Source organism: Gymnogyps californianus, chromosome 1 (genome assembly GCF_018139145.2).
Source record: "Gymnogyps californianus isolate 813 chromosome 1, ASM1813914v2, whole genome shotgun sequence".
Taxonomy (NCBI): domain Eukaryota; kingdom Metazoa; phylum Chordata; class Aves; order Accipitriformes; family Cathartidae; genus Gymnogyps; species Gymnogyps californianus.
This window is the reverse complement of record NC_059471.1, coordinates 167,783,405-167,842,987: the sequence shown is the minus strand read 5'-3', so window position 1 is coordinate 167,842,987 and position 59,583 is coordinate 167,783,405. Positions and strand designations below refer to the sequence as shown.

General features: G+C 37.9%; 1 protein-coding gene across 1 annotated transcript; it reads left to right on the top strand.

The window, feature by feature from the left end:
- Positions 1–21,912: 21,912 nt before the first annotated feature.
- Positions 21,913–58,215, top strand: VEZT (vezatin, adherens junctions transmembrane protein). Its single transcript, XM_050908585.1, has 9 exons — positions 21,913–21,987; positions 27,489–27,764; positions 32,854–33,003; positions 40,830–40,977; positions 44,115–44,446; positions 45,095–45,288; positions 51,194–51,294; positions 52,482–52,689; positions 56,649–58,215. Exons 1-9 carry the CDS (start codon positions 21,965–21,967, stop codon positions 57,218–57,220), a joined length of 2,004 nt encoding a protein of 667 aa, XP_050764542.1. The 5' UTR covers positions 21,913–21,964; the 3' UTR covers positions 57,221–58,215.
- Positions 58,216–59,583: the final 1,368 nt, after the last annotated feature.

Here is a 59,583-nt window from a genome sequence, read left to right as displayed (position 1 = left end):
TCTGGTAAGCAACTACATTTTTCCTGCACCTCAGTAGGTCACTTCCCATGTTGTTCTTCAGTGGTCACTGTTGCAAGGAGGCATTCAGCATTTAGACCTAGGTTACTGTGAACAGCTGTTTTTTCTGTGCTTTTGGAGCTCTTGTGAACAAGATACTGGTCAATATTTATAAGCAGTAGTGGTGTGCTAACAAATGCATAATCAGGAAAGAAGTGGTGCTTCATGTTTTTCATACCCAACAGAATGGGTAAGAGAGGGAAGAGAAGCAAATGAGGTATGCTTCATCTGTTCCACATCACAGTTATGCCCAGTGTTATTTTCTGCATATTTTTCAGGTCATAGCTCTGTCCAACAGGCCCTGAATACATCAGTGACAGCTGCCTGCATTACAAATTTTGCAGCATCAAACAGATGATGGCCTGCTGATAGATATTTATGAGCTTCCAAGGACCGATCATTTTTCTCACTGTCAAAGTATCTTTTACGTTTGTGTATCTCTGAAGAAAGGGAAGCACAAACATGGCATCACTGCCCTGGGAAAGCAGTGTTTTCCATCCAGTTCAAGAGCCATTGCAGATCATTTTGACTGAACAATAATGAATGATGGACATTTTACTGTATCCAGTAAGTGCTGCCATACTCTATCCAGTTTATAAATGAGTTCCTACAGCAGCCAGTGGTTTTCATTCACCGACTGCATAGTCCTCAGCACTTCAGTTCTTGCAGTTGTTACAACCAGTTGCTCTTGTAATTAAAATGCTACAAATATTGAGGGGAGGGGACAGAACCCAAGAAACACAGAGGTGCCCCTGATATGCTTGGCCTGGGCTTATCTGCCAGCAGTGTGTCAAATTAAAAATTGTTGCAGTGTAGAGCAGATTGTACTAAAAAATGGAGGAGCAATGAATGACATTATTAATGTCTGTCTTAATTTATTAAGGGAGATCATGAGATGGGAAATTTGATGTTGTTACTTGAGATGAGTTTTTTACAAAATGGGCTAGAAGACAGAATGCTGCAGTTACAGTGTTGTGTGCACTGCAGTTACAGCGTACCCCAGAGTCCTCTGGAAAATTGCAGTTTTGTGTATTTTGCTATGAGACTGGAACTGTGTTAGGGTTTTTTGTTGTTGTTTGGACAATGACATGTCCTCCTTGTTTTCTTTTTCTTTTTTTAATGTATAAATTAAAGAAGCTCCTTGTTCAAACTGGCTAAATTTCTGCATCATTATTCCAGTGGGAGGACTGTGTCAGAACTTCGTTGCTTTGATAGTTAACAACTGCCATCTAATTTCTCACTTGAAATTTATTCTTGGCCACTTCATACCTGCTTGCACTTCTGCTACTGTTGTCCATTAGCGTATATAGTTCTTATATTTCTCTAGAATTTAACTTTCCTAATGTATTCATAGAAGGCAATCTTATCCTGGCTAAGGATTTTGCTAAACTGAATAATCCAATATATTTTATCTTCCTTTCACAAGACAGATTTTCCTGGTCTTCATTTTTGGCTTGGTTTTTTTGTTTGGTTGGTTTTTTGGATTTTTTTACATCTGCTTCAGTTTGAGTTCATCTTTCTTTACCTGAGCTTGCAGCATGGTGCTCGGCATTCTTGCTGGGGTCTTGTGCAACTATTTTCGCTTGCTTCTGCTGGGAATACTTTGTTTCTTGCATCCTAGGCCTACAAACAACTTTTTCAAGTCTTCATACTGTTTGACTCGGTTGTAATGTGATAGGGTAACCACTCACATCTGTCCTTATTTTTATCAACAGCTTCCATGTTATTGGAGAGTTTCTTTTTATTAGTCTCTCTGTGTAAGATCTTGCTGTTGTCTACTGTTAAATTGCATGCTATTATCAGTACCGACTCAAGGTCATCTAGTTCTTTTTGTATGATGTTTCAATCCTTTTCTGCATATATGATGTTAGTTGGTGTTATTGGGAAGTTTCATTAGCATGCTTTTTTGGTATAAGGTTAATTAGGGAAAATTCAAAAGCTTTGACCAAAGAGTTGTTCTTTAGGAACTCCGTTAGTAACCTTCTTCTGATCTGATAGCTTTCCGTTCAGCATAACCCACTGTTATCTCTGCCATCTACATATTTGATTCCTTTCCCATCTTTTTCATCTTAACTGATACGGCACAGTATCACAAGTCCATACCCCATATGGCACAGTATAAAAAGTCCATATAAACTTCCTGCATTTCCTTTATCTAGAAAAATTAGCTGTCTTGTCAAAGAAAGATGTTGAGTGAGTTTGGCACAATCTACTGCTGGTGAACCCATGTGATATCTTCTTTGATGATCATCTGTTTTCTTTGTCTTTGAATTTTGCAAGAAAGAATAATTATTCTCAGTAGCATGCTGGCTTTTGATCAGATTCATAGGCCTGACATTCCTGATTGCTTTTTTCTCCTTGTAAATATAGGCACTATGTTTGCTTTTTTCCACTTTTGAGTTTATAGATTTATTAAAAATCCTTTCTGCTGGATCTTTGATCTCCTGTGCCCATTCTTTCAGAACACTGGGATGAAGGTGGTCCCAACACTGCTCTTTGAGTGCATTTTCGACTCCCTATTTCTGCTTCCAGCTAAGTAATTTGTCCTATATTTTAATGCGCTTGCGCAAGTTTGTTTTTTACATTTGGATAGATATCAAAGCTATGCTTACAGAATCACAGAATGGTTGAGGCTGGAAGGGACCTCTGGAGGTCATCTGGTCCAACCCCCCTGCTCAAGCAGGCCATCTACAGCTGGTTGCCCAGGACCGTGTCCAGACAGCTTTTGAGATTCTCCAAGAATGGAGACTCCACAACCTCTCTGGGCAACCTGTGCCAGTGCTTGGTCACCCTCACAGTGAAAAAGTGTTTGCTGATGTTCAGAGGGAACCTCCAGTTTTTCAGTTTGTGCCCATTGCCTCTGGTCCTGTCACTGGGCACCACTGAAAAGAGCCTGGCTCTGTCCTCTTTGCACCCTCCCTTCAGGTATTTACATACATTGATGAGATCCCCCAAGCCTTCTCTTCTCCAGGCTGAACAAGTCCCAGCTCCCTCAGCCTTTTCTCATGTGTGAGATGCTCCTTCCTTCAGGTTCACCCAGACCATTGTTGGAACCTAATCCCAGAAAGTCTTCCTGACTGTCAGCTATATGGTTCTGGTGGAAGGATTGGAGCTGACTTTTGTTGTTTTCCATTTTAATGCTGTGTTTGTAGAAGAAAGTTAATCCATGCAAGATTTTTCACCAGATTGCACAAAAAAAATGAGATTTTGACACCCACAATGTCAAACTGCCACCACCTTAGATTTTTAAGGGCTTTTTCATACACAATGTTTGAAATACAAAGCTTTGCATGTGGAATTGTGTAAAATATAGTACTGAATTAATTTCATTGCCATAAACATCTCTCTCCATTTTTTTTAATTTTAATTAGAAAAGAAAGCTTTCCTCACTTGAGACATTGTTTTAATTAACTCATGAGTCTTGTGCCATTCCTACAACCAGTTCTGTCTGTATTATTTACTTAATGTTGGTATTCACTAACTATTTCAGTACTAATGGAAATACATGTTAAAGAATAGCCCCACTAAAGGCTGGCTGAGTGTCATGATGATAGTGTCACTGTTGAATCTAATCTTTTATTCTAGATCTAGAGGATCTGATCATTAGTATGACTCCAGACTTTTAAATTTGGGATTTATTGTTTGTCCCGTTAGAAATCCCAGGCTGAAAAATACAATATAAATTGTATATGTGATCTTTGCCGACTTCAAATTTTATTTTGTGCAATGGGAAAGTAATGCCACGTTAACAAAACGAGACTTTCTTTGGCTCACCTATCTGCATCAAATCTCAGAATCCATACCAATCTGTATTTAAAAAGAAAACAAGCTGGGGATGAATGCAAAGAGAGTCAAAAATCTCGTGTCCAAATTCAAAAGTTTATATCTATGTAAAATATTGAACACAGCTCTGCTGAACCTAGAATTGGAACCCACAAACTCAGAACGAAGATTTTGAATGTATAACAGGTGCTCTCATTTCACAGCCAGCCCTTGCTCAAGCAGTCATCTTCCCATCATTGGGGGAAAATATGCACAGAAATGGAATTACCCTTTCCAGAGTTTGGAGAGACATGGTCTGCGTTCTTTGTCTTCTTGCTGTAGTGGAAAGAAGCTAATGTGAAAAATGAGTCCTCAAAACGGTGGAGTGCTTCACAAGCAGCATGCCATCCTGAGAGAGAAAGGAAGCACCGGGGCTCAGCAGAGCTGACAACTGCATGGTGCTGGGTCTGGCCTGTGTGGGGAGGAAGTAGGAATGGTGGAGGCCGTTTAGGAGGGATGCGGGACAAAAGTGCTTGGAAAATACATCATAATGCGTTCAAATGGCAAGTTCAGAAAGACAGCTCTCACTGCTTATTTAGGCAACAGGCCAAGATGCTGTTTGGTGCTGAGGGGCATAGAGGATGCTTACATATAATGTTCTGTTATACAGATTTTTGTAAGATTTGAGAGAGATGCCAGCAAGAGGCACCACCATTTCCCAGCATAACACAAATATATTCAGAACAGCCTTTAGCTGATGTGTTCTCTGCATGCCTACAGTAGTAAAACATGTCTAAAATATGGTATTTCTTTGCTTAGAATACTGGTGCATCACTAAATTGAGGTGTTCAAATCGTCATCTGAAGCCTTTTAAACCAAATGTAGCTTTTATCAAAACACTCAGTGATGTTTGTTTTTCACAAATGCTTTCTCCACCTAAATTGAGCTGTTCTAAAATTACTTTGTTTAAAAAATGAAACAAACACAAATGAAAACCCCAGGAAAACCTAACCTCAGAAACTTTTTGTTGTGATGAAAATTTTAAGTCACATTCATTCAAAAATCTGAAAACTTTAGGACTTGCAAAGTAATGTGATTTTTGTCAAGCATCAGGCTTATAAATGTTGTATTCTAAAAAATAATATCTCAAATGTTATAAATTAGGAAAAAGAAGAAGCTGAAAAAGAACATTCGCACAACTTCAATGGTAGTGTCAGTAATGCTCCCTCAACAGGGTTTTTCTCACCGAATATTGGGTGGACTAAAGATGTAGTACTCTCATTTTATACATATGCATGAAATAAAGCCAGTTTTAAATACACAGTTCTGTCAAAACCACAGTTCACTTGTCATTCTGATGAGCTGGTTCTGAGACTGTGCTTTGTCTGCCTGAAGTGTGGGCTGTTGCCAGAAGAGGTGTTTGGGCTTCACTCCTCTTTTCTGGCTTATTTCCATCGTCTTCCTTATGCTGGCACCTGGATTTGTGGGTGATGCTGTAAGCTGGCTCAGGAGACTGATTAGATTATAAACTAACCTGGCTAAGAAAGAAAAAAAAAGACTGATTTTATTTTTTTTGCAATCAGATCAGTTCCTTGTTCCATCTCGCCATTTGACTGTATAAATATTACCATTAGTGTTCTAAAATGGTTCTGCAGCTTTCATCTGCGCCTACTGGTAATGGCAGATTAAATTGACCATGTAAATGCAGCCTGAGGCAATATCTCTGCTGCAAATTGCAGTGTACTATAGAGGCACCTGGACTAGTGACGGATAGTCTATTTCGGATATTTTGCTTCTCAGCAGTCTGCTAAGAGGAAGAGGAGGACAGGCTGTGCTCCTTTTCATCACATGACTGGGAGGCAGGTGATACCGGAGAGAAAATAAAAGAAACTGCAAGCTTAAAATTGTGTAAAGAACAGTCTGGTTGTTGCAGAGGCCAAGTAAACTCATCAGACATTTTTGACACTAATGTCATATCTGAACGGATAGAGAAAAGTATTATATGGGCTGTATGGTGTGTAAACCCATATTGCCTTTATTATTTTTAATAGGAAATTTGAAGACAAAAGTATGTGATGATCCGTAGTAAATTTTGAGGTCTGTTGGTCCAAAAATTTTTTAATCCTCCTCTCTATTACTCTGGGGTCATGTTTACAGGCCGGTTAATACTGCAGTACTGCTCTCACAACTTCAAGTCATGAATCAACTTCGTTGAGACACTTGAATAAAAAAAATTACTCACTGTACTTTTAGTCTTTATAATGTGACTGTCTCTCTTGTTTCTTGGATACTTTTCACTTCAGTAAAGATGTTTGCTTACAGTGTGTTGTCATTAGGAGTCAGAATTAACATGATTTATAATGGATAAACAAGTTAATTCTTTGGAGCTGGTGTTTTAAAGAGGTTTCCAAAATGTTTTGAAAGTACTCCACTAGTTTACCAGTAAGATGCATTAATTTCATTAATTTAGTTTTGAATGTAAGCAAAGGGTAAAATCTGTGAGTTGTTAGTAACTGGTATAAAACAAATCAGTTTTCCTGTATCAGCCTAGTCTGATGACCTGCATGATCAGTGACTTGCTGCCCAAAGCTCCAGGTACAGAGTCTGGCTGGCCTGTTACCCTGTCCTCCAGGGAAGGTAACGTTTACCGCTTTTACTTTCAGTTTTTCAGGTATTTTTCATCTCTGTCCTTGTCAGAAAGGTCCTGCTCAGCTTTTCGCCTGTATTCACAGGTCCACTTTTGAATGGGTAGATAATCCAGAGCTCTCAGTGAGTTTCAGGGCTTTGTCTAGTACGTAATATTTCTTTCTAAGACTTTTCCACAATGGCAGTAACGTGCAACCACCTGCTGAAAATGCAAAAGAAAGAGCTTTCCCATGTCACAGATCCAGTGATGCAGAACTATACACAAGCTGTAAAACTTTCCTAACTCTTCAGGACACGTGGGTGCATGCAGAATTAGATAAACATTGTGCATCAGAAGATATCCGGGAACAGTAATAGATTAATGGCTTCAAAGTTCTCAGAGCCTGCTTCTAAATCAGATGATACAGTAGTGCTGGAGAAACCAAGATCTATGCTCTTGTGGCAGTGAAAGCAGAATAGGAAATTTAAATGACTCTTTCACTGCCTTGAAGTCATTGTCTAATATTAGCCCTGTCAGTGCCTGGCTCTTTGTCAGTCGGAGCACAGGAGGAGGTGGCTACCAGCCAGGAGAATATGACCAAGGCTTTTAAATACTGTTGCTTGGAAAGTCTTATTAATGGCTGCATATAAGATCGATGTGCAATAATTCTTTCAAGCAGTATCTTTTTAAAAGCCTTTAGCAATCTGTCATCCTCGTCTCCCTCCCCCCAGTTAGAAAGCCACATTAGTCAGGAGAAATCACACGGTCCTGGGAAGTTTCAAACTGCATCCGCTGATGCTGTCAGGAAAATGCTACTGTGCAGGGGCACAGGTGCAATTACATTGACGGCTGCTTCTCATCCTCGGCTTGGGTCATCCTGGAGGGACAAGCAGAAAGAAACGGGGAGGTGGGTGAGATTCTGTCAGGTGCATGGGAGCAGTACCGAAGAGAAAAATGGAATACCCTCTTCCAGGAGACAAAGATCGCGCTGTCTGTGAGTGTTAGCTCAACTTCTTCAAATTTGTGTTTTGAGAGGGGGGGTGAGATTTCAATGCTGTTTATTTTGTTCTGAGTGTTGCCACCTGTTCAGCATATCTTAGCCTTTGCTGTCACTATGGTAGAAATGTTTAATCTTTTTTTTTTAACTGATAATTCATAACTCGTAGTTATTGTGGAGGTGGTTTAAGCTCCCACAGTGGTTTTCGCATATTGGAAACCTCAGCTTTGGCAAAAAGTACCTGTATTTTAAGAAGAGATCTTTAAACCTCTTACTTTGTGCAATGGCGTTAAATATTACTTTTAAGGTTAATCCGCTCCATTAGCTATGGTTGGAAACTAGAGCAGGGGTTTACTAGGTAGTTAATTTTATCATAGTAAAGAACATTGGGTGTGGGAAGCCCCTGTCTCTGATGGAGAAATCCTGAGTCATTTACTTCATGATGCATCAGCAAAAATAATTTGGGTGTGGCTTTGATTTTCAGCTGCTATTGTAATGAGACTATGAAAGCTAACAGTGTCTTAATCTGATTTGTGATTGCAAAGGTTTTTCTCAGAATACGCACGAAATGCCTCACATATTAAAGTGCAATATCTGTGCTTGCAAGGCTGCAATAGATGTAAGTATTTGAGTAGATATCTATCAAAAGTGAGCTGTTTTCCAAAGCTAGGGAATTCTCTACTATAACATCCTTTCCATCACATAGCAGTAGGCAATGTTATATATGTTTGATTATCTTTTAATATTTGGCTTGGTTTTGATTTTTTGTATTTGTTTTTACTGTGGGCTTAGAGTTGCAAACACGATGTTTAGTCTTCAGTTTAGGTGATTTTTTTTTTCCTAACCAAGTCAGTGCTGTATGGCAAGTGGCATTAAAATAAGCATTGGGAAAGAGTTAAGGAACAAAACTAATTAAGTGGACTGTCCTTTAATCCTGCATAATATATCTTGGGTTTAGAATGAGACTCAACCACTTTCAACAATGAAAAAAGGAGAGTTGTAATTAAACATATGTATGTGAGTGGTAGTAGTATGGATCTAAAATAAATATGCTCAGGGAGTTATGAATGAGGAGGAAAGAATTTTCTTTCTTGATTCTGGAAACGGGAGCTTATATAAACCTATACTGTACTATAAATGTCTAGTTACAATTGAATGGCTTTGCAGTATGACTGACTGCAGTGAATTAGAAAAGTCATAGAAAGATAAGTGGGGTTTTTGTTGTCAGTCTCTGCTGAGTCCCCAGAAAACCCTAATTCTTAAAATTTTCAAAAAGTATATTCCTACTCAGTACATCGACTATTTCTGACTACCTTGCTTCACTTATTGACCAGGTTTTCCATGTATAATCTATACGAAGTACACCAACGAATAATGGCATTTTGTCATCTGTCTGTCCTAGAACTGTTTTCCATTTCCAGCACACATTTTGGACAAGTAGCGTAATAAAAAAAATGCACTGGCTGTAAATGTAATGCCTGTCTCCTGTATCTAGGTGGTCTCAGAAAGTCACTTAGAAGAAGAAACAACTTAGAGGAAACTTAAGAAATAAATACAGCATATTGTTGAAAAACCCTGTCTTGGTATCCTCACTTACTTTAGATAGTATTTCCCATCAGTAACTGGTAGTATGATGGTAACATAACAATAAGCTGGATTATTAACATTTTTTTTCTTCTCTACTTTGTACATTATTCATTACCGTGTCATTCTACCAGAGACAACTAGAAATAAATAAGTGAACCTGACTGTCAAACATGAGTAATACTAACTATTCTAGTTATTATCTAAGTTGAGAGTGGTTGAAAGTACAGATTCAAAATAGATTCCTCTAGAATAATATGATGCTGTATTAATAGGAAGATGAGATTTTATATTTTAAATTTCCTTTTCATGCCATCCACTGAAACAACTTTGCTGTCCCTTTACCTCACATTCTAACATAAAAGCTTTCTCTCAAGTCTAAATTTTTTTTTTTTTTTAAATTACAACCTATTACTGCTGGCAAGGATAAACTTTCTGATATGTCCTGAATTTCTTAAACTACAAGTGTGGTATCTATAATATATGCAGAAATGTAAAATCAGTTGCCCCCTTTTTTTTTTTTTTTTAAATGTTGGACTGTTGCAAAAAGGAATGCATTAATTTTGGGCAAAGAAAATCAGGAGGAAAAAAGGCAGATCCCTCCTATTTTCCCCTACCAAGAAGTAGATTTTTTTACTATTATCATGACATTTGCAGGTGAAAACAGCTGAGCCTGACAATGCTGATGAATGACAGCATGAATTGAAACCAAGGAACTTTTCTCACAGTTAAATTGCATGTGCAAGAATATGTGCGTATCTGTGATCTTTTTTGTGGGAAAGAAGGCATTTAGGAGCAAGAGGTTTGGGTAAGGATGTAAGCTAGAAATTCAGAGCTATAATTTGTGGGACATCAGACACATTATGAGTTTTAATTATTGGTTTTAAAGCTTTGTGAAGATGAAAAATGCTTTGTAAGCGTTAAGTATAATACTTCTGTTATATTGAAACAAGCAGTATATAGAATAGGATATTTTAATGGTATCATATTGCAGTTCTGTAGTTGCATAATTAATAATTTTCTGATTCTTTGATAACATTGGAACTTTTGTGTGAATGTTCACATACATAAAATCTACCCTTCAACTTTTTAAAATTCCTTTACTGGATTTTCTAACCATTACTTACATATGTCACAGGAGAAATTTGCTATAGGCTGGTGGAGACATCCTCAGTGAGTTATACAGACCACACAGCTTTACAAGTGACAGGCTTGTCAGTATTATTTAAAGTTGGGCAGTATCGAGGACATGAAATACAATAAATAAACAAATAAATAGTGTTTTTATCTTAGCATAGGCTAATGTATGTATGCCATCAGTGATATTTCTAATAGAAAAGGAGCGTAGTCTTCACATTTTCTGAGCAAAATGTAAAGCTGCCTGTGCTACACAAGACTTCACTCTTAATGGAAGAATTTTATGATCGGTTCATTAAGGTTCTTAATAATCTAATTTCACAAGGGCCTCAACCCACTTCTTACTCAGTGCTTTCTTTACCCACGTCTTACATGCTTCTAATGGATTCAGAAAGGGGAACAATGGTGGTTTTACTTACAGCATAAGGGATTTTAGTCACAGCATAGTTCTTGGTCATTTAAGTTAATAAAAAATGAGATTTTCCAATGTGCACTGAAGTTCTGCTAATCTTCTAGAAAACAATGGGAAAGAGAAAGCATGTGGAGCCAGAGAAATGTTTTAGAGGAGGATTATCATAGCCTGAGTACTTTCTGAGAAACTGAAAGAAGAGAACGCTTATCTACTTGAAGGAATATGTGATAAACATTCAAGTTAAATTTTAATTAATTATCATTTGCTAACTCAGTAATCAGAAAACTGATTTCCAGTTCTGAGCAGTGATAAAAAAATGGCACATCTACCCATAATGAGACCCTGGAAAAGCCTTCAAAAAGTTAATCAGAAGGGATTTCTGTAAAACCGGTAAGGTGCCTGTATTCTACCTTGATTACAAGAACAAATAAAATTATTCTTCCTAGCTAGGGGCTAAAGTTTCATTAACATTGGGAAAGATGGTGTATTTTTTACTATTTCTGTAGAGTAGAAAATGTACTAATTACAGTTAGATGGAAGGTTTTGATGTTGCCACATACCCAGTAAGAGGGAAGAATTGGACATTCTTACATCCATGCAATATTTCACTTACTAACCATAGCATTCAGGACTTTAGCTAATTCTCTCTGTTTTTAGTGGACAGAGTCTCTGTCTGTCTCTGTCTCTCTTTCTGCCTTCCTTCATCCATTTTTGTGGGACATGGAACCAATCTAAACAGCATTAGACCGGTTTTCATGATCAGCTTTTAGAAAATTATCTCATCATGGACCTCAAAGCAAGGTGCACCCTGAGATACTAGTGGAAAAATTCCTTGGTATGTTTGGGTTATTTTGCCAGCTGTCTGTATGTAGGTGAGTACCAATAAAGTACAAGAATAGTCATGTCAAATGATGGCTGGCCTTGCTTGTGACAAGTATGATCAAGATGATAGACAGGTATGGTCAAGATGATGGATGGGTCTGCCAAGAGCCTAGATACGATTTCCTTGGAGTCCTGCCTGGAGCAAGCATCAAAACTATGATTCTGAATAAAACATTCTCTGTTCACCCACTGTTTTGTCTATGCGCCTTCGTCTAAATGGGGAAAATTCTGGCTGGTTCTGGCTGAAACCTCCATGCTACCCTAAAGCCTCTCATGTGGGGGTGTTCAGGTTGTTCCAGGTGTGCTGGCAGTGCGCAGCCTGACTCTGTATGAAAACCATTTTAAGAAGACAAAGTTATGCATATCCATTCTTATTCTGAGTTTTGTCCTGAAGTTATTAAGGGAATTTAACAGTGTCTTAAATAAGAGAAGTATTCCAGTCTATTATGTTTTCTTTTCCATTTTAATTAAATAATTCTGGTAAAGTGGCATGTTCTACTTAGAGAGAAACATACCTTCTTTCCAGCCAGTCCAGAACAGCACATTGTTTAGTTAGAGTTACATGCATTTGAAAAAGTACTCAACCGTGGAGGAAGGGTACTTGGAAAAAACATAGGATTGAGTTGTCACGCTGGAAAAATTCCCACAAGGAAATGAATCATTAACCTATCCTAGTGTTTTGCACAATCGTTGTCATTGGGGGGGGGGATTGTCTGTACCTGTGAGTTGGTACAAATGTTTGAGTTTCAGGTAATGACTGGACACTGAATCTGTTGTGAGTAACTCAAGCAGAGCATACAAAAGTATGAATGTGCATGCTTTAAACAGGTAAGAGTGATCAAAATAGCACTTTGGTGATGGGGTTAAAAAAAAAATCCCTAGAGGTAACAAGTTAATTTGGTCAGCTAGTATGAATGATTGCTTTCAAGTTTTATTGTATGGCAAGGAGTTATTTGAGATTTGGCCATGTTGGTACATGGTCATAGTAGGTGGTCCGCCTTCGCAACTTGCACCAGCAAGTTAATGATAGTTAATGTAACAGTTTGTTGTTCTGTTGGTGGTTGTTTCTGCAGACCTCCACAACTGTGCATTATTTACTGTAAAGTTTTTACTTTTTATTTACAGTATTTTTGTTATCTCATTGATAGTATGTTATAATTCTTAAAATGGTTTGTGTTCTTCCTATGCAGTTTGTTAGTGTTTGCATACTAGTGTAGGGTGTTAATAAAATTTTTCAGAGGTCAAAATGAATCCCCAACTACCTAGGCTATTTAAGACTGGTTGCTGAGAGGTTTTCTTAAAAATGAAGTCTCTTTACGTGTCCTGAGTAGAACTAGAGTTAGCATAAATATCCTTTCCATCAAATCTATCCTAGATATTGCCATGTATGTGGTTGTAAACAGAAAAATAAGTTACGTACATCTAGATATCTGGTGCAGATGACAACAAGAAATTTCAGAAGTCTATATAGATAAATATCTAAACATGTAAAAACCCACCCTCTGGCGATCAGAATTCCATACTTTCTCTAAGAAGTTTTATTAAGGACTTTTTGTAAATTAGTAGTTTTGCCAGCAGGTTAAAAAAAGTTGGGTTTTTTTGTTTGGTTGGGTTTTTTTAAAATAACTGTGATACTCCTTTGCCAGAAGTGCTAGTACCATCCTTGGAGAGAGCAGAAGCCTTTTTCTAATTTGTTTTTCCACTTCTGTAAAACACTCTGTAGGTACCTAATCAGGTTACACTGAGGCTTCATTTATTGAAGTTTGAAAAGTGCTCTAATTTTAAAGTTTGTTTCAGGAGAAGTGGTTCAAAGTATAATCTATTCAGTTTTTGTAAACTTTAGGAAAACAGTGTCATTAAGTGTTCCGGAGTCACACAATAATATTTTAAAATATATTACCAAATACATTATTTATTGAAAACATGTAAGTTATAAGCTAAAGAACCCTATCAGGTAACCTAGAAAAAATAGTGCTGTGGGAAAAGTTGAATGGTTGCATGCTTATTTCTCATCACATTGTTTTTTATGTTGACTGTCTTGCAGCCTCTTTCATTATGGTCAGGATAAAACTTAAGGGAGATATTTAAAGCAAAATTTTGTATTCTTTGCTGTTAACTGTGTTGTTTTTTTCCTGTTGCATAGAATCACAGAATGGTTTGGGTTGGAAGGGAACTTTAAAGATCATCTAGTCCAATCCCCCTACCGTGGGCAGGGACATCTTCCACTAGATCAGATTGCTCCAAGCCCCATCCAGTCTGACCTTGAACACTCCAGGGATGAGGCATGCACAGTTTCCCTGGGCAACTTGTTAGTGTCTCACCACCCTCACTGTAAAAAAATTCTTCCTTATATCTAATCTAAATCTACCCTCTTTTAGTTTAAAGCTGTTACCCCTTGTCCTGTCGCTACAGGCCTTCGTAAAAAGCCTGTCTCTGTCTTCCTTATAAGCCCCCTTTAATTATTGAAAGGCTGCAATAAGGTCTTCCTGGAGCCTTCTGTTCTCCAGGTTGAGCAACCCCAACTCTCAGCCTTTCCTCATAGGAGAGGTGTTTCAGCCCTCTGATTGTTTTTGTGGTCCTCCTCTAGACCCACTCTAACAGGTCCATGTCTTTCTTGTGCTGGGCACCCCAGAGCTGGATGTAGTACTCCAGGTGGGGTCTCACCACGGTGGAGTAAAGGGGCAGAATCGCCTCCCTCAACCTGTTGGCCACACTTTTTATGCAGCCCAGGGTATGTTTGGCTTTCTGGGCTGCAAGCGCATGTTGCTGCCTCATGTCCAATTTTTCATCCACCACTATCCCAAAGTCCTTCTCTGCAGGGCTGCTCTCAATCCATTCATGGCTGGTTGTGTGGTTGCTGTATTCACAGTTGTGTTTTGTGGGAAACGGGGAATGATTTTTAACATTGTTTTTTTTCTCATATTTCTTTTTTAACTCTCTTTCAGAATTCCCCACTCTACCAATATCTGCAGGATTTGGGACACACAGATTTTGAAGTATGTTCATCTGTGTCGCAGAAGGCAGAGCAATGTGCAGCAGTGGAAAGTCAAAAAGAGCGGACTGTGCATGCTGCCCAGAAAGTGAGTGCTCTCATGTTCCTGAGTATTTATCTTCTTGAAAGAGAACGCATTACTTCACAAATGGGCAAAATCAGAGGGGATAAAGATAAGTCTCTTACTGTATTAAAAAAAAAAAGAAAAACAAACAAACAAAAAACCCTCAACCAGTTGTCATATCTTGTCTACAAATGTGTTTGGAAACACATGGTTTGCCAGTGTAGTTTGGAGTGTTTCTTTGCACTTATGTAATCTAGGGAAGCAAGAGACTTTGATAATGAATTTTTTGAGTGTTGTAAATTATCTTATTTACTGGATATTATGTTAGCTTAGCATGACATTCTGGGAATAAAACCTGTAATTTTCTGGAACAGAATATTTATAGTTCCCAGCCCTTCTCAGGCATTCAGTTGCTAAATATCGCTTACTCTGTGACAAAACATATTAAGAAAGAAGATTTCTGGGAAGTATAAATACAATAACCAATCTGAATGAGAGGATAGAACTGTGCTTAGGTTATGGCAATTTTCTAACAGTAACAGCTGACAAGGATCATCAACTGATTAGCTCAGACTTCTTATTTCTCTATCGTTTTAAGTCAAGGCTTGTGGATTTTTTAAAAACATTTTGGTATTAAAATTATGCTTGAGAATTTGGCCATTTAACACCTACTATGCCCCACACATTTTTTATTTTCCTTATTAAAAATAAATGGTATTGTACTGTTACTGGTAGTGTACAGGCAATGTGACTCAGATGAGGAGCTGTAGCGTGGGTGAGGAAATTCCTCTTTTGAGGCAGCTAATGTAGGAATCTCTTTGCAACAGGTATATTGAAAATTCAGTAGTCAGTCTGTCTTCTCCTTAGCACCTAGATGGAGCATGCAAAGAGCAGTTATTCTCTGCCTACCTCTTTCACTTCCACAGTGGAGAGTTCAATTTTCAGTGGACATGCTCCAACTATGTGCTAAGCCAGGAGGAAAAAGAGACCTCCATGCAGACTTCTCTGTCCTGGCCACTGCAGGCTGAGGTGGGCAGTGCCTCACAGGTAAGAACCCATACCAAGCATTTATGGGTTGATGCATTGCCTCTGAGGAATTACCATTTCTTTCTCCTCTCTCCCCACCATCTACGGTAGCTTCCATCTTTGTGCACCTTAGGTCATCTGATTCTTGCCTGCTGTGGCTTTTAACCTTCCACTGGAGCTCAGTTTTCCTGTTGTTCATTCCTGCTTTATACCTCTTCAGCCATTTTCAAATCAGAGGTTCACAACCCCTTTCCTCTTGTTTGTAACCTCTGCTGCTTCCCTGCTCCACAATGTTCCACCCTCCCAATTAGCTGGCAATGAACTGGGGAGAGCATCCTATTTTTCCCAAACACAGGGATATGAGTGGCCCTGAGATCTCCAGAAGGTCTCCCTGCAGATTTTGATGGATGGGTGATCATATGGCAAATGAGGAGAGCTGATGCTTTTCTTAGGATCTTTTCTGAAGTAATGCCATCTTGATATATATCCGCTACTCGGTTCTCAGATACTTCAAGGAATTAGCCAAGTAATAGTCACAGTTAGTTAGGCTTTATTTCAACAAATTTTTTTCAGTTTTGTACGTGTCCCTCTTGTTCCTCCTTTGTTTTAGGTCAGAAGCATTTTTTTCTTGTGGGATTTTTAATCTGTTCTGCTCTGTGTAGGATCTTAGGTGGAGTAGGATTCAGAAGTGTATGAACTGATGTGGATAACGTCAGTCAGGTTTTTTCTGATCTGGGGGAAGAATGTGTGGTTTTTGAAATGTTTGCAATAGTTTGGTGTACTTGCAAGGACTGACATGCACAGTCTTTGAAGTGGAAATTTAGCAGTTGCAGTGTGAAGCTTATTCATCTAGCAGTATTCAGAGAAGTGTTGATGGGTCATATTATCATATAGTGATATTCATTTCAACCATTCTCTGTATAGACTATATCAGCTTCCTCACACACTCATTAGTCCGTTTGAAAAGACAGGATACTAAAACATGAAACATTTTGCTTTGTTCTTCAGTCCTGTTGGAGTCTATCTTCATGGATAGATTGGTCATAGTTTGTCTTTACCTGTTGGGCAGGTGCAGTGCGCACTTTGCTTCACAGCCACAATCCCCAGTTTCTGAGACTTGTCCTATGGAAGCATGCCATGTCTCCCTTCTCTCATGCCCTACTTTCTGATCAAAGATGACCACGTAGATAAGATGCAGAGTGCATATCCATTGAGCAGACCAGTAAGTACCACTGTGTGCCCAGCACATGGATTAGACAGAGTCTGTAAAAAATAATCATACTATAATGAGAATCCCTAAGTTTAGTACTGTTCAGCCATGTTCTTGTAGAGTTTACAGCTTTTCAAAGAGTTCAGCATTCATGTAGAAAAAAGTTACAAAGGCGCTTCATACAGAACTCCAGTCTCGTGTGTTGAGGATTTGTGAGCCCAAGAAACAGATTAACTGAGGGGAGGAGGAGAAGTGGTTCTTGCAGTGTCTGCATGCTTCCTTGGCTTGTTTCTCTAATGTAAGATTATTTTAAATTTAATTAATAAATTGATTTCTAGTTATTGTTGATGTGGATAGCTATTGCATTTGTAAGAGTGATTGCTTCTATCAGTGGTCACAAGGCAAAGCTGAATTTAATTCAGGGTTTAACTCACAATTTTTTATACTATAATTTAAACTACCTTTAAAAGTATTTATGGAAACATTAGGTCCACTACCCTTACTTTTCAGAATTGTCAGCTGGCACTCACCATAACCCTCAAGAAACCACCTGAGAATTTTTTTTCCCTTTAAAGCTATTGCCAGTTTTGTGGTACATTTACATTGAAGATACCTGTTTTGGCTTAGTGTAGGAAGACTTTAATTAAACCACTGTTAATTGAAAATTAGAGTGACATATTTCATTGGCTGATTATCTGTTCGTTACTATGAAGTAATGCATGGACTATCGCTTGTTAGCTGCATTACTTTATTTTGCATAATTACGTTTGTGGAAGTCAGTAAAGCGGTGTGATGCTTTGTTCATGTATATAATTTCCACCAAACTTCATACAAAAGTGCTGTGGGGTTAAGAACCTCAAAAGTATTAAGATATACTGCTTTTAAAAGCCTCAAGTATTCTGTTTTTTCCCCTCCCTTCCCCTCAAGCATTTTATACTTTATTGTGTTGGGAGCAAGTCCTCCAGTATTGTGTCAGATGTAGAAGTAATTCGTCATGGTTTGCCTTGCAACTTGAAGGGAGTGGATGTGTGAAAATGGGCTGTCCATTTCTTACAAATACTAGGATGACATTCACATTGTCTCATCTCTGTCTAGACAAGAATACGTAGTAGAAATAAGAAAGAAACCTGTGTGTAATTTCTAGTGATAAAATGTCATAGGTTCTTGCTGTTGCTGTTCCAGTACCAGTTTGGAACCTTAACACTTTTCTTTTGTAATCTGATGTCAGAAAGTCTGTTTTTGTAGTTTGATTTCTGTGTCCCATTTTGGTAGGGTGTCTCAAAAGGAAAGAGAATGAGGGAGAGGCAGCTGGCCACACATTTAGAGAAGTAGACTGGGTTTAGGAGGATCTGAGGCTTTGTTGCAACTTTTGTATGACATACAGGCAAATCATTTACGTTCCCATTCAATCATTTCCTCATTTTTACGTAAGACTATTATCACTTCCCTTCTCTCAGCCTTCGCTGGCCTAGTCTACTGAAATTATAAAATGTCTGGGAAACAAATGGTTTCTGAGTTCTGAATATGTACCTACCCACAGTCCTAATATAAAATGATCTTAGTTGAGGCTTAGTGTAATGCAAAATATAATCACAGGGAGTAGATGATATTCCATGCTGAGTGATGCCTAGTATGTGTGTATCGTTTTCCTTCTGTTCTGGAAAGCAAGTTTACAAATACCTTAAACACTTTATTAAAAGAAAAATAGAAAAGCTGCACTATTGCTTTGTCTTTGAGTTGAGATTGTTTACTCCTCTTGTATTCAGTCAAGTAGGAACCCTGTACAGATACAATCTGGTGACATGTAGGAAGATTTTGGCAAGGCAAAGATCTAGTTTGGGATCTTCAGGGACTGAAAAAAACATGGAAAAAAAAAGAGGTTCCTAGTGACTGATACAAACGCTGCTGCTGTGTCTTGCTGTCCTGCCAAGCAGAGCATATGGTTCAGCCTTAATGAAAGGCAGAGGCATCAGTTGAATTGGAAGCACATCTTAAATAGTTCTCTGTGTGTGTGGTTTTGGTGGGTTTTTTTAATTGGAACATGGTCTTAATGAACATTGAGCTGAAAAGCTGTAAAGGTGCTCCAAGGTTGTGTTCTGAGGGCTGATGAAATGCCAAGCTCTCATCTGAGGGAGTATAGAGATGTGATTTAGTGCAGTAATTATAGGTGCAGTGTTCCAGGCTGTACCAATCTCTGGAGAAAGTTACAGCTAAAGTTCTGGTCTCATGATCACTTGATACTCAAAAGCACTGTTTGCAAGAGCTCCTAGACCTGTTTTCTAGAATTAAATCCTATTTGGGTAATTCTGCTTGATCTTTAAGGAATGTATTTCTTCCCATTTACATTTTTCCTTTCTCAGTCATTTTCCTAGACTGCTGTGCATATCTGAATGTTTAAATTGATTATACTGTCACACCTTATCCCATCTTAGATGTGATAATATTTCATCACTAGAACAGGGCTTGTGCTCGAGGCAGCTACTAAGGATTGTGTTGGGGCTAGCCCTTAGTAGTTTCACAGGTGACCTGATGTGGAAAGGCAGAGGGACTAGTCCTTTGCCTTTGTCAAGGGCTCCCCCCCACTTAATGCTAGCTTTGGGTAGCTGGAAGGTATTTAATATGTAGCACTATCTTCTTTCTGAAGTGCACAGAATTGAAAGGTGCCAATGTGAATGATGATATTTTAGATACCTGCTAGTTTGCAATTTCAGGTTCATCCTGTACAAGAGAGAAATAGTCCTTAGAATTTTATTTTAGATTCAAATGAATGTACCTAAAATGTGCATGTCCTATGCTATTTTTTTTTAAATGTTAGGAGTTATATATCTTTGTTATTCAGTTTACAGAGAGTTTGACTGAGTGGTGTTCTAAAGTTGTAAGAAGAATACTCCAGAAGCATTGGCAACATGACCTGACTTGTGTGTTGATGAAAGTTGTTTTACTTGTTGGTAACACTCCCAATGGGAGTGCAGACTGTGAGACACTATTCCAAGGATCTGAATAATTTAGTGTGTTACTGTACTCTACTGGGTCACAGCCCAAGACAGTGGGTTGTCTTGTTTTGTGTTTTCAAGCACTGACATGCCTGTGAATGTTTATGCAAGCTCAGATTTTTATTTTTAAACTAAAACACGGAAAATAAACCAAAAGATTACTTACATAGCACACTAGTATGGGTTTTTTTCAGTAATTACATGGTTTAGTTTAGTCAGCTGGTAGCTGTTTAAAATTATCCTTGGTGTAGGTTTAAATGTTCATGATAAAACCCCAAAGACTTATGAAGGCTAAGCAGTTGAAAATGGTAGGCTCCAAGAGGCACAATTTTAAATGGTAAATGGACAATTCTTTCTGTACTCTGCTTACAAAGTATGGAGAAAAGTACTTCTGAATGAAGTATCTGTCTGCAACTCAAATGCAGAGCAAGGACCTTTGTTTATTTAATCTCAATTTTCTACAAATTATAATTGGAAAATTTTGTTTTATTTTGCACCATTTAACAAGAAACTTGGAGGATAATGTAGTGCTGCAGTTTGTGACACTCTTCTCCTCTTCCAACTTATGTCAGTGCCCTTGAGCAACATCAAAATACAATCACTTGGATTTATTCCATAGTCTAAGAAGTGTGGATTGCTGGGAGAGCTCCTCCTAATAAGCCACGATGATGTCTGTGTATCGGGAAGAGCTATCGTTATGAAACCCCTATTATTGGTTTGTCTCTCCACTGACATAAAAACACTTCCTTTTGGCGTAGGTCTGCAATTCTAACTGTACACAGAAAGATGAGACATACATAAAGAAAAACTTGAGTTAGGTTACCTAAATGGACACCAAAGTAAGTTATTTCAAAAATTGTTGAAGCATAAGGGCTTTAGGGTGACAATTTCTGATGTTACTCAAAGCCATTCTGCCCTGGCTTGCAGCATCAAAATTGTGTCACACTGCCTTTCAGAGGGCTGTCAGGCTGATCACAGGGCTAACCACAAAGCTCTGAGCTCCTGTTGCTTGGTTTTACTCTTCTATTTCCCACCTTATAGTTGGGGAAAAAAAAGAGAAAAAACAAGAGGGTGGGGGGGAAAGAAAAAAAACCAAGAGGGAGAAACAGAAGAAACTGATTTAATGCAGACACCCTTTATACATTAAGCTATTATAATCTCTTTGGGTTTTTTTTTTTATTTTGAAACAGTATGCCACAAAATGTAAGTGCTCCACAATTAATTTTTTTGGCATACATTTCGTTTGATTGTATTACATGTCAGCAGTCTGAAGATTAAGAGGGAGGGCCTCAGAATTCATGAAATATATGTAAGTAAATATTTTGAAAAATACTTCCTGTCAGCTCAGTCTGAGGAAAGGAGATACACAGTGTGTGTCAAAAACTCCATTTTTTTTAATTGAATGGCTGCAAAGTGAAGCAAAATCATGCATTTATTTAATTATAATCTTTCATGCATCATATTTTAGGAAGATACATGAGTAAAATGTGTGATGACCGAGAAGGGAGTCCCTCTAATTAGTGGCGTTCGAAGTTATGTTTACAGCTCAGATGAAAGTGTGGATTTAGGTTGCATGGGAAGCAGCACAGAGACAAAGTACCTGATAGCACATGCTGGTTGGGACAGGGAGTTTCTGGGACAGTTCCTCTTCTTACAGTCTCTCTTCCCTGTCTCTGTTCACAACTCCTCCAGAGCCTTGTCCTCAAGCTGTGGTGGTCTGCCAAGGAGAGGTTGTTCCTCTCCTGGCCTTTTACTTTTCTTCAGTCCCTGTCAGCCATTTAACTTCACTGCTTTTTTTATCCTCAAGGAGAGAGAAAGTCTTTCATATCAATGCAGTAGCTGCCAACTTGAGATCAAACTAATTCTAGCTGTAGTTATTTTTAACAGTACAACATAACAATCCATTATGCTCCGAATAGGTGGGGTTACTGAAAGCTTTATTTCACGCTCTTGTGTACAGGCAAACTGACAGGAAGCAGATGTTCCCTTAGCGTACTCTGAAGTTAGGCCAGACACAGTAAGCAAAACTTCCTTACAGGTACTTGGGTCTGAGTTAACAAGAAAAGCAAATGCAGAAATAAAAGAATTGTCTGTTGTTATTTATTTGGTTTTGGCTTTGTTTTTTTTTAATTGGAGTAATTTCTGTTCCCTTCAGCAAGGCAACCTGTCAAAACTAGTTGAGTTCTTTAGACGTTGGTTTCCTTTTCCACAGTATAAGAAAAATGATGACATACTTCACCGACTGGTAAGTGATCTTTTTTTTTTTTTTTTTTTCCCATTTCCTTTCCTAATCCACAAGTCTTCCTCTCCTCTGTACCTCATCCTCTGAGCACCATCTTTGATCTGCATTGTTGGTTTGGGCTCTAAGAGTTTTACTTATTCTTCAGATAATATTGATTCTGGTTTTCAGAGTTACTGTGTCAGGCAAATTGGGCACACAAGAACAGGAACAATGTCAGTAGCCAGGTTGAAGATGTTCAAAATGTGGAAGAGAAATTAAAATAAAATGTGTGAGAAATTAAAGAAATTCTTGAAAGCTGAACGGAGTTAGCCTACAGTGTAGCTACCCTCTTCGGTGGAAGGCAGTGTGGAGATGCTGACTGAGAAAATCCATATGTTGCAGCCTAGTGCCTCGCAGACACAGCTCAAGACAGAAGGCTCTAGAGCTTCATCTGAGTGTTGCTTCACCCTCTGTTTCAGCTTGTTAGCTCGGGCATAGCACCGCCGCAGTGCAGCTGCACTACCCCTGGACCCATCCTGGCCTATTTGTTTCTGCACTGCTGTCCACAGTGCTTCTGCATTTGGGAAAAGCAAAGCAAACTAGGGCACCTCTGTTATAATGCTTCAGAACAGTGTTATGCATTAAGAGCAGATGACATCTGTGTAGTGGTCTGGCTGTAGGGAGAGGCAAGAAGAGTTCTCTGTACTACCTGTGTGTTTTCATCTCAGCAGTTCAGAAGCAGATTGGATGTCCATCTGCCTCACCAGAAGCTGTATTCTCCTACTCCTGAAGCCTGCAGGAACTTTTAGGGCCCAAGTCAGCCTGTGTGGGGTAGACCTGAAGGGTGATAGTTCTACCCCAGATAGTTAAAAATAGTTTTATGCTGCCTTTACACCTGTTCTCTGGAGCACCACTTTCTAGCCAGTTCAGTCTCTAGCCTGGGCTTGTCTGAGATCTGCTTTAACTTGCATCCAGCTGCTTCAGGTACCTAGTCTGGCTTGCAAATGTCGCAGTAGTCAGACTGTTCCAGAATCTAAAAGTTAGAATTTTGATTTATTTTTTTTTTTCCTACTATGATGTAGGGATGATGTCTTCAAATGTAGCTTCAAAAAAAACTTTTGAGCAACACAAGAAGTTAGGGGTTTCCATTTCTCAGAGAGTTCTGCCAAGTCCAATTGCTCTCTCTTCTCCCTTATCTCAAGAGGACAAAATTTCCTCTGAAACCTCTCATTAGTGATCTTTGGGCATCTTTTTTCTTCCTCCCTCTTCCCCTATGAATCAAAGGTATTATCTTAACAGCTTTTTTTAGCCTTACTTTCTTGAGATGGAGACACAACCAAAGAATATGGAAAACATGTTTCTCCTGCTGCATGCTACAGTAGGGTACTGAAATGACACAGGATGCATCAGAGGAGGGCAGAGTTTCCTCTTTCACACAGTCCTGAAACAAATGTTTTCCATTAAAAGTAGAATGCAAGTTATCTCAAGTGATATCAATGTATGGCATTAAACTTTTGACTGACTATCTTATGTTTTCATAAAGAATCTCATTCTGTCAGTGACAGAACTAAACAGATTTTGTACTGTGAAATGTCATACTTCTGTTAACAGCTTTTATTAGAGTGTTTTCAGAAATGTTCTCCTTTCCCTCCTGTAATCTAGCTAGATGCAAAGATGCATGTGTTCAGTGTTTGTTGGGTTTTGTTATGACATTCTTAACTTGAAGTGTTTTGTAATTATAGTTTGGTGCAGTATGCAAATTAAAATTTCAGGGGGCTTCTCTGATGGATATATTTGTCTTCAAGAGCTGTGTATTTGTCTTGAAGAGCTATAGTTGTAGGGGGAAAAAATAGCAAATGCACATGGCATGGCATCAAATCCACAAGTAACTAACTCCCTGAAGTTTGCGTGGAGTTCAGCAAATGTGAGGTCTTCAGAGTCCCATGCAGTTTCATGTTTGGATCGAGTTCCCTTGGGAAAGGCACTGAATCCTGCAGGAGAGGACTTCACTGCCTTGGCTGGGGGCTTGAGTCCACTGCATTGACCCTACTGTTATTAAGTGTCCACAGGTGACTTTTTGTTGACTAATTTGTAATATCTCTCTTTCTCTTTCTAATTTTTGTTTGTTTGTAGTGACGTAAATTATGTCATGACATTAAAAAAAAAAAGTGTTTGCTGTTTTATTAATGATCTTCCAATAGATATAGTACCTCTCTGCTTCTTACACAAATATATTGGCATAATCTGTGGCATGTTTCCAGGTGTTGTTACTATCTAGGTCAGATCTCAAAGCCAGTGTGATGTATCCTGCAAGTCTGAAGTGTTAGGTAGTATGTGAGGTTTTTAAAGTTAAGCAAGTTTAATAAAAATGAAGTAGCTACTTGTGATATATCTGAAACATTCCTGTAGCTTTGGGAACAGATTGTTGTCAGTAAAGTGTAGAGTGTCTGGGTGTTTTCCTTGTTCTGCTAACTTAATTTTAAGAATTTGCATATTCTTTACTAATGCCTGTTTTTTCTCCTGCCCGTTTGTGGTAAGGATGTTGGATTTCGATTTGACACGCTCCGTACCATCCTGCAACAGGAAGTTCTGCTGCAGGAGGATGTGGAACTGATTGAGTTCCTTGACCCCAGTATCCTGTCTGCAGGGCAGTGTAAGCAACAGGAAAACGGACAGCTTCCAACGCTACGCTCCCTAGCAACTCCTAATATTTGGTATTGTACAGAGAATATCTACCACTATATTCACTGAGAAACAAGCAAAAAATATATTGTGTGTTCTTTGTATAAAACGCAGCAATAAGTAACTACTTTTTTTCTCAGGTCTTTGAGTCTTTGGTCCACTAGTCCCCAGATTTTTGTATAAGCATGGGTTTTTTTCTCGGGCATTTTATTGAAAGCGTGAGTTTTAATCTGAGATAGCTACATGAACATGAATGGATACTTCCAAACCCTAATATGTGCTATAAGGAAGAACTGACATGGTTGATCAATTAATGAATTTCTAAACCTATACAATGGTGATTTTGATAAATGAGACATGATTGTGAAGACTGAATTGAAAAATGTTTTCTTTGCTGTGGTCTTCATAAAATATGGGGGGGGGGGGGGTAGTGTGCAATTAATTTTCAGACATAGCATACCAGAAGAACAGACTAAAGAATATTTAAATAAGATGCATTCAAGTCAGCAGAGGCTGGTGAAATTCACGCTAGAATACTGAAGGAGCTAGCTGCAGCAGTGTCTGAACAGCTACCAGCTGTATTTGAAAAATAACAAGGATGGTGGGTGTTCTGAGAGAGTGACTTGCTCACAAATGGACAGGAATCAGTAGATAAAAATATCTCATAACACAGCCCAGTGCTATGTTTTCATATATATTTTAGGAAAATAGATAAAATTATTATAAAGCCACAGCAGGTTAAAAAACCCAACTGTTTAAGTTGTAATATGCCATTATTGATGTTCTCTGTCAAACAAGAGAACTTTTGAACCAGATTTTTCCAGTGGTTTGTCCTGGTCCTAGCACTATTCATTGTTTCTTTAACTGTTCAGATGATAAAGTACACTTACAAAATTTGTGAATGTTGCTCAGCTTACAGATGACACCAAGTTTGTAAGTGTTTTGGCAGAATGGAGTTCAAAAGTAGCTTGGAGAAATATCTTGAAATCAATAGAAAAGTCAATAATGACAAAAGTTTAATGCTACACTTGAGAAGGAAAAATCAAATTAACGAACACAAAGTGGTGAATAATTGGGTAGGCAGTACTACTTCAGAAAAGGATCTGCACATTGTTGCAGAGCATAAATTGAATGCGTCAGCAAATTATTCAAAAAATGGCAAATCTCATCCTGGTGCCCTTGTTATATGCAGGACACGGGGGTTTACTTTTCTGTCTGTTTCCCTAAACCTTGTGTTAGACTACAGCATCTGGTTTTGGATGCCACACTTGGAGAGGCATAGGTAATTTAGAGACAGTCCAGAGCAGAACAAGAAGAATAATGAGTTTAGAAAATGTAATCTTTCAGAAACATTAGAGTGTGCTAGGATTGTTTGGCCAAAATGGAGAAAATTGAAGTGGGATGGAACAGTGTTATGATGTGTAGAAGGTAGTTAATAAGAAGGTGGTGATCAGTCATCGTTTATTCTGTTCAGAAAAGGGAATGATATGAGGAAAAATAATGCGATTAACTTGCCAGTGTTTCAGACTGGACTTGGGGGAAATCTTTTGAACTCTGAGGATACTTACGAGTTGGAATAGCTACATGGGTGGGTTGTGGGGTCTCCATTTTCTTCTTCAGTCTGTCCATGATGATCTGGATTAACCAGAAACTGAAAATGGACAAAGTGAGCTCTTAAATCCCTTCCAGTCTTTCATTGTTGTGATTCATTTTTTGTGTGTGTGATTTATTTTTTTTTAATGTACCAAGGAAGTTATAGACTGTGTGTCTGTCCTTTTTGAAGTTAATTACATATCTGGAATATTTTAACCCTGGACCTTTACTGAAACCTATCAGTATCCCTGAAGAGTTAACACTTGTAAAGCTTGTTGAAATATGACCACAAAACTGTCCAGAAAATAGAAACCCAGAGATCATGTCTTAGTTTAGAAATGGGAAGATATTCCTTGTGAATACTTCCAAAACTAAATACAGGATACACAGCTTTAAGGGGTGAAGAAATGAATAATTTTCTTTCAAAAAATTCTGAAAAAGTAAAGTTGTTATGCACTTTGAAGCCCATATCCCATCCATCTCTGTGAAGACTGCCATAATTTTACAAAACTGCAACTATAATACTATATATGAAACAGTGTATTTTCTAGCAGTTACTTATTTTTGTTGAATTTTTCTAGATGAAATTAACAGCTTTATGAAGTGTTTAAAGTGTCCTTGAGAAATAACTGAACTGAGTTACTAGTAACTCTGTTCTTTAAGGATTTTCAAAAGCTGCCAAATTATTTAAAATTATTATTCAAGCCATCTTTGTAAAAATGTGTTAAAAACTAGTGGTGTGTTGGTGTCCAAGTTAAATGAGTCAGACTCTGGAAAAAATAAAGCTGGCATTACTTGAGGGTTTTGTTACCAAAAGAAACATGCCCTTCCCTACTGTACTCTTGAACCTGAAAGTACAGATATTCCAGTTCCTACCCACCCTGGCTTATAATGCTGAGTAGTCAGGTTTTTTTCTTTTTCTATTTTCTTTTCTTTTTTTTTTTTTTTTTTTTTTGAAGTCATATGTGTAAGAGAAACTGACCTTTCAAAGTGGTACATTATTCTTCTACTCATGCCATAAAAAAGCCGAAGAAATGTTTCCTTGGAGTATACTGACCAAGTAATATCGTGTACGAATGCATCTAAATCTGCCACTAGGAGTAGTTTTCAGTGTTTACAGCTCCCTTCAGGACCTACATAAAAGCGCCATAATAAGATGTCGTAATCTCAAATGTAACCGAAAGCTTCATGATTTGCCCACCTGTTTGACCTCAGGAATCTGTGGTTGATGATACTTTCTCTGTTTGCAGGGATGTCTCGCTGTTTCTTGCCTTTGTAAGTGCACTGCTTATGCTTCCTTCATGGTGGAAGGAATCATCGTGGCTGCTGTGGGGACTAGTTCTGCTTGTCTATGCAGTCTTTCGAGTGTGGGGCACATGGAGGACAGCCAAGCTGCAAATGTCCCTGCGAAAATACTGTATCCAGCTGGAAGAAACAGTGGCGAATAGCCGAGCTTTTACTAATCTCGTGAGGAAAGCTCTACGACTCATTCAAGAGACTGAAGTAATTTCCAGAGGATTTACCCTGTGAGTCTATATTTCACTTTATTTAATAGACAGATCCATTCAAGCCAGATGTCTTCTAAAATTGTCTTGTTACACTGTCTCCCATAACAAGTGGAATTACTGAAAAACATAATACTTAATTTGTATTTTCGTTTACATAAAATAGTATAATTACCATTCATACTAAAAGTATGAATTCTAACAACTCAGTGTTAAAACCCTGCATCCTGAAGTAGAATTAATCTCACAAAACTTGTATGCCTTTGAAATCTCCTGCTCTGCTAGCAATGAAACACATGAAGAAATGGATTTTGAACCAATTTAGTTAACTATTTTGGGGAGTCATTTAGAGGGTTGTTTGTTTGAGGGTTTTTTGTATCTTATATTACCAAATCTATGTAAACAAACTGACCTGCAAGTAATCATTCATATTTTAGAAAACAAGATGACATGAAAACCATTCTATTTTTATTTAACAAATAACAGTCTGAAGTAATGAGAACACAGCAATCAGCAAAGACCATCAAAGGTCATATCCCACCTCAAATAAAGTTTACATTACTCTTTTTTTCTTGCATACAATTGTTGAGATGTTTAGATTCTTAAATTATTTACTGCTGAATTTGCCTCTCATCCACTTAAGGGATGTGAAAGTGTTCCTGGTTATTTAGCTCTTGTAGCTATTTGGTAATTTTTGCTTATTTGCGATGTGAAAGGACATCAGAACATGTTCAGTGTATGCAGTGATCCCAAAGCCAACAGGTCTGCTTCTGTGCACTCTCATTGCCATGTATGCTTTTCCCTTGTAACAACCTATCGTTAGATATGTACCTGTGCCAGTTACACTTAAGGTTAAAGGAGGTGGGAAATGCCAACAGCTAAAATGCTGTCAACTTCTTTCTAAAACCAATAAAAAATTCCCTTGTGTGCACCAAGAAATTGTTTGTTCATGCCAGACCAACTATTCTGCGCTCAGGCACATGTTTTTACATGCAAGCTTGAAACTGTAGACTTAACATTTTGAACTAATTTTCTAGCTTGAGATACCTTCAGTATGCTTCATTGAAGAAATGTTTCATTCTCCCTTTGGAATGCATAAGCATGTCTTCAGTCTGCCTAGCTGTGTGTTTTGTTTTGGTTTTTTGCTGAAAAAGCATATAGTTAAGCAATAGGCAGTCTTATCTTTGCAAACGGGTTCTTAAAAGAAATTATTGTTAGGGCTTGTCCAAATTACAGATGAGAAAAACATTTGGATTTTTTCCCAAGTTTAAGCAAACGAACTTGTGGTCAATGTCTAAATTGTTGGTGCCTTGTTCTTTTACTACATATCATAGATAACAGATTAACAAAAACCAGACTGGTCTTTAAGCTGATGCTTGATCTAATAGCCTCTTTACTTAAAACTTTGGCAAGCTTTTCAAAAGACTTTGGAGTATGGGTGGAATGGGAGAAGTCTGACTGTGCCAGCATCCTCATTGGAACAATTGTCCAGTATGAAGAAGTCAGTGCTGTACAGGTTTTGGTTTGGTTTACCCTGGAGGAAGTTCTAACTCCAGAGTGTCCTTTTCTGCATCCACATATGCAAGAGATGCTGCTGCACCAGGGTACCATGAAATTCTTTGCTTGAGATAGCGCTTCATGTATGATCCAAAAAACTAGCTACCCCTTTTTTCTTCCAGAATTTTGCTACAATAAACGTTAGCAGAACAAAGTTTAGTATGTTCTCCTGTAGTAACCTTGTCAAAGTCTTAATGCTTGTTCAGAAGGAGTCACATGGCAATAGAAATGGTTGCATCTGAAAAGTTAATGAATATCTTCTTGTGTCATTTTACATCCTTGAAGGAATGGGATTTCAACCAGGTAGCACAGCACCCTGTTCAATGATATGTATGCTGCTGTTTTAATATCCTGCTAGCTCAGCATAGTTCGGACTGTGCATTAACCATGTTGTGAATGGAAAGATACCAAAGCTGACATTTAAATAGTACTGAGTTCAGATTTTGGTTAGCTATAGTTAACTGAACTCTGATATGGCAAGCCCAGGTCTGCAGCTTTGGCCTGAAGTTCCTTGCGTTCCACCGCTGTTTTTTCTCCCCATTGCACCATCCATTGCTATGTTCTCGTAGGCTAATTTACATATGCTTTGAAATATCTATGGCTTTGCTTTATTCTACCCTATTTGCCCCTTGTTAATTGATATTTGACTGTCTCTGTAAATGTTAAATTATTCTTGATGAGGTTTTGGTCAGTTGTCCACTGGTTCACTGGTTTACTGCTGTGTGGTAGTGACTGCTATATGCTTAATCAATTCAAGCATCGTTTTGCCTTCATTCCCTTCCCACCCAAAAAAACCACAGCAGCCACTTAGAAAAAGAACTAAGAACCCTGTCAGGCCTCTCTTATATTAGCTGCTCGCAAAGGCAACTGGCTATTCTGATTTCAGAGTGGCCTTCAGAAGTGTTTAACATAGCTGTTGGCATTTCAGGTATGTCTGTGTAGTCCAAGCTCTGCATGCAGAGATGGCCAAGACCTCACCAGGGTAGTCTGGATTACAGAGATTGTGTAGCCAAGGTAGGGCAGTGCTCTGCTCAGGCGGAATGGCAGTATTTCTGTCTAATTGCTTCATTTGCAATTAGACAAATGAAGCCTGATCACGGGTTACAGCCTGGAATTTCTGCTGGGTAATGAAAGTATGTCCATTGTCTTGCACATTATAAAATGAAAACTCTAGAAATACGTAATGAAAGGCTGCAGCAATAAGCAGCAAGTAGTTATTTCCTTGTCTGTCACTGAAATAATTAGCTTTTCTCCAAAATGCTCCCTTTCTACTATATTTTAAACTAGAATCAAGCTCTACGAGCACATATTGGTGTATATAGCATCTTTATAGAAATGCTTTCATGTTGGAGTGCAGTAATAGGTTTTTATTAATGTGTCTATACAAGTTTGTTAAAAGTTGAGAGCCTATTTAAAATTTGGCTTGTGAGATTAATGGAGAAATAAGTCACTGTTCTTTACAAGTAGAATGGGTTTGGAGCAGTAGGAAAGAGGAAATTCACCTTTAACCTTTTTTTCTTCTTGCTATTTGTGTCTGATATTCAAAGCTGATAACATTTTGTAAGTCAAATTAAAATATATAGAAGATAAATGGAACCTTAGGAAGTTAGGGATATGGCATGTCTGGCGCACAGACATTTATAGCACGTTATACTAATTTAAGATTACTGGAATAAAGAAGAATTATTTTATAAAAAACACTGAAGCTAGCCTTCCCAGAAGGAAAGCAAATTGTTTTGCTGAATACTGGCAGTACATGCTGTGCATGAGTTGTGCTATATTTGTTCTGTATAGGAGCTGGAAATGTTTACATCGCTGTAGCAGAACATAGATCTCTCTCTCTTTTTTACAGTAGAAGAATTTTGCTCCTTTTCTTTGAGCCTGCTTCTGACAATTCACCCAGGGCTTGAGTCTGCAAACTGATGTGAGAGTTTATCCATAACACTTCCAGTTGTTACCTTCAAAAACTAGGGAAACGTTAGAGATTGGCATGTACTACATTACATGCTGTGTTCCCTAGTGAAATGTATGGCAAGACTAGCATTTTAAATTGACGTTTAGAAATTGAAATTAACACAGTTTGGTTTTATTTTATTCAGATTTTAAAGTACTTTATGAGCTGTTATATAAACCATTTTAATATCACTCACACAATTTAGTATGGTACGCAGATATTTTAATATGGTATTTTAGCTAGCGTATTCAATATACTGCAGTATTTGGCATGAATCTCCTTGTTAATCATATTTAACATACTGATATGGGTCCAGTGTTGCTCACTGGGTGGGCTGCATTGCTTTTCATATTTGACAGTGAAGGCCATAAGCTGTTTCCCCTCCCGGTCAATGTGCAGCATGGTCCAGCTAAGCACATGCAGTAGGACTGACATTTTTCCAGCAGGGTCAGGTCTGCTGGCTTAGTCAGCTCTTTAGTCGGATGGGCTACAGAAATAGTTACCAGTGCAGCAACCCACCTCAGTCTTGCCAGGTACCCTGTATGCTTTTCCCTTTTAAGTGACTGTGGACATGAAATCATCTCCTCACCGTGCCCTGGGAAAGGTGAGAGCAGAAGCAGGCTTCCAGTCCCCAAACAATTCATCACAATTCATTGTCCTGTTGTCCACGCTACGTCCATTCCGGAGTTGATTCTAGCAAAAACAGTCCCAGCAAGTAGAGTGCACCTAGGCTGTTTCTTAGTCATAGGTTTGGCATCAGACTGTATATGAATAGATATAACTGGATATTAATCTTTCTTTTCCTTTTCTACAGCTTAATGTTACACAGACATGTTTAACATTCACCCAGTTCACAATTCAGTTTATTTCCAGATGAGGCAATTTCTTACAGTTCTAAAGCCATCCTGAAGTATATCTAATAGACAAATGGCACAGTTTCTTTTAAATGGTATATTCACCTGAATATGTGGACACCAAAATATATTTTCAAATATGCCCGTATAGTTGCATACATTTCATGTGTTTACCTGTCAGACTCCCACAAACACAGCTGTCATTCATTGCATGATGATAAAATGTATGTCACCACTCAATATTTCTGTTGACCTAGAGAAGATTCTGCATGGAGAACATTGAAAGAATATAGTGTTTTGCATGAAAAACAATATGTAGTAGCACATTTTTTCTGCAAAATTATTTAAAGAACAAATACGCATATAAAGAGGTATATGTTAAATATCTGTGTGTTACAACTTCCAAAGCTTACAGTGGGCTTGTGATAGTTTTGTATCAGAGGTAACGTGATGGCCTGTCTACCCTTAGTGTATCATTTTGGAAAACTTTGGGGAAAACAAATGTCCTCAGGTGTTTTGCCATGGTTCAGATGAGAATAGAATTAGGCTGTCTACTGAGGAATCCTGGCTGCCTATCTGAAATTTTGATTAAATATATCATTGATATGATGGATTTTTTTTTTCTCCCATAGTTACCGAGTGGTTTGAAAAAGTTTTCTAAGTAATGGAATAAGAAAACTGATGTACTGTCTTTTAAAAATACTTTAGGACATCTGTACAGTTGTATCACATTTTACTTTTCAAGTTTGCTTGACAGGGTCAGTGCCGCTTGCCCATTTAATAAAGCTGGACAGCATCCTAGTCAGCATCTTATTGGTCTCCGGAAAGCCGTTTATCGATCTGTCAGAGCCAACTTTCGAGCTTCAAGACTGGCTACTCTATACATGCTGAAAAAATATCCTTTTTGTAAAAACCCACGAGTTCACATGTTCCATGCTACCTACCTGTAATTGTGCCAATGTTTAGAGTTAGCGTATCTAGAAACATACAATATCTAATTACATATCTAAACAATATAAAGAAAAGGTAGCGTAGTAAATTGGGGCTTATGCTTCGTTTGGAACATTCTTAAAATTTTTGTCTTCTTGTGTCCTGTGCAGTGTGAGATAATATTCTGTGCACTGAAAACATTGTCCCAGTTACTGACACCCATGCCTTTGGTGTACGTACTGATACTGTGTTTCAGAGTCCTTCAGGATTTTGCTTTATAATTCCTCTTAGCCATCTTTTTCCCTTGCACCAAAATACCTTCTCTGAACAATATGGCCTTTCACGCGACATCCCCGTGTTCGAAGGTAAGCTGATTTCCTGTTTCAGACAAGCTGGGTGGAACTCTGATTACATTAATTAGCCAAAAGGCACATTTAAGAGCAAGGAGTTTCTACTCCGAATCAAAGCAGAACACTTTGTTCAGATTCCATTTTGTGAAGTGTCATCTATATTTCTTTGGTGAATTGTGTACTTTCTTTAATGGCATGAGCATTTCAAGGGTTTTTTCTATGTTTATTGTACTTATTGTACTATATAGGCAATAACAATGTCTTCACCCTGTATTATAGCAAAAAATAAAACAGATATGTTCCTGATCTGAAAAAACACATGCAGGGAAACAAAAGCTGGTGGTAATGCGAGTGTTGAAAATCTGGCATGACAAATTACTTGTTTTGTCTTCCTGGAACATAATATTTGACTAATATATCTTGCCTGGCAAATGGATGGATATATTGAGTGATGATGTGTACACACACAGAGGCACACACAAAGCTAGAAGTGCATGCATTCACTTTGAAGGAAATGAGTATTTCTTTGCAAAATAGTAACTTGTGTAGGGATAGGCATCCTCATTCTGGGCTCAAGACTTCACTCTTGGCTCTGAGGAATAAGGTGTATTTGCTATGTAAAGAAAGAAAAAAATACTCTGACTAGTTCAGACACGTTGATAAGAGCAACTGATATCTAGCTTGGAAACAATCAAGAATCACTTCTAAGAACGTGGGAAGACAGATCTGAAAATAGGACCAGTTAACATGGCCTTCCCAAGTATCCTCCAGCATGAAGAAAATCAGTCCAGCCGTGGTTATGACAGGTGTGTAGATTGTTGCTGTGGCTGGGGAAGTTATAGGTTCAAGGAGTATTGGTGTGTATTAGACTGTCCACTAGTTTTGTAACTACTAAACTTAAGGAATGGCTTTTAAATTAAGGAATGGGAGAGAAGAAAGTTTTGTTTACTTTGGATAATTTGACATTTATATCTGTCTTTGAAAAATTTTTAAGATGGAAGTTCCATTATACCAAATTATCATGCAGATATCACAGTAATAAGGGCTAGCAGAAATAAATGGCCAAAAATTTATTGAAGGTGTGTGTATATAGATAGGTTTGTGACAAATGGGAAGAGGAGCATTATATTTGTGGAGAACGTAGTGGCAAAAACAGTGGTAGCATGTGAGCTGAGATGCAGGCTGGGCCAATTCTGCAGTGCATGAAAACTGAAAGTAAGGAATTTAAATTTAAGGAAGGTGAGTAAAGGATTCCTCCTCCCCACCAGGATAATTAAGAGCAGCTTTAAGGTAGTTCCAAGTTGCCTTAGTTTGAATTTTCCCCTGCGTGTTGTGAATGCCTGAAAAAGTTACATGTATTACATGGGCATTGATGGCAAGGAGCATCTTTCAAATAGATTCCAGCGCCTTGTGCAATTAAATAGTACTCTTATGCTGGAGGGGCCGAAGATTCCTTCATGCCGAAAGCATTCACAGCTGCCACTTGTGACAACTTTAATGCCCTTGTCTGTCATCAGATTGTTAGCACAAATCTGGCCTACAGCAAGGAGAAAGAGGAACTGGAGAGATTAAATAAAGGAGTGAGGTGATAAATTGAAGGAAAGGAATGTTGATAAATTAAAGGAAAGGAACTTCCATCCAAAGTCTGGAAATAAGATCCCAATTCTGACTTTTACCATTCCTTTTAGTAAGTTCTGCTTTGTACAAAATCAGAAGATATTCTCGACTTTAACTCCTCTAGGTTATTAGAGTGTGAATTAGTGAATTGATATTTGAAATTTGCTTTTTCTGAGCATTGAGACACATGAATCCAGTAGCACTATTAGTGATTTACACTGGCAACAGCAAAACAAAATGCTTTTACTAGAGAAAAATGTATTAGAGAAACATTCCAAATATTTAAAATTTGGATTAATATTACAAAATGATATAAAAAAACCCCAAAACCTATTTTCCCTGGTTATTCATAATGCTGTTTAAATAAACATTTTTTGTTTTACTGGATATTGCTTTGAATTTTTGTTGCAGAGCAGATGTATCTCTGTATTTAGGCAAGTGAAAAACTGAATTATTTTTGCTTGGAACAATTTTCAATAGGAATTTAATATGCGAAACACCTCCTAGTCTCAAGGGCAACAAAAATTGAATCTTCCCACCTAATACACTGAAGATCAAATCTTAGTTCCATTTTAACTGATGGCTGATCATTCTTTAGGGCGATTTTTCTCCTTAAAGAATAAGGAAGTAGTAATTTCTTAAGAGTGTGAGCAAATACATACGACAGGCACTGCTTTGAACCATGGAGTGTGCCTTTCGTGGAAACATTTATGTGCATGTATAAATGGGAAATAAACTTCCATATTACAGTTTGCTTTCCTTGGTTGATGGTATTCAGTTGATACTGCAACGTGGGCCTGATACTTGTCATTCAACAACAATGGTGAGTCTTTGACTCCAGAGATCCTTTCTGTGTGATGTCCAGTTCTCAAAATAAGGTCCTAGTCTGTGACTGAACCTTCTGAGTGGTATACAGGCCTACAAAAGGACGATAATGTGAAGTATGGCCTATTTTCCTTCATCCTTGTGTTTCTTTTAATAAACCTGGAAATCTCAGATTGAAGTTTATAATGCAGTGAAGATAATTGTTGCCTTAAGGCTATGGTAAACATGTCTTGAACTGAGACATGTCTATTATTAGATATAATGGTTAAAGTATTGTAGAAAATGGTATTAAATTTACTAATGTAGTAAAAGGTACACTTTGATTTAAGCTTTCATTTAAAACATTCTTATATATTCAGAAATATATATACAGAAATATCTGTAGCTGAATTATTTTTCAAGCCTACTATGTGAGAATATCCCTTTCAAAAAAAATTTGCAGCAAGATCAATTTACTCATTTATGGGTTAATAAGGACTGATAATTTTCTCTACTTTGAAAATATGCATTTATATGTGCTTAACAAAATCAGCCAAACAGCCTCTTATAGGAACTGTTTTCTAAGACAGGTTGCATGTATGTAATGTTAAGTCAAAAGTGTTCAGAAAGAAGCAAAATCTATTTCAATGGGTTATTTTTTTCCCAGAAGAAGTAATTTCAGTGAATGATGTTGTATAGACGTACGGTTGAGCTAAATTCTACTGTGAATTTTCATACTTACATTGTTTTAAATCTAAACCTTTAAAACTATCCAGTAAAATAGAGAAATGTTTAATCTTAAAAACATTTATAGATTTGTATCTCATTTTGTCAGCAAATGCAAACTGCAAAGCTTATTGTTGCTTTATTTTACACTGCCTTGAGAGACTTTTTTGTTAGTAATCTTAAGTAGGTTGCTAAACATATACTTTAATGTATTTGATTATTTCTGAGATATAGGTATCAAATTCATACTTTGAATCAGTAAGACTAATCCTATTGGAAGCCAAAGGGAAACTGCTTTGAACTTAAGCCACTTGCTTTATGTTATAACTTCAAGAGAGACAAGGAAGAAAATATACTTGAGGGGCTGAGCTGGTACCTGTTGGGCTGAGTCTTAAAAACTGGCTAATCTAAGTATTAATCTTAATTGTAGACATAAATGAGTGACTAAGTAAAAATAAATTAGTAAAAGCATCTTAAATGTTAAGGGATATATTGATCTATGCTAATCCATTAAGTGTAGATTTTATAGCCATCAGTATTATTTCTCCTACCAAAATATCTGCAGCAAATTAGGCTTTTGTGTTAATGTATATCTCAAATGTGTTAGAGGGACATCTGTCTGATGAACCTGTTACAGAGAATTTAAAATCTTAATTCACAGTTTTATTCGTGGCAATACAAATTGCATAAACTTGATATGTTATCATTACTCTCTTCAATAAAACTAGCTTAGCAATATTTGCTTGTGGCTAGTGTGCCCCCTTTTAGCTAGACAGCTGCCTTCAGTGAGTAGAATAAATTAATACTGTTCTAATTAAAATTTGTTCCCATGTAAAATAGAAAAAATAAACAATTATACTTTAGCCTTATACCAGGTGTTTGTATCAAACTTGGTGGACCAGTAATTTAATGAGATGGAAAGTCATATTCCTTACATTTTATGTGAAGGGACAGTTGGGTACTTGCAGAAACAATTCAGCATTTTCTCATGCCATCTTACTCTGATTTGTTCATATCAGCAACAGTACATTGCTCAAAATTATAGAGGAAAAAGTCAGAAGGGAGAAAAGAGAAGAGTATTTCTCTCAATCTGGAAGATAAGGGTATAGCAGGATGCAAGAGTATTTCTCTCAATCTGGAAGATAAGGGTATAGCAGGATGCAATGACTGAAAGCTTAAACTAGAAATTAGGCATTTTGGGTTAAGTATTTATAGGAAGTTGTGCAGACCAGTCACTACTAGTTCAACAAATCTCTGCACTATACTCCATTGAATTGTGTAATAACTCAGGCAATGCTTCAGTCCGCGTGCTAGTTACTTAATATAAGCTAGTTGCTTAATAAGCTAGTTGCTTAATACTTAAGAGCCTTGTGGGTTCTGCGTCACGGGAATCTATGATTTATTCACTGATTTAATTATATGCAAGCTGGATGGAGGAAATTTTGTAGCTTATGTTACTGGATGATGTTAATAGTCTCAGCCTCAGCTGGTGCAAGATGGTGTGATACTCCATTTCCATTGAACTATATTGATAGGTAGGACCTGGGCGTTGGACCACATAAACTGAAAAAACTCTAATTTTGTTGTAAGGTGTTGATCTCTGATGGCAAGGCATAAGTAGTGTTATAAAAACAGACATTGGATAGCAGTATTTTAAACTGGATGATGTCTTACCCCATTAAGGTGGAATGGATATAAAATGCATTCTATGCCTTTGAGGTGCACCGAGCACAGGGAAACTTGAAAATTTCCTCTAGTAAATCTTGTAAAAAAAATTATTCCTTGTCCTCTGTAAAAATTTAGTTATTGCATCATGAAATGTTAGAAAAAACACATAGCTTTTAACTTGGGGAAGAGAAAGCTCACACAAGAAAACCGTAAGCTAAACAAAAGTAGTACCCTCTTTGGGTCATAAAAGCCTAAATCAGAAATCTGATGCTGGAAGGTCTGAGTAAAGATACTTGGGCATTTTTCAGCGTGATGTTTTTTCCTTGACCAGCCAGTTCATCACATGCTTAGCTCACCCCTTCCCGCCTGATGAGCAGGTGAGAATTTTATAAAAGAGCAGCTTGGATTTCCCAGGGATATTGTGAGGCCCTCCTGTTAGATCTTTAGATGGGAATGTGCTTTGGAAGAGCAAAGTATGAATATTAAATTGTTACGTACAGGGGTGCATTACTGTTCTTGCTTTCCTATAGGTAAATAAGATCTGCCTTCTGACAGAGGTTAGACATTCACTGTACAGATATTTTGTTCTGGATTTGACAGTAGTTTATTATTAAGTAGCTTTGCCTCCTCTTCTGCCAAGCTAATAAGGAATGTAAGTTAAACAGATGAATGAAATATTTTCACAAAGACAGAAAGATTTAACTAACCTAAGGTTAGTTACTGTATCTTGGCTTTAATAGAAAACATTAGCACTAAAAATACTTGCATTTTAGAGCAAAGCGCATGAAGGAAGTGTGTTTGGGTATATGTGTGTGAACTTTCTAAAGGTTTAGTCCTTAGGAAGCTAATGGGGGCATGGGATCAGTTCTCTGCTTTCATCTATCACATAGAAATGCAAGTGGGAGGGCTACAATAGAGGAGGGCAAGGCAGGAGGTGCAGGAGTCCACTGGGAATCCCTAGGTGAGACATAAAATCAGTAAGTGGCTCCTTTGGTCAAACCACACATTTGAGAGGTTCCCTAGAAATTTTTTTTTTTTGGCATGACTTAGAAATTTACATGTGTCCAAACTGCTTTTTATGGTGTTCCTGCTGTTGGAAATGTCTTGTTGCGGGAAAAGATAAACAAGGAATATAATTAGTCTCTGAGATAACTGGTACTGAAGGGTTTTGACCTGACTTTTCAATCTCTGATGGAGTTACCATCCTCATCCCATGTGCTCCATCTGCTGGGCATGCTGTCAGGTTAACTTAGAATAGTCACCGTGTTTATGTGAGGCAGCAGCTGGTGGCAACAATATATTGTGCTTCTGAGTGATCTGAAACCTTGCATTGCAGGTTTTTGACTGCATTCATGCTTCTGGAGAACACTTAATAGGCTTCTTTATTCCTGCACTTAGAGGAGAAATTAAGGAGAAATGTAGTTGTTTGTTTAGAGCCTGTATTGCTGTTTCTTGGGCCACAGAAATTTTATTTTATGCAATGTTCTTCTACTCAAGTGGTAAAAATTTTCTTCAGCAAATCATTATTACAAGTTTAATCCTATGAGGATTTGGCAGGTGGAAAATCTGGGAGTGAAAGCAGATGGAACTTGTAGCTTCCCCAGAAAACACATTAGTTGGACAGGAGACAGGTGCTTCTAATCGGCTTTATGTGCCCCAAGAGATGAGTGTGTTCAGTTTGTAAACCAAAATATAAATGAAAAAAACATAGTTTAAATTAAGGCCTTATTTTCATGAGTGCATCACAAATATTTTTTTTATGTATTTCTGTGGAACAAGTGTGCTTACGACCATAAGTTGTAAGTTTCTGTTTTAAAGCAAATTTTACTATTTTGTGACTGGGTAACTATCCAAAATGTGCAGAAATCTTGAACTGTTCCTCTTGTCCCTTCCCCAGCATGAGGTTGACCTAATATTAGTGCTATTTTAAAATAAATGCTGCCTAGTCTATGAATCATTTTTATCTGTCTTCTGGTATCAGTTATATTGTGCTTGCTTCGTACTTTTTAAGCATTTCTGAGGCCTGGAAATGTGCATTTTCATACTCAGAATTTAAATGTGCTGAATAGTGTTGGTAGATAACAGCTCGCCACTGTTCCTGCCAAGATGATGGTGGCTTTACAGGGATGTAATCAATAAAATTAATGGTATGACAGTCAGGGAGCTCCTGTTCTTCACGGTACTATCTGAAATGTCAAAGAGCAGTTATTGTAGAGATCTCTGAGCGGTCCCTCCACAGACAGAACTCGCGGGGAATTCCCATCATCCTGAGTTTCATCTATAACATAGGCTACCTTTGAAACTTAAAATTGCACAATTTAAAGATAAGATATTTTCCTCACTTGAAAGGGATGCAGGGATTTTTCATCAATCTGTTTTGTTTCTTTTTATGTGTTTGTATTTAGACGTACGTGTTTTGTCAATGTCTTATCTCTCATCCTTCTAAGAGCCTTTAAAACTTGTGCTCTGAATAAGGATTGCGAAACATTTAATTAAACAGGATTGGGTGGAATGTATGTGCTTTCATACAAATTGCCAGAAATAGAAAACCTTATTAGGTGTTTTTTCCTTTTCTGTGTGTTTAATGCAAAAGTTGCTTTGTTAACAACCTTAACTCCAGCTAAACCTACCCTCTGAACGCGGAGAGTGACAACGTGACCAGCTACATCTGTGTAGTCCCCTTTAAGGAGCTGGGTCTGGGACTGAGCGAAGAGCAGGTCTCTGAAGAGGAGGCACACAATCTAACCGATGGCTTCAGCTTGCCTGCACTCAAGGTAACCTCTCCTAGAAGGACACACGCATCCACGCAGGCTCCTGGTGAAAATCTTTCTCAGTTGTCGTGAAGCCCTGTGGCTTGTACGTACTAGCCTGTAGTAACACGGTCAACTGAGGGGGAGATGTAATCAGGCTCATATCGTGTGTTTCTACATTTATTGGCATTTAGGTGGTTTCTTGTTGCATGTAGTTGAAGACAAGTTGCACAATACAACATTAGGATTTTTTTCTGCAAATCATGTAAATTCAAGTCAGTGTTTTATAATCAGCTTGATCAATCTCCTTCTTAAACAAGATTTTTTGCTCTCTGATTTCACTTGATCCCAGCTGAATAAAATAATTTCCAGATTTGTACTTACATCTTTTTTAGCTAATCTCTTGACTTGAATAAAAAGAGAGACATCAGAAGTTATAAATTAGTTGTAATTGCCAAAGGGAATAGCTGCATTTAGTTACACTGAGGAGTAGAAATCATAAGCTTGGACCCCTGCTGCCGTGAACCAGTGCGGTTCTTTGATCTTTGAAAAACATTTAACTGAACAGAATGACAACCGTATAATGGCCTTTTTATCTATTTTGTTTTGAGATGTTAGGTATTTTTAATTTGCATGAGTCAATGTTTGCAATTGGAAAGAAGATCTAATTTGCAAGCCTTCTACACTCTAGTGGTTCTCTGCCAAGGCAGTTCCCTTTTAACATTATTTTTTTACCGGAAAATTCCATTATTATGTGACTTCTGTGTTTCTATGGGGTTGGCTCTTGTTGCATTTTATTCACTTAATTCCTAGACCTTGACTTCTTTTGTTTTAGCAGTAAATGTTACCAGTAACAGTGATTGCTAAGCTTTGAGGCTTTGTCTAATTAGTTGTAAGCTAAGAGCTACATCAGATGTAAGCTTTTGGGATTTTTTTCTTGCCTTTTCATTAGCTGAAGTTCTAATTGCAACCATGCAAGCCCACTTATTTACCCACTTCTTTTGAAGCACAAGAAGCCAGTCAGAGGTGCCCAAGCTTGTAAGCTAAGTCTTTGTTTACCTGCAATTTGCAGTAATTTAACTGAAATCTGTTTTAGTTAAACTGGTTGGGATGCTGTCTGAGTACAGTTAAGCTCACAACTAGTAAATCTCAGTTTACATTAACAGGTAACAGATGGTGATGTAGGCTGGGTGTGGTGTAGTTGAACCAAGCTAAATTAACATTAATCAGTCCTAAGCAGATTCCTGTGTAGATAATAAAATATAGATGTACTTCAATAACCTTGGGACATATTTGTGTTGTAAGCCCCGGATTTATGTGCAGTCCACTTAAGGTTTTTTTTAATTTGAGAGAACTTGTCTTTATATTAAAATGCAGTAGAATACAGACATGTATCCAGACTTGGTTAATATTTTAATTTTCATTCAAGCCCATGTCTAGGCCATGTGACAAATGTAGCCTGTGTCTTTTGGCTACCTTGTCCTTGAACTAAACCAATTTAAAGAGTGAAAATTTTTGGCTTAAGAAAAAATACTGATTCAAGCTGAGGAGAGCCAGTTGGATGTTTTGGGTAAAGTTTAAGTGTCAATAAAAATCATCAGAAGTCATTGACAGAGCAAGCTATTTGCAACCCTAAATACATCTGGAATTTCCTTTTCTCTCATCGTTGTGCCTTTTTTCAGGTAGGTTTTGGATTATTATTATTATCAGTTCCTGAAGTCCACTACTTTTGTGTGCTACTTTTTCACTGCTTTTGCCTTATGTCTGGTGGAAGGGATTGGTTTTCTTCTGTGCTTATTATAACATGAGCTCTTGACTTTCTATCCAGGGCACCACACCTTCAGGGACACTTGGGTGATTGCTTCCCATTTGTTTGCTTTTTCTTTTAGCACCCAGCCAAATCACAGTCTTGCATGTGTGCCCCAAATTAATTTCATATCATTGTGTGTTCTTTCTTCTCATAACCGTCTTTTGTAAATTGAGAATTTTTTTTTTCTTTTGGAATATTTTATCAGTTTGCATCCAAGTATTTTTGATATACCCTTGGGGTATACCAGACCACATCTATCTGAAGGCATTTAATTTTTTGTGTTACTATTCTGAATGTTTTACTCTTGATTGTTTGCACACTGGAAAAAACTGCTACTTGTCCATAGTAGTAGGAGTACAAAGATGTAAATATATTATTTCAAATCCTATAGATCCAAAATCTCAGAACAAGTAAATTGTTAGTCCTATTCTGTAGCTGAGGGGGGTGGCAAAAAGCATGATAAGTAATTACTTTGTCTTCCTTGGTCTAGAATGCTTGAGAACAGATTTCAGACTACGCCTCATAGTCACCTACAGTTGATCCCTTTTCATAAGGGCCAGTATTGCAGAGAAAAGTGTCATAACCTTTCCTTTTCATTTTAGAGATATAAGATGCTACTGTTCTGTCATGGTCTACTGAGCCAACAGTCTTCTCTAAACTAAGAAAACAGTTCATTTCATTGGAAGTGGAAGTTCTCAAGAAATTGAAACTGTGGGTTTCCTTGCTCCCACATGGACTGACTTCTTTTGTACCATATATAACATTGTGAATCGATTCATTTCTTACAAGCCTTTCCCTCCTTAGTGGTATTGCTGAAATTTCTTACTTTCACTGAAAAAAAAAATTAAGTTAGCAGCTCAGCTTTCTTCAGATGCAGAATGTTTTTTGTTGAAGTACAGTGCAATTAGACTCGTGTTTCAAGGTTGGGTGTGGGGCAGTGCAGTAGTTTGTAGATTGTAGAAATGATAGCTTGGCATTGGCATTATAAAGGAAAAAATGTCTTTGCTGCCACTGGAATTTTGGCAGCCCTTTATGAGCTGTAGGGTATGTGGAGATTATAGCAAATAATGAAACTGCCTGATGAGAATATGAATTTTTAGGCCTCTGACAACCTTCTGAGCATAATTGCATATAATATCCTTCATCGAAGAATTGACAGTCACCTAAGGTTCACAAGATCTGAACCTCACATGGTCTGGGATACCCTTCAAAGACATTCAGCGGATTTTTGCAGTTTTTCAAAGTTCCTGTTGCTGGCCGAGGAATGTTTTTCTGTGGTGTATCTGTACATTTACTTTGGAGGCTGGCTGTCTTCCCAGGTGCACAGAGCTAACCCTACCCTATTTTGCAGGTCCTCTTTCAGCTCTGGGTAGGGCAGAGTTCAGAATTCTTCAGGAGGCTGGTGCTGCTCCTCTCCCCAGCCAACGCGTCCCCCAAGCCCTTGGTCTCCCCTGAACGGCTGCCTCATCATATCTTGTCTGATGTGACTCAAGGCCTACCTCATACACATGCTGCCTGCTTAGAGGAGCTTAAGCGAAGCTATGAGTTTTATCGGTACTTTGAAACTCAGCATCAGTCGGGTTTTGAACGGCCAACCAGAACAAAGCAGAAGTCAAGAGAGCTGAACAGCCTTCAGACAGCGGTACGCAGCTTGCAGCTTCATCTCAAGGCACTGCTCAATGAGTAAGTTTACACATGAGTTAAGAGAACATGCCTGTAGGAAGAAGGCTTCAGAGTTGAGTTCTTTGGGTTGTCAGCTTGTATCCCAGATTAAAAACAAAAAAGGCAGATACATATAGTCGTTGCAATCATAGGCATATCTTCACATAGTATGGGGTCAAAGATCCTTGGTTCAATATGGAATCTGATATTGTTTCCTGGTTATTCTTTAAGTATCTGGTGAAAATTCAAAGCTAAGCAGTGCATTAAGATCTTGCCTCTCTTTCGTCACTCCCTTGAAAAAAATCTGAAAACATACTTATCTTTCATTGATTTTGCAACACACCAAATGCTTTATAAGAAAGTTCAGCTCGTAGTAACTACCTAGTAAATATTTTTAAAGATTCATTACTGCCTTGGTGAAATAGTTGAAACTGTCCTACTCCTTTAATCTTACATATAAGAATTACTATAATGAATGCAGGTGAGCAATGTATCTTGATGTGGAGAAAAGGATCTTATTTTTAAAATTTTGGGGCATCTTTGAGGAGTTGGCTGAGTTAGATTCTTAAAACTTGAAGAAAATAACAGGATATTAAATGAAATACTTGAAGGAATGGTAAAGTCAAATATTTATTATTACTTATTTCTGTTCATCTCCTCATCACTTAGGGTAATAATTCTTGAGGATGAACTGGAAAAACTTGTTAGCACTAAGGAGACACCTGAATTGACAACAGAAGCCCATCAGGTTCTGGAACAAAAACTAAAGTTTATTCAGCCTCATATCCAGGCAAGCAACAGCTGCTGGGAAGAAGCCATTTCTCAGGTGGAAAAAATGAGTGGAAGAAACCCAAATAAAAAAGGTAAATGTGAGAGATTAATTTAGCAACTAATGGGATACACTTTAGAGATGGAATGGTCTAATGGATCAAAGACAGCATTCAGCCTGTGTATCAGAATTTTAGCTGAAGAAGGTCTTACAACCATACACTTTGAAAAACTATATACATATGTCAGACTTTTTCATTGTGATGACCTTGAAGCTTTTGTTTCAGAAAAAAATGTGAACATGTTAACTCAGTCTGTTAGACCTGTGGATTCAGATTGTTACTTTTCCAGGTGTAGACTGATAGTGGCTTTTTGCCTTGGATTGGTGAATCACATGTGAAGGGGTAGGATTTTGATGAATCGTCCCTGAGATTTTCGTTTATTTACTGCATAAAAATTACATAGTTAATTGAAATGCCAATGGCATTGTCATGAAACTTTCTTGACAATGACATTTCCTGGAACATTTTAAATTGTAGAGGATGTATTGAGCGTATAATACCTGTTTACCTGGTCTCTCAGTGAGGTCATCTTCTGTATGCTTAAAAGTCATACTGAGCAGCATATCCCAACGTTTTGCCTTACGTCCCTCTCCTTAGTGACCTGTACTGCCCATGCTGTTCTTGTGAATCACAACTAGCTTAAATAATGGGAGTGAACTTAGGCTCTCCTGGCATGGAGTTGAACCTATAATTTCTAATCTTTCTTTTTTCCAGGAGCTTTTTTACTGTCATAGGAAGGCACAGCCCAGCATCTGAAAAATGCTGGTAATGGAGACTGCATTAGGAAAATTATGACTTGGGGTATCAGCAAGTTACCTACAGAAATCCAAATTTGTAGTGAGCTAAGCTCTTAATGATATATGGGAGGGATATCCAGTAGATGGATGAATATTGCTGTGGGCCTAGAGGCGTGCAAGCTGACCTTGTTCATGCTTACATCAGAACTGGGAGCACTGGGAGGCCTAATGCAGGCTCTGTGCAGGTCCAGACACAGTATACCCAAATCTGTGTGTCCTTTGACTGGTAGTCTAGTCTTACAACTTCCCTCTCAGTGCTGCATAAAACAACCTATGAGGATATTAGATGTAGTCTGATACATTTGCATGTGCTAGCCTGTTGTGTTTTGTTGATGCCCTCCACAACCAGCAGTTCTACTGATTTCCCCCCCCCCCCCCTTTCCTTAAATGTTCTTTCTAGACTGCACACCATAGTATTTTTAGTTATTTTAGTTTTATTTTTACTTTGTAGGCAAGGCAGGCACATTTATTATAACTTGCTTCCTTTTAAAGTTCAGTACAAAAATAACCTAGTGTGTGATCTAGAAGGGAGGGATTGCATGGGAAAAAAAAAAAAATATCCTTCACTTTCACTTTTGCCCAGTGACTTTCCTGGAAATGTGCTGAGGTTGAATCTCTATTTTGCCACAAGTTTACTGAATTACTCTGCAGGAGCTGCTTTTAAATTATGTTGGTCATTGAAAACTATTTTTATCTGACTACATTTGACTTTCCTGATATATTTCTAAGCAGTCCAGTTTCTGTGAGTTGACTTTTTCAAACTGTGCGTGAAATCATGTCCAATTCTTCTGCTGTCTTTCTACAAATCTTAACAGCTGGTCTGTCGGTCATGATTATGTGAATTACTTCATTAAATTATCTCGGGTTTTTTTCAATGCTTCCTGAAAGATCTTTGGAAGAAGGTACCTTCCTGCTGAAATAATATAGCAGCTAAGCACATCTTTCTTTTGCCTTTATGCACTATTATCCAAAACCAAATGAATCTTTTGACAAGAACTGCAGCAAGAACCCCATGGTAGTAGAACATTGTGTCTAAGTGGATGCCCAGCACTTTTGCTGCAATAGATGTTTAGTTCAACTAACTAGTTCAAACAGTAGAGCAGTGGGAATACTGTTCTCAATGTCAGTTATGAACACTGTTGAAGAGGGAGCTGTTTCTGATGGCTTAGACCCAGTTTTGCGAGGAAATACTTCATTACGTGAAAGCTGTATATATTTGTTAAATATTTTTAGCAGTATCTCATAATTGTGCTTAGTATTTAAACAAAATAAGTTTTTTTGGCTTCTTCATCTGTAAATACAAAATGTAGCCAGTATTTAAATTTACTGTGTGCTTGGGTTTTGTTCTTACCATGTTTATATACTGAGCAAAAATGCATCTTTGCTTGTCCTTTTTGGTTCCTATTGCTCTCAGCATGGGAAGGTTTCCTTCCATGAGAAGCAGAAGTTAGCTCAGCTGTTGCAGCAGCAAAGGGCCCGTGTTGCTCCGCAGACAGGAAGAAACTGGGAACTCATTGGTCCGTCCAGCATCAGAGTGCTGTTGTTGAACCAGGATCTGAAAGTTTCCAACCACTAAGGAGCTGTTTTTGAACTGTGGGCTATCCTAGTGGCATCGTACGTAGCTGCCTATCACTTATTTTCAGAGCAGTTTTGCATATATTTAATTGTTTTCTGTATAAACAGATGAGTCTCCTTTAGCAAGCACTACATGCTTCTCACCCTAAATCATTCTGTGTCAAAGCAGGTTTCTTACAGCTACGTTAAATAGTTCATTGTGTCCAACTGTCGAAGCAAAGCCTTTAGGTCGAACTGATTGAGCATTCGTACACTCCCATCAGCCTTTCATGGGTGGTGATACCAGCATCTATTATAGTATATGGTTACTTTAGTGAATGCCATCTGGCTTCTTTGTTTACAGGACTTGGTGTATTTCTAGAACCAGTGGTGTTAGTCACTGATCCTGTCAGATACAGAACAGAGCCTGAGAGCAAGTGGGACTTTAGCACCTTGAGGGGAATTCACCTCTACTTAAATTCACTGGGCAATGATACACTTATCTATCATTGATCTACATGTAGATCTTTGCTCATTTCCAACATGAGCTGATTCTAGACTTTCAGCCATCTTCTCTTTATTCTTTCACCTTTTTTCGTCACTGATAAAACTGATTTACCACTTAAGGCCTCGACAATTTAAGCATGTAGTAATCTGCTACTAATTTTACAGAATGGAATACCCTTTATGGCTAGTTACAGTGTTGTTTTAATGATCTTTGAAATAATATCCCTCAAACTGTTTAAATTCCATCCTTCTTCCTTTTAAACTGTCTCTATCTTTGCAGATGTGTATAACTTTCTTAGATATTTATAAGAGCAAGGTCATAGTACTCTGCTGCGAGCTCCTGGATCTTGCAGTCCTTTGATCCACTGGAGAGGAACTAAAGCAGCAGCAGTTTTAGTTAAAAACTGTGAATTCATAATCTTGAAGCATATCCTTAGCAATGGCATCATCCCATATAGGTGGCAAACAGAGCAGTCTGTACATATTAGAGCAGCTGGTTTACTCCTCTGATTTGGCAAGGCAAGCTTTTAATTTGTAACTTCCATATACTCTTCCAAATTTGTCTTCATACCTTCAGGAGCATATTTCTATTGTTGCTGTCATTATTAAAATGTTGTTATTACCAGGCAGAGTTATGCAATGGACAAGGGGGCTTGATCTTTATAAAATAAGTATCTCACGTCAATTTTGCACTTCAGGTTTTACTACATGCTTCACCTTTGTCCTGGTTTCAGCTGGGATAGAGTTAATTTTCTTCTTAGTAGCTGGTACAGTGCTGTGTTTTGGATTTAGTGTGAGAATACTGTTGATAACACACTGATGTTTTAGTTGTTGCTAAGTAGCGCTTATCCTAAGTGAAGGACTTTTCAGTTTCCCATGCTCTGCCAGCAAGCAGGTGTGCAAGAAGCTGGGAGGGAGCATGGCCAGGACAGCTGACCTGAATTAGCCAAAGGGGTATTCCATACCATAGAATGTCATCCTCAGTATATAGCCTGGGGGGAGTTGGCCAGGAGGGGCGGATCGCTGCTCGGGCATCGGTCAGCGGGTGGTGAGCAATTGCATTGTGCATCACTTGTCTTTTCTTGGGTTTTATGTCTCTTTTTTTGTTACATTCCTTTTCATTGCAATTATTATTTTATTATTATTCTTATTATTCTTAGTTAGTAGTGTATTTTATTTTACTTTAGTTATTAAACTGTTCTTAACCCACGAGTTTTACTTCCCCCCCCCCAATCCTCCTCCCCATCCCACTGGGAGGGGGGAGGGGTGAGCAGCTGCGTGGTGCTCAGTTGCTGTCTGGGGTTAAACCATAACCTTTCTTTTAAACTTTGCATTTAGATACTTCTGGAATGTCAAATCTTTAGCTCAGCCCAGGCAACTAGGGAATTACATACTTACCTGTTTGCAAAAGCAGGTAACTGAGCACCACTAAAATTGTCATTAATGTGAACTGCCTACTTTCAGAATACCATCCTGACGTATTCAATGTATAGATTAGAAATTGAAAATAGGGGTAGGTGGGGCTTGGTGAGGTCATCTAGCCCATTTACCTTCTCAAGGGTAAATTAGTGTTTGTGAGTAAATGTTGCTTTCCTGTTCCTAAAAACCTCTCTTTAGAGACATTTTACAGTATTTCCAGGCATCTATTCCAGCACTTAACTCCATTACCAGTAGAAAGTTTTTACTGAATATAAATATCTCTTGCTGCAATTTAAAAGCGGTACTTTTGATCCACCCACAATGGAAATCCATTTCCTCTTTATAGCTCTCACATTTTCAAAGACAGTTAATATGTTTCTTTCTATCTTCTCTACATGATTCTGTGTCCTTCAACTCTTCCCTGACAACTATACTTTATTTAGTCATCTGATCATTTCCACTGTTTTCCTCCAGACTCCTTCTAGTTGATCCACAATATTATTGAATGAAGGAGCCCCAGACGGGGCACTATGTTCCATCCACAGCCTGATCAGTGCCAGAGTAGAAATGTAATTTCATGTGTCTAACAGTCAGTGCTGTTGTTTATATGTACTAGTATGTAGTTTGGCTTTTTGCTTGCAGCAGGGTATAGTTGACTACTAGGGTCCTCACATCTTTTTCTCAGTGGTTCTGCCCAGTCAGTTCTCATATATTTGTGCATTTGACTATTCCAAAGCACAAAAATTTGCAGCCACTGTCACCAAACCACTGTGTCTGAAATCCAATTCTTCCTGGGCTGTATCTCTGATTTTCCAGTATTATTTTCGATTCTAATTGTGCCCTTCAGTATCCTTGCAGATTTTCCCAATGTCAGCAGATTTATGAGCTGAAACACTTTTCTTTCACCCACTGGAAATATTAAAGAATATTGGACTTCAGACAAATCCTCACTCAATATATTGTTCCTGTCTGAAAATGGTAACTACACTCTGATTATCCAGGAGACTGTTCTATGCCCCTAATAGCAACTTCTCCTGGCCTATGCATTTTGCTTATGAGTATCTCATGACACCGGGTCAAAAGCCATACTGAAAACAAAATGCAGAATGTCTTTGGCTTCTTTCTATTCATAAGACCTGTTACTGCATTGGAAAATTAAATTGGAGTGATTTAACATCTTCTATTCTCAACAAACCCCCACTGGCTGTCACTTATCTCCTTGCTACCTTCCAGATAGCTTCCTGTAAATTTTGCTTGATTATTTCTTCCAATATTTTCCAATGATTTGAAGCTGATTTGCCTATAATTTTACTATTTTACTTCTCGTTTTAAAGTTGGGCACCAAATCTCTTTTCTGGTCTTACCAATTTTTCTTGCCATCTGCAGGTTTTCAAAGTCTGTAAAAATTTTGAGATTTGTTAGTTGAAGTTTTTCAAGATGAGCTTCATCAGACCTACCTTATATCAAAATAGCTAAGTTATTTAAGTGCTCTCTAACACAGTGTTTCAATGTATTCTAACCAGCATTCTCACCATTTTTTTCGTGTGTGCCAGTCCTGCGTAATGAAAATGCCTGGACCCTGCCTGAGTAAGTCAAAAACATCATGCAACACTCAATCTTTTTCTTTTTTTTTTAATCCCTTTTCTTCTTTCCCTTTAAAGGCAAACTTGAAGTTTCCTGTGACAACCTACAGCGTACTACAGTACCTTTAACACAGCCTGCCATATACATAGAAAACAAAGACCCAATCCCTGAAGAGCAGGTAAAAAAAAAATAGGACCATTTAAAATAATAATTGGGGCTTGTTTGCTATATCCATTCCTTTTTCAGTTGCTTGTGCAGTGACCTCTTGTCTTGCCAAGACAGATCAAGTAGGTAGCCAGTGCCATTTCATAATTGGACTTACAGAAAAAAATTATGTATATTCCTTTTGCTGTTCCATGAGGAGGTATTCCCCATCCTGGAAAAAAGAGCACTAGCATTCACTTCTTCTCATATATATCATTAGAAATAAGTGACCAGAGGAGAGCAGCAACACAAATCAGAGTAATACAGAAAAAAATGTGAATTGCTAAAAAGAGGTATATAAAATAGAGTCCTACTTGCATATTGTTAGATGAACTGACACAGCTGCAAAAGTGACAAGCTCCAGAACAAACCAGCCTGTCTTCAGTTTGAGTAATCTCTGCATTTTTGGGTACCTAAAACAGACTGTGACACTGAACAGTTTTGTGTTGTTTGGGGAACTTTTGTGTGATGGTTGGGCCGTCTTGAAGAGAGGCTGGCCTCCTCCATCCCAGAACTGAGTGGCAGATGCATTCTGAAAGCAGATTGAATACCCATGCTCTGCTCTGTCCCTCCCTTGCCTTCTCCCAAGCCTACCCCACATGTATTCTCTCTAGATATTTTTTCCATATCAAAGAGCTGGGACTAATAACTTTACTGGCTGGCTGTTATAACATAAATGGAGCTCTGTTTTTTCATGCTTGTAAGCCAATATAGTTAAAATTGAAGGAGGAGTTTGCTATTCTCAACATCCCCTTAATAAGGATTTACATAAGTTAAATTAGCAAGATGCCTGACTGAGGAAGAATTGCTTACAGTGTAAATGAAAAAAAAAAAAAAGAAACCCACATCAGCATTGCTTATTTCCACCTGTAATTATGGGGAAATGGACTCTCATTTTCAAGGTATATCACTTGATCATACTTGTCTATGAAAGTAAATCTTAGGTGACTGCAGTAATGTTAACTTTCGATGAGAGGACTTGCTCCAAAATTATACAAATATAACTGAGAGCAGTGTCAGATCCACTGGCTCTGCTCAAACAGGGCTCCATCCTATTACTGTGATTGGCTGGTGTTGAGATCACTTGATTGTGCATCAGATTGTAGGACAGGGTCTACACTGACAGTGAAGATCAAAATTTTTTTTTCTTTTTTTCTTTAGGAATTGGAAGCATATGTTGATTATTCAGATACGGAGAATGATTACAAAAGGGAAGATTTTTACTGCTTTTCCCAGGAAGAAAGAGAGAGACAAGAGCGAGAGAGACAGGAATCTAAGAGGGTGTTACAAGAATTGAAATCTGTACTGGGATTTAAAGCTTCAGAAATAGAAAGACAGAAATGGAAACAGCTGCTATTCAGCGACCATGGTAAGCATTGCTTTTGAAAATTAATTCCTTTCTAAGAAAGGGTAGGTGTCTGTTTGCCATCAACTTCTGACTATGTTAGAATTCGGACAGTGCTTAGCTATAGTAGTGTCTTTGACAGAGCTGTGTGGCCTCAGTTTGCTATTCCATCTCTTTATATTATTTGTACCAATCATTTTACTATATATTGAACTCAGAGAAATGGGAATTTGGCTCTAAACAAAATATTGAGCTAAAATATTAAACACACAAAATATTAAGACAGCATAAAGAGAACTGTCAGGCTATAAACCACACAAACGGAACTGACTTTCTTTCATGGCTTTCCAGTAAATATGAATTTTAATCAGGGTGCATAAATAAATTACTTTGCAGAATTTAAAGAAACCATCAGAAATTATCCCAGACTTACAAAAATATATAGGTTAAAATGAAGAGCTAGACTTTGAAATATTAAAGGCTCATAAAAGAGTAAGACTGGCTTTTGTTTCCATGAGAGACTGAGTATACAGAACATGTTTAAAAAAAAAAGAAACAAAAAAAACCCAACCAAAAACCTAACAAGAAGAGTTCTTCCAAACGAGCCTTTACTAACTCTGAGGACTGCTGGGTAGCTCCATCCACTTGCACTTGAAGGCAGGAATATGAAAATTTCTCTTGCCTCAACAAGACAGTCTGTCTCTGTTCCAGCAATAAGACTGGATACAACTTGACTCCTTTCACTGCTTGAGCTGTTTGATTTATTATCTTTAAAATTGGCAGTAGTTTTGTCTTTTCCTTTTTCCCTTCTTTTTGCCATTTTCATTCCTTCCTCTTAAAGACAGGTTAGGAAAAGCTCTCTAAAAAATTTCATGTTCTGTGTTATGAAAAACAACCCTCAAGTCTGGCAACATATCCAAGGATTCTGCCTCTGCCAGTGTCTACCAGAAAAAAAGATGATGGATTGTGTCTTTCAATAATTTAGTGGGAACACACAGTAACAGACCATACCTATTTATGAGACTGTTTCTTTTGACATCAAACCCACAAAAATATCTGTTCTTCACAACTTTCTTCTTTATGTCCATTTAGCTACAACTATGGTAAAAGAAATCACTTGGCCATTGGTATTGACTTCTAGTTAAAACTAAGACATCAGATTGCGTCAGAGTCTGCTCAAGAGTAGGATTTCTGTATTATCCTTATGGTGTGAGATGTGACACCACAAAACTCTTCACATAAATCTCTTCAAGTCTTCCTTTCCTCCTTGTTGAAGGGAGAAGGAAGGAATCCTACCTCCAGTTCAAGTCTTGACAGATCTAGTGACTGCTGCAGAAAGAGTTCTTGTCAGGAGAGTTTGCATAGGATATTGCCTTATCTAGGTTAGCAGCTGATACCTGTCCACATCCATATATCCTCAGGCCATTTGTGGCCATAGCTGGAAATAATCAGCTGACTCCTGTCATCTTCAGTAACTGTTCACCTGAAAGCCTTTGTGGCTCATGTTGGTTCCTTTCCTTTCCATGTATAGATATTACATTGTTTTAGGATTAGAGATTCAATGGTGGGGAGGGAGGAAAGTGTGGTTTCCTCCAGCTGCCTAGGACTAATCATTGATTACTTCCGTCCTGTACAAAACTGGAAAACATGAGGGCAGTTCATGAAAGAAAGTAATATTGTCTCCTTTTGGCTCAGAGATTGTGTGTGTCTAATCTGAAAGACTGATATGGACAGGAGACATAACATCTTCTACTGTTTTTTAAGGAATTTCTTCATTCTTTCTTCAAAAGAAACACCAGTCAGTTAAATATGACATAATGGACCCTGGCATATTACTGCTGCAGACTAATTTATCCATATGCACGAGTCATTCCTTAAAGAAACATTTTTGTGAGCTGTGCTTTCCACATCCGTGGCTTGCTTTATCTTGAAGATTTAAACCCAGAAAGTTTCATATTCTTGTCTCCATTGGCCCAAGCCAACAGATGGCCGTGATACCACACTTTTCCATAGCCCTCTTAAATCTTGCTTTTACAGGACGATCATATTGCAGAAATCCTGTGTTCTCCTAACTTGTGATTATTGTGAAAAAAGATCCTGAAATATTCAAAGGCTTTAATCCGTTAGTCAAGGCATGCAGCAAGCCATTCTGATTTGTTAGGGGTTTTGGTTTGTTGAAGGAGGGGCTGGTGAGGGTTTCCACATAAAAGAGGTCAGCTCCAAACAAGTTGATATGTCTAAAGAACACAGCATGAAGTCAACTGGAAGTGATAGGCTGGATTCCAGAAGAAAAACATCATCTTAGCAGAGCACCAGACTAAAGCAAATTTGCCCAGGCCCAGCACCATGGTAATACTGCTTACGGTCTGGGCAGTAGGTCATTTATGGGAGTGTAGGTGAGCTTATATTTTTGGTCCTTTGGCATCCTGTTGAGCCAGTAAAATGGAAGTGCTTTTGAAGAGGTCTGTGAGGTTGTTATTGGCTTCGTCTTCATTTGTCAAACGTTGTAAAACAACTTTCTTCTGGTGCAAAATCACTTCTAGCCTTTCCCCTAACCTCTCCCCCAAAACAGTTCATTTTGTCAGTAGTTGCATTGTACCCAACTGCTTCCCCTTCTCCCACCTTGTCCGTACAACAGTTCTTATACAGCTGTTTCTCGGATTTGGAAAGCTACACTCTGAGAATTGATGAATTCCACCTTGCTTATTAACTAATCAACTCAGCAAATTGACCAGCTACCAATCTGAAGTATCTATTTATTTTTCGAGAAATTTTGGCTTTGGAAATATTCTTTGGAGGAAGTAGGCAACAAGTTTGCTCCCAAATGATAAGATTACTGTGCATATTCCTGCCTCTTCAAGCAAATGGGCAGAAATAAGCAGCAGCATGTTTTTTACAAGATCGGGAAAGAACTACCCCGTTAACAATTGAGACGAGTCTGGTGCAGTGCTCCTTCGGTATATAAGATTTTAAAACTAACAATACAATACAAATTTGAAGCCACGGTCTTTCAGTGTGCTAATGACAATAATTATCAGTGTGACAACCATAGTGATGCGCCTGCCTTCAGCTACCTAAAATAGATATTACTGAAATAGGATGCGATGGAAAAATCCTAATACCGTAAATTTTGTTTCCCGTGAAAAGTTTGTGTATTTCCCAGAGTTATTTTCATCTCTGCTTACAGGGGTAAAGTCAGAATGGAATTAGAAAGGGAAATGCTACTTGGGAATCTGCTGTTGCCGCTCTCATTTATGTTCGTGCTGCTACTCTAATGGAGCTACTGCAGTTTAGGGAATCTGTTACTTGGAAATGGACATTATATCATTTTCATAAAAAGAAAGACGTCTGTTCTTCAAGAAGTGATTGTACCGAGTTATACTAACCCCTAACACTGGGAGGAGAGACTTCCTGGCAAGCATCCCGTTGCTGGCAATGGGACTCGCTGCTGCTACTAACTTCAAGAGAGGCTAAATTAAACCACACTTTATTTGTGAGGACACCTTGCCTGACTGTATGAATACGTGTTGTATTTATATGTTGTGGTGTATGAGATCAGATATTGCCTATAAGGACTTTTTCATGTACCAGCTGTCTTTATTGGATTAGGTAAACTGTTGTTTAAAATAGTTCAAATCTGTATACAGTGCAGTAGTTTTACTTGTTTTTTACTTTAACGTTGAATGCAGCATCTGTGTTTGATGCCGGTTTTAAACATCATCAATTTCATGCTGTCTCTTTATGTCACAGATTTTAAGGAGTAGTTACAACAAGTAGCTATCACATTTCGCTTCAGCTTTGTGATTAGAAAACACTGTTTTATTTTAAGTTTTGTTTGATTGTGGTTTTTGTTTCTGTTGTTTTGGGGTTTTTTTAAAGCTGTTTTGACCCTTACAATCTTGTATCTTTTCAGACACAAATAAATTATTTATATATAGCAGCTTGCTTTTAGTTATCATTTAATTTTTTTCCCCCTTTTTAAGCTGCAGTGAAACCCTTGTCTTCTGTAGAACCGCTGAAGCTACTAAATAATTTGGAATCACATATGAATTCAGATACAGAAAAGCAGAACTGCAGCCAAAGTTGTGATAAATCTGAAGAAAAAGACTCTAATCCAAAAATGAATGCTGCTGATAAAAGCAGGACAGAATATTTGTATGAAGATCCTGAGATAGAGGAAGACAAAGACAGTACTACTGATGAAGGTATTTCTACAGGGGCTGAAGAAAGAATGTGTTATCAGCATGAAGGGGAAGTTGAAGAACTCAAGCGGAGCAATATGGATGGAGCAGAGGTTTCACAGTCTCCCTCTAAGGATGCATTACATTCAAAAATCAAGCATAGGCTGGCCCAGCTCCACATATCAACAGATTTAAACTTCACAGCTGGTCTGGCTGCACAAGTTGCTGCCAGGTCTTTCACTTTTACTACAATGCAAGAAGAGACTTTTGGAGAGGAGGAGGAGGAGGAGGAAGAGAAGACACAGGAGCGTGAAGACCTTGTGGAGGACTGTGAGAATGAAGATAGAAGCTCTGAAAGTGAAGAAAAAGTATAAGTCTGAGCTGAACTTTGTTAAACCAACAGCAGGCAATTTGATGGAAAAAACTAAATTGGGGGTTTGAAGATGAAAATACTGGATGGAAAAAAAGAAGACCTAAATATAATACATCTTGCTCCCTAAGTCTGATACACAAAATAGGACTTCTAAGTATATTGAAAATTTGCAGGTAAGAGAAGTTTAGGCTGCATCCAAGAAATAGTTGGCTGTTCCCTTTTTAAGATCCTAGTGTTGGCTTTTAGAATTTACCTTTGTGTTTTCTGTTTTATTTATTTATATTATAATGTATTGTGGTTTTTTGTTTCTAAAAAGAAGGAAAAACAATGTCTTGAATTACAACAGACTCCATTTTTTTTGCTCTCTGATTCTGTTGTCATGGTGTCAATATTTGTTCCAACAAAAAAGCCAGGACATTTCTTTTGGAAGAACCTGAACTGTTCCCTGTGATCTTTCCCGACCACTTTTGTTTCACTTCTTGTGTCTGCAGTGTGTTGGCTAAGCCACCGTAGGCATTTGTGGTTCTGTGGCTAGTGATGTGGCTCCCAACTAAAATGTAGAATTTTAAATAAAAACTTGAAAGAGCTAGTATTTGATGTGTCCTGGGGTATGGGGCTGAAATAGTATAAAGTTAGTCATGCTTCATATTAAGGTTTATTTAGAATTTTATGAAGGGTTAATAAATGATTTCTAGATGTTGTAACTCATGTTAGAGAAATGTGTAGTATATGTTAGGGAGGGTTATAAGCATATCAGTAGAAGGTACTATAGACAGCTAGAAGCTATCTGTTGGATTGATAATAGATGAGAAGTAAATACCTATTTATTAGAACAGCTATTAATTATTTGTTAACCTTTTGTAAATTGAACCTTAATATAATTGTTTGATTTGATATAATGGTTGATTGTACATTTTTGTTTATGTCCTGAAGTAATTTTCTTAAAGCAAAATTATCTGAGTGCTTAACAACATACAGTATTTTGTTTAAACAGCATACTTGCTTTTCCCTTATGTTCTTTCATTTTTCCTTAGATCACAACTATAACCTGTGTGATTAAGAATCCATGCGAGAACAAGAATTGTGTATTTTCTAAGGTGTATCTTGTAACTTAGTTGACTCTGAAGTCTGGATGTTTGGTATGAGGTTACGTGGGTTGGTTTTTTCTCTGTGGTGGTGTTGCGAGGAGCAGCAAACTGATGCTCACCTCACAGAGGAGCTGGTTAGTGGTTTCACTGCCTTCTCTTCCTTTTGCCCTCTGACACAAAATGAAGCAAAGGTCTCATGTCTCTAATGGCGAGAGAGCCGCCTCTTTGTATGGAATACAAAGGACCCAGATACGTTTCCAGTCACAAAACACCTCATCAGTTACTTAGGGTGTTTATTGTCTCTTGCTGATTCTATAGAATAAAGGGGTTTTTAGATGCAAGTGGTTCGGAGCAATATCTTTCCTAGGATGCTGTCGTGGGAAGTGGGGAAGCTAATGAAGGTCAGCAGGTTTGGGTGGAACTCTTAACCATATGTTAGAAAACAAGTGCTTTCTTTTAACCTCCTCCTCTCTTCTATTAGTGATTTTGTATGAACACTGCTAAATATGTGGATTTTTTCACAGACCGTAAAGAGGTAAATATCCATTGATAGAGAAGGGAGTGTGTGACTTACACTGTTCTTTCACAATATAATGCCTGTCTTCTCCCTCACACACGGATTTTGGGAAGAGAATGTTTTGCCATTCTTCATTAACCAGTAACACTGTGTTCTGTGCCCTTAATTTTGTGTAAGTGACTGGAAGCTGAATGGATGATGTCTTTGGGAACTTGTAAAAGAAAAAAAAAAAAGATGCTTCTCATAGTGTATTCAGAAGCTAAGCCTCCTCTTAGTGGTAGAGTATATTCTTCTATAACCTGTAAAGGTTAGGCTAAGATGATGAAACACTTTTATTTTCTCTGTGGTAAGCAATTTTTTTAATCAAGTCTCGAACAACGGCTTTGGATAAATTGTGTTTGAAGCATTGTCCGTGCTTCTGAAAAAGAAGTCTTCCTCATCCTTGACTTGAGATCCTTGAGTTCACAAAGTGCCCAGATATGTTTTGTTCCTAGCTAATTGTTCTGACTGCCTAAATGTATGTTCCATTAATATTTTTCCATGAACTCACCCACCAGCGTCTCATGATCTGATATTGTGGATCCTAGAAATGATACTCCTGAACTTTTCCCATGGGATCCGAATCTTAATTTACAATGTGTATGGCTATGATTCCACCCTGGAAAAATGATCAGATTTAGGATATGAATTATCACTGTCCTCACAGTTTTGGATGAAGTCAGTAGTAGCCTGAGTGCTTTGCATTGCTACTAAAATAGG

Coding starts and splice junctions, on each gene's coding strand:
- VEZT (XM_050908585.1), top strand. CDS start 21,965: ATGATGACATACTTCACCGACTG. Junction 21,988..27,488: donor ATGACATACTTCACCGACTG/GTAAGTGATCTT, acceptor CTCTGTTTGCAG/GGATGTCTCGCTGTTTCTTG. Junction 40,978..44,114: donor TCAGCTTGCCTGCACTCAAG/GTAACCTCTCCT, acceptor CCTATTTTGCAG/GTCCTCTTTCAGCTCTGGGT.